General features: G+C 44.3%; 1 protein-coding gene across 1 annotated transcript; it reads right to left on the reverse strand.

Annotated features, from left to right (window-relative positions):
* Positions 1-39,222: 39,222 nt before the first annotated feature.
* TMEM100 (transmembrane protein 100) lies at positions 39,223-60,617 on the reverse strand. Its single transcript, XM_075014637.1, has 2 exons — positions 60,319-60,617; positions 39,223-50,185 (listed from the first exon to the last, which is right to left on the reverse strand). The coding sequence occupies exon 2, from the start codon at positions 50,117-50,119 to the stop codon at positions 49,715-49,717; it is 405 nt and encodes a 134-aa protein (XP_074870738.1). The 5' UTR covers positions 50,120-50,185; positions 60,319-60,617; the 3' UTR covers positions 39,223-49,714.
* Positions 60,618-60,948: the final 331 nt, after the last annotated feature.

Genomic DNA, 60,948 nt, shown 5'->3' on the forward strand with positions numbered 1-60,948 from the left:
TTGATTCATTTATTACGGCTACGGCTACACTAGCCCCTTACTTTTGGAACAGGCATAGTAATGAGCAAGTTGGGAAGATGCTAATGAGGCACTGCCATGAATATGCAGAACCTCATTAGCATAATGGCAGCTACATGAGATTTGAAAGCACAGCTCTCGTATTGCATGCCGCCTGTGTGGCTGAGGTCTTTTTGTAAGGACCCCCCCTGGATTTCGAAAGCGCCTTTTTCCTATTTGGTTTTAGGAACAATTAAACCCATCAGCATTTTGCCAGCTCATTCATTACCATGCCCCTTACAAAAGGAGAGGGCTAGTGTAGACACAGCCTATGACAGTGACGGTCTACTAGATCAATAATTTCATTATCTGCACAAATTGGCATCCCATCAGTTTCATATAAATCCTTCAAAGTATCTACTTTTGGCACTTCTAGTTTATATGAACTTGATGTACAAGGTACCCACAACAATTTATCAAAATGAAAATGTAGCTAGTTTCCTGAAAAAAGAAATCAACTTCCTGGAGTGAAGATAACGCTGAATCTTCATTTTGCCATTCACAGAATAAAGCACCCAGATTAAATATGGCAAAAAATGTGTGTGGCGGGGAAGGATGGGCAGACAAGGGACTCAGCTGAAGTTTGATGAAAAATTTCATCCAAAAAATGGGAAATTAAAACAGTTTCCATTTTGAAATCAGTTCTTGACAAGTGCTAAAGCTGCCCAGAACATTTTGGATTTTTCTTTAAATTATCAAAAATTTGGAAGAGAAAAATATTTTTTTAAAAAACATTTTGTAGGAACTGTACCTTGGCTTGTAATCTGAACAGACATTTAAGGGAGGGGTAAAAGGGCAGGAAGATATCAATTCCGACATAGCCAGGATACGTAGGCAGTATATATCCAGTCCAGATCTTTGTGGTTTGGTTCTAATAAAGAAGGGTTAGAATGATATTGATGTAGGCACATTCCTGCAATAGTCATTTCCTACAGTAGTAGGACTGTGTCATGTAAGGTTGGCTTGCCAGTGATTGTGTCTTTGAGTGACCTGTTAAATCAGAAGGGCAGAGGTGGAAACAGAACCCCAAAATTTACTTTAGTAAAAGTGCAGCTGCTGTCACTTCTGCGTACTTGAGTACAATCAAGATGTGACGTGAGGGTGCACCCATGCACGTACTTTTATGCAAGTAGCTTTCCAGACGTGACTTGTGCTTAAGTACATTCCCCTCAAAGCAGCTGTACTTTTACCCAACTAACATTCTGGGTACTTTTTCTACCTCTGCAGAAGGGTGCTCTGCCAAAATCCACTCTCATACATGCTCCTTTTGCAGGAAGTCTTCAGCCTTTCCTTCAAAGCAAACAAAACCTGAATGTACTCATTCACTAGTATTTGAGTTTATACGGGCTGGTTTTTACTGGGGAGGGGAGCGCAAGAATCTTGACTGAAATCTTTAAAAGCCATCTTGCCTGATGTCTTGCAATGCTGTGGGGTCCAAATGTCACAGACGTGTGTGTTTGAGATCTCTTTTGGCATATGCTTCCTTTTTATTATCCCCTGAATCACAGGGTCCCCTCACCAGACCCCAAAGTTTAAAGCCAACCCCTTAACAAAATCCAAACCCTCTCTGCATTCAAATGTACTCTCTTGAAAACCAGCCGCCTGCTGAAATAAGTATTTGGCATATTGGGCTTCATTAGTCGGAGCATGGCCAGCAGATCGAGGGAAGTGACTCTTTCCCTCTACTCAGCACCAGTAAGGCCACATCGGGAATATTGTGCTCATATTGCCCCTCCCCCACACTACAGAAAGGACGTGGACAATTTGGAGAGAGTCTATTCCGAGGGCAACAAAAATGATTGGGGCATGGGGCACATGACCTATGAGAAGATGCTGAGTCATTTTGGGCTTATTTAATCTTCAGACTAGAGAAGCAAGAGGGGGGATTTATATCAGCCTTCAACTACATGAAAGGGGGTTCCAAAAAGGATGGAACCAGGCTAATTCTCGGTGGTGGCAGCTGACAGAACAAGGAGCTATGGTCTCAGGTTGCAGTGGGGAAGATCTAGGTTGTTTATTAGGAAAAAATATTTCACTAGGGTGGTGAAGCAGTGGACTGTGTTGCATAGGGGGGTGTTGGAAGCTCCATCCTTAGAGATTTTTAAAGGCAGTCTTGAGAAAGCCCTGGCTGGGATGATTTAGATGGGCCTGGTCCTGCTTTTGAGCAGGGGGTTGGACTAGGTAACCTCCTGAGATCTCTTCCAACGCGATCTTCTATGATTCCGTGATTTTCATTTTCCAGTCTTTATAGTCTCCATGTCCCTGTTTGCTCGTTTATAATCGATTCCCTGCAATACCTCAGCACTAAGGACTAAGCAAAAGTCTCAAGTCTGCAATGTGATGAGGGCAAAGACTCACCAAAGTCACTGAGTCTCCTGAGCTCATGCACAGCCATGTGCATCACAAGGCAGCCACACGTGTTCCCCTAACACTGTGAGCTGCAGAGGCTACTCACTAGGTTTTGCATTTTTCTTGAGAAGAACATAATTACCATCACTGTCACTTAAACAACAGTGTCACTGATTTGCCCAACAATTTCTGAAATAGCGCTCGTAAAATTGCATTTCGTTTATGAAACTATCAATCAAGGTTTTAAGTATTTTTATTTCTCATGTGAATTCTATTGCATGGAAATGTAACACGGCTTTAACATGTATTACAGTAATAAGTTCTGGATCTGGGTAATGTTATTGCTATTAGCAATATGGAAAAATGTCTTTTTTTCATAAATTGGGATGGTCACTTGTATGCGCTTTCTGCACAGCGAAGACCAGGGTCCCAATTAAATGATGTGTCCCCTTGTGCTGAAAGGGGGCAATAGAAAGAAACCCTCCTGTAGCCTGTCGTCAGTGCTGAAGTGATGTGGAGCTGTTTTTTCGTCTTTGGGCTGGATTTTGCCAGGTGCTAAGCAGCTCCCAGGAAATCTGCCCACAGTCTAAAGTTATAACCCTACAATCTTTCTCTCCTTTCATAGTTGTCATTTAAGCCTGTATACAGTATGGAAACAAAGAAACAGCTGCATGTGTTTTGAGCTTGCAAGCAGCAGCCAAAATATTTTGTCAGGGTTTTGGCAAGAAAAGAAAAATCTAATTACTTCTTAGCTTTTAGTCTTTGGTACCTCCAAGCTTTTGGAACTTGAAGTATATACACTATGGGCCAGATCCTCAGCTGATCTAAATTGGTGTACTTTTGTTGTCTACATTGCAGATAGGCCAGTTTACACCAACTCAGGATTTGGCTCCAAGTTTTTTAGCATCAGAATAAACTTGGAATCTTCCTGCGTGAATGCTTTATGTCCTTATCTGGGCAGAGATGCATAATACTTTGAATGAAAGATGACTTCTAAAGTAGCATCTTTCTGTGGGATTTGGGCATCACAGGCTATTTAACTTTGTGCAGAAAGAGATTCATTTGCAATAGATTTTCAGCAAACCATCAAATAATCCTTTTTTTGCTTTCCCAGGTGCAGATAATTGTTGGTATAGGCACTGACTTCCTGAGTTCCCATAGGGTGACCCACCCCGCTCTGTCCCTCACCTGTCTCTTCCTGCCCTGCTTCTATCCCAAACGGTGTCTCCTGCACACCATTAAACAGCTGATCACAGCACGTGGAAGGCAATGAGGGGAGGGGAGAAGAGAAGGAGCAGGGCCACCAATGGGTACTGAGCACCTACTATTTTTTTCCATGCGTGTCCCAGCCCCAGATCACCTACCCGAGTTGGCATCTATAATTGAAGGTGAATTTTACAGACTGTAGATCAGGGTGGGCAATAAGCTGGATGTGGTTCACCAAGGTTAGACCCTGGCAGGCCACTGGCGCCTTATGTACCGGCATATCTGCTAGTATAGCTGCTTGCAGCTCCCATTGGCTCTGGATTGTGCTCCCAGCCAATGGGAGAAGCAGGAAACAATTTCCCAGTCTGCACCACTTCCCACAGCACCCATTAGCTGGGAACAATGATATGTGGCCAATGGGAGTGGTGACTGGCCATTTGTAGTAAACCACGTCTGGCCCGCAAGCTACTTATTGCCCACCCCATTCGAGATGTTTAACTTTGTGGCATGTAGGTGCATTCAGGGGGCAAGATATACATGCTGTGCGAGGAACTTGCCATTAATTATACCTCTGAGGCACTGGATGAGATGTCTACAGCTGAAGCTCAGAAGTGACATTGTCCCCTGTATTACCCACACAAAGCCACTAAGGCTATGTCTACACTAGACATAGATGTCAACCACAGATATGCAATTTAAGTCGACAGGAGCATTTCTCCCTTCAACTTTCCTTGTTCCTTGCCTCTTGCAAGGAGCACAGAGGTTGACTTTGACCCTGACAGTGTCATTTTGCACGTGTGCAAAATCAAACCCCAGAAGACCAACTCTAAGCAGGTTCATCTTCCATGGTAGTGTAGACGTAGCCTTTAAGAGAACACACTCCCATCAAAATTGTGTATTCTGCCAGAGAAGCTTTTTCAAAATAAGTCTTCTGACCTTGCCACAACCCTGGGAACAGGAGAGAAGATTTGTTGTGAGCTTTGACATTTTTCAACAAAAGACATTAGAAATGTGGAAGCATTAAGCCAGCAATGAAATGATTATGATTAAGCACCTGGAGGTTGTTAATGGCCACTATGTGAAAGTAGAAAGAATTTCCTTTTCTTGATAGCACGGATTAAAACCAAAGCCAGCCGTTCAGTCTAAAATTACTTTAGTTTAAATTGCTCTTCCCTGATAAGCCCTTTCATAATATATTTCCTGTGGAGATAACTGGGAGCCAACCCATGCTACTGAACACACAGTGTAATCTCTCAGCAGTGAATGTGTGCCCAGGTAGTTCAGAATCCACTTTTTTTTCTCCCTTGAATCATTACGATGTTTTTGTCTGACAAGGCAGAAAAGGGATTTTTCTGTTTAAATTAGGGAACAAAGCTCTGCTCATTAGAGCATAGTCATGGGCTGGACAATTATTTAACTTTCTGAAGAGGCATCAAGAGTAGGCCAAAGTGACAGAAGCCCATGGTGAAAAGCATATAGATCTGTAGTGTCACAGGCTCTACCCACTGTCCTGCTCTGGGTTAAATTTTAACCTAGGCCCTTCCACCCATTACTTCTATGGTTCTCTGGGTTTTCCAGCTGAAACTGCAATAAGCAGCCATCTACGGGTCTGGTCCAAAATCCATTGAGGTCAATGGGGAAAGGCCCAATGACTGAACGAGCTTTGAATCATGCTTTATGTAGGCTGTTCAGAAAGGGGGAAGAATATGAAACACATCAATCAAAAGTCCAAAGTAAGAAAATTTTGATCCAGATGAGCAGGGAAAATCTTTAGTAGTGAGGGTGCTAAAAGCTCCCTGGCTGCAATTCTCTCCCGACCCCACCCCCTGCTGACTCTGGGAGCCAGGTGTTGCCTTTGGGAGCGGGCACATGGATGGGGTAAGTGTGGGAAGCCACAGCTGGGCTTGAGTATTGGTCCAGGAGTGGAGCTTCAGGCAGGGGCCAGCTGCTAGGATCCCACTGGTAGGGCCAAGAGCAGAGCTCTATCTGTGGATCCAGGCATGGGACACCAGGAGTAGATCCCTGGTAGCATCAAGTCAGGCACAGGGCCTTGGCCATGGGGCCAGAAGTCAGGTAGTGGAGTGGGGTTCCAGAGGATAGTCCCACACCTAGGGCAGGAGTTTGGGAGGCCCTGAGAGCAGGAGGATGGGGCCAGGTGGAGGGCTCCAGGCCAGTGTCCGGGACGTTCGTCCCCATGAGGTGAGGATTTGGGGAGTGGCACGTGGGTGGAGAGTTAGAAGCAGGGTATAGGTGCAAAAAGTGTCCCCAGCTTTGATTCATGGAGCCAGCAGCTGGGGGGGCAAGGCATGGGGCCAGAGCAGGGACCTCCTCCTTCCTTGGCAAGGACTTCTTCCTTTCTTGGCCAGAATTTGGGCCAGCAGCCTTCCCCTTTTGCCAGAGGTTTGGGCTTGTGGTGGGTTTCTTGGGTAGGGAACTCAGCCACTCGGGGTGCTGGAACAATTTTTACAGACAAGATGCTGAAAGCTCTTGAGTCCATCTGGAAACTCCTTCAAGCCAGGAGGCTAGTAACAGCACCTCTTATCCATCTAGTTCCAGCACCTATGCAGCCTCAGATGTAATTTTTCTTTGCAATTGAATAAAATATCCTCTAAAACAGCCTTTCCGAAATGATGTTCTGTGGAACACTGCTGTTCCATGAACAACTTGCATGTGTGCCACAAGCGTTTGAAAAAATTGACTGATGGTGTATATTTCCAGGTATAATATTACTTCTTCATTGCTATGAGACCAGATTAAATCACTTCACTTTGTTTTTGTGGGATATGTTGCTGTTTGGGATTTGTTTTTGTTTGTTTGGTTTGGTTTTGTTTTGATCTGACAATTTTTTGAAGACAATTTTCATAGATCTTCTACATAAAAAATATTGTTTGGTGTTCTGTGGTCTCAAAGAGTTTAAGAAATACTGCTCTAAAATATGGGAAATTTTGAGAAGGTTTACCCAGTATTACTAAACACAAACATTGGCCTTTTTCCACTAGTTCGGTTGGTTTCCTTTAAGGATGCATGAAAATGAATTCACCTGCTAAAAGGCTGGTCCTAGCTTTGACTATGTCTCTACTATAGAGCAGGGAGAGGAGATTAATCGTTACACTATGGGAACTTTGGACATGACTCAGTTGTACAGTCCTTAAAGACCCCAATGAAAAGCATAGCTAAGTTTTCACCCAGACTTTGCTTTGCTATTTCCAAGTGGAGGAAGTTTTCCTATTCACCCTATGTGAAGCTGCATTTGGGGAAAGTTTGACTTATCAATAGTATATGTGCAGAGTGACTCTCAAGCCTTTTGCATTGCTAATAGCTCGAAATCAACTCTTTGGCAATTGGACTCATAAAGCATCAGTCAATGGTCAATTGCGAACGATTATATTCCCTTCTAGAACTGCATTCATCATGCTGATATTCACAGCTGGATCAGCACTTTAAACATGAAGGGCCAGACTTACTGTACTATACTCATGTAACTCTGTTGACCACAGTGGCATGAGCACAACATAATACTCATGCCGCGAAGCTGTTTTTCTGGGAGGCTTTGTTCATTTGTATAAAAGTTTTTGGACCCAAAGAAGTTGATGAGATTGGGGAAATGTCCATTGAGTCCCATGAAAATGGCTAAATTACCGACACTAAAGGAAACTCAGGACAGTTTTATTCATTCTTTGAGTTGTCACGTTCTCCCTCTCGATTGCACATTTTTGGTACAGCTGCTGTACTCCCGCCATGCCTGACGTCTGCTGACCTGACTGGCAAGACTGCCAAAGAGTTTTCCCACACATGCAGGCTAGCAGACTGAATGTGTTTGAATTCCTTGGGGGTTACAAACAGTACAGCAGACCTCACAGAGAGCTGCATGTGGTTCTGCCTTTCACCACAGTGGTGGTGGCTGATGTATTTTAACCCAAGAGTCTAAATAAAATCCTCCCATTCCTTCATTTAACACAGTAATGAAAATGGTCTCTTTAAAATGTTTGCTGCTCAAAAATACAAGACCAATAGGTGGACTAATCACAGTGGGATTCCACTCTGGATCTGATTTGAGACACTATCCAAACATTTATCACAGCTGCTAAGTTCCGGTGACTTTTGATACACTTTCATGCACTTTAAAGGCCAAGTCTTATAATCTAGTCTGACTCTCGCAGAGCAACAGTCATAAAATATTACCCAATAATTTCTGCATCAGGCCAATGACCATTTGGCTGAGCTACAGTCTCTCTCTTAAGGCAGCCTTTGTTTATCTGTCTTCAGGTGACAGTGAATAAACCAAACCCCATGCCTTTAAGGGCAAAACTGAGGTACTTCTGTGTGGGGCTTCTTTTAGCCCAGCTAAACTAAATTTGAAACTAAAAAATAGAATTTTTCGACCACCTCTAATTTTTCAATATCACAAGTAAAGCACTGTGCAAGCAAAAGAAATCCTACAAGTAAAAGGCAGAAAATGGTGGCCTTTAGAGTTCAATAGTTCTTTGTGATGTTATTACTATTACATAAGTAGTTAAATCATCACAAATGTGCCAAAGAGCTGTTATCACATACCTTAGATGCAGATCAGAGCTGATGGAGAACAGCTGTGTTTTCTGGAAATGACTTCATATTTCGGCATGTTGTCTACCACACTGAGTCTAACAGTTTCAACAGCAAATAAAGCTCTTCCTTTCTCTCTCTCTCTCTCTCTCTCTCTCTCTCTCTCTGTCTCACACACACACACACACATACTAATTCCATTTCCTCAGTGTAGTAAAGATGATTGATAATTTTAACTATGCAGTGAATTATTTTGGCTGCCTTTCACCAAAATGTCCTGCAAGAAAGTGATATTTTGCCCCCAGTCAGCATAGTGGCTATGCCCACTGGATCTGATCTGCGTCCCATTTACACCAGTTGTGTTTGGGTGCACACCCTCTTATTACAACAGCATTATTTCTGAGTTACATGGATGGAAGTAAAAGGGGTACCACCCCACTTTCCCCTTCTTGAGGCATGGCTTTATGAATAACTGAAGCAACAGACATGAACCACACATTTATGGTTTTTTCCAAAGCATGATTACCCTGTAGGCCCTCCTTTGTCCCAGAGCAAGACTCAGCCCCAATTGGTATGAGTTCAGGGCTAGCATGATCAGCCTGCCAGTTTGAGTCAGCAGTCATTACTCTGCAATTGTTCTGGTTTCTAGGACCTGAATTTAAAGCAGGGATGGGCAATAAGCAGCCTGCAGGCCAGACAGAGTTTGCCAGGGTTAACCCCAGGTAGGCAATCAGATATTTCATTCATCTACATGTCTGCAGGTATGGCTGCTCAAAGCTCCTGTTGGCTGTGGTTCACTGTTGTTGGCCAATGGGAGCTGCAAGAAGTGGTGGCCCGGCCCAGGGCATTTCCTGAAGCTCCTGTTGGCCAGGAACAGTGACCCATGGCCAATGGGTGCACAAACGGCTGTACTTGTAGAGACGCAGGTAAATAAAGTGTCTGGCGACCCACCGGGGCTAACCCAGGTGAATCATGTTTGGCCCACAGGCCCCTTATTGATTATTCCTGATTTAGAGTAACTCAGAAGAGGAGCTTTCCTTTCCCACCACTTCATTACAAGTCCTTTTCTTTTAGACCCTTTCACTTTGCAGCACACACAAAAATGTTAGCTCACGTCTTTCTTGTATCACAGCTGCACTGGCAAAATGTTTTGTAGGTGGAATTCCCTTCACTTCTGTCAGGCTGAAAGGACCACAGAAGTGTAGGCTAGTGCTATGATGGACACCTGCAGAAAGGACACCCCTGTGATCCTGTCAGTAAAGATCACTGTGCTTCACAGCTGTGCAAGCATGAGGATTCTACCCAGCTAGCAAATTCCGTCTGTGTAAGGAGTGGCTGTATAAACTGTTGAGCAGCTACTTAGCTAATGACAGAGGGAGGAGAGAGTAATACTAAAGCTGTAGCTCCCAAGCATGAAGTAAAAGTACAGGTGCTAATCCCATTGATTCCTTTAGAGTAAGGGGGAAAGACCAGGTATAATCAAAAGCAGCATTTGCTCTGGCTTTAGGGCTCCTCAGTTTGCCACGTTTTGGTGCAGTATATCAGGGGTGAGCAAACTTTTTAAATCAGGCCTCACCTTTTCTCCTGATAGTTATAGGGCTCCACCCCCAACCCATCTAATGTTATCCAAACAGATGGAAATTTAGGTTATGTTAATACAAAAAAAAGAACTTTTGGCATGTGTAGAAGGTAAAGAAATGTGACTACACAGACATAAAAACAGTAACGTACTTCAACATTTTTAATGAGCTGGATGAGCCTGAGACCCAGAAGCCCTCCCGTGAAATTCCCACCCCAGGGGGGCCTGCCCACACACACTTTGTGCACCCCTGCTGTATGTGAATCCAGACAGACGGCTGCTGGGTGTATTGTGTTAAACCTAGCAATTCATTCATTTCAATGTAACACTGATAGGCAACAGGAAAGGACTAACTTGAAAGCAGTTACTGTCTTATAGACATTCTCTCTGATGAACAGCACAGCTGTGCCCTATACCATCCTTGGCACAGATGTGCAACCTATTCTGCAATCAGGCCAGTGATGGTCAACTGTTTATAAAGGACCAAAGGCTCAGGTTTCGCCCTCCTACATTTTCTGCATCATTGCTCATGTCTAGCCCCCGGCATAAATTATAGTGATTATATCAACTGGAATAGTTCTCCAGGAGCCGTTTTTTTGGTCCAGGATATACGGAAATGGGTATATGCCCTGCATAGGAAGAGCCATTGAAGGTGTCAAATTAGCATTCCATCACGAATGGTAGAGGAAGAAGCGTATCTGAACAGTTGACCATTTAAATTTTAAAACCAAATTTATTTATTTGAAATTATCACTGTAACGATTACTCTCTCTTATCCATCAAGTCCTTCATTTCCATTTCAACTACTTGGCAAACAGCAGGCTGTAAAAAACTGCACACTCCAATTCCATGACCAAACAAAGACTTACAGAAGAAATCAGCAAAGTTGAGTCACCATATAATCTTGACAAGATAATTGGTGATGGCAACTGCCTCTTCAGGGCTACCAGCAAAGGGATTCCATTGTCTGAAGACAGCTACGCTGTAGTCAGGGCTGCTGTTGTGAATGTGATGAAATCTCCTGAATATCAAGGAGCTTTTGAAGACTTGGTCATTCTTCCTGTGAATAAGTACTTGCTCCAAAGCCAAATGAAACAAGCCAAAGTCTGGGGTACAGATGTCGAGCTCTTCACTCTTTCCACAATTCTTCAAAATCCCAGAGCTGTCTATTACCAGCCATCAGGAGCACTGAGGAAGAGCTGGTATTTTTACAGCCCAGCAAAGGAGAACATTGACAAATATGAGACAACTGTGCATTTATTTATCATAGAACCATACAACAATAGAACTGGAAGAGACCTAAAAAAGCCATCGAGTCCAGCCCCCTGCTCTAAGCAGGACCAAACCCATCAGATCAGCCCTGCCAGGGCTTTGCCGAGCTGAGACTTAAACACTGCCGGGGATGGAGATTCCACTACATCCCTTGGTAGACTATTCCAGTGCTTCACCATCCTCCTAGTGAAAAAGTTTTTCCTAATGTTCAACCTGGACCTTCCCAACCGCAACTTGAGACCATTGTTCCGTGTTCTGCCATTTGTGACCACTGTGAACAGCCTGTCTCCAGCCTCTTTGCAGCCTCCCTTTAATAAGTTGAAGACTGTTATCAAGTCCCCTCTCACTCTTCTCTTCTGCACAATAAACAGTCCCAATTCCCTCAACCTTTCTTCATAAAACATATGCTCCAGCCCCCTAATTATTTTGGTCACCCTCCGCTGGACCCTCTCCAGTGTATCCACATCCTTCCTATAATTGGGGGCCCAGAACTGGACACAGTACTCCAGATGTGTCCTCACCAAAGCCGAATAAAGAGGAATAATAACTTCTCTGGATCTGCTGGCAATGCTCCTCTTGATGCAACCTAATATGCCATGAGCTTTCTTGGCTACAACGGCACACTGTTGTCTCATGTCCATCTTCTTGTCCACTACAACTCCTGGGTCCTTTTCTGCAAAACTACTACTGAGCCAGTTGGACCCCAGCCTGTAACAGTGCTTGGGATTCTTCCAGCCCAAGTGCAGGACTCTGCACTTGTCCTTATTGAACCTCATCAGATTTCTTGCAGCCCAGTCTTCCAATTTGTCTAAGTCAGTCTGGACCCTTCCCTACCCTCCAACGTATCTACCTCTCCCCCTAGCGTAGTGTCATCCGCAAACTTGCTGAGGGTGCAATCCAACCCCTCACCCAGGTCATTGATAAATATGATGAACAGAACAGGACCCAGAATGGAACCTTGGGGCACTCCACTAGAAACTGACCGCCATCCTGACATCAAGACGTTGATCACTACCCTCTGGGCCCGACCTTCTAGCCAGCTTTCAATCCATCTTACCATCCATTTATCCAATCCACATTCCTTTAACTTGCTGACAAGGATATTGTGGGAGACCGCATCAAGAGCTTTGCTAAAGTCAAGATAAATCACATCCATTGATTTTCCCCAATCCACAGAGCCAGTTATCGCATCATAGAAACTAATCAGATTGGTCAGGCATGACTTGCCCTTCATGAATCCATGCCTACTCTTCCTGATCACTCTCCCCTCCTCCAAGTGCCTCAAAATGACTTCCTTGAGGAGCCTCTCCATGATTTTTCCAGGGACTGAGGTAAGACTGACTGGCCTATAGTTCCCTGGTTATAAAGTTCTCGGCCTATAGTTCCTTCTTCCCTTTTTTAAAGATGGGCACTACATTTGCCTTTTTCCAATCATCCGGGATCTCTCCCGATCTCCACGACTTTTCAAAGATAATGGCCAAGGTCTTGTCAACAACATACACCAACTCCCTCAGGATGAATTAGGTCCAGGCCCATCGATTTATGGACATTTAGTTTTTTAGATAGCTCCTAACCTGTTCTTTCCCCACCAAAGGCTGTCCACCTTCATCGCACAATGCATCACTTATCGCATTAGTCCAGGAGCTGTCTGTGTCCGTGAAGACAGAGGCAAAGAAAGCATTAAGTACTTCAGCTTTCCCGACATCATCTGTCACTGGGTTATCTCCCTCATCCAGCAGGGGCCCCGCATTCTCTCTGATCACCATCTTCTTGGTAACATGCCTGTAGAAACTTTTCTTGTTATCCTTCACATTCCTCACGAGTCGCAATTCCAGTTGCGCTTTTGCCTTCCTGAAGCGGACAGGGAGCTGCAGACAGGGGAGTTTAAGAGGGAGTTTGACAGAGGGAGTGTGACAGAGAGGACTATAATGGTTAGGAAGACCTGCAACACCTGTGCCAGCACTACTGTTGTCTCCTCCACTTGTGCCTGTAGCCAGACAGACTGCCTGACCATGGATGTTTCTACCCAGATCCTGGTGTGGTTCTGCAAGGACGGTGGCTTGCCGTTCCCACTTACTGATACCCAGGGTGAGGGGAATATTCAGTGTGAAAGGTGCCTGCTGGTGGAATCTCTCAGGTGGCAGGTGGGGGAGCTACAGGAGGAGGTGGCCAGGTTGAGGAGTATCCGAGTCCGTGAGCAGTTCCTGGATAGTATTCAGGTGGAGACTGCGGAGGTAACTGCCCAGTGCACAGGACAGCTGATAAACCACTGGAGGAGGTGGACTAGGGTGGATGCTGGCAGCTGGTTACTTCTCGCAACAGGCCCACCCCTGCTCAGAACCCTCCCACCGTGGTACCGGAAAACCGTTATGCTGTACCTGATACAGGAGACCAAGAATTACCCCATACAGAAGAGGAGAAGCCTCGTACCCCCAAGGCTGGGAAGTCTACTGCCACCCCTGCAAGAAGGAAACGTAGAGTAGTGGTGGTTGGATACTCTCTTCTGAGGGGTACGGAGGCGCCCATCTGTCGCCCTGACATTTCCTCTCAGGAGGTGTGCTGCCTGCCGGGGGCCTGTATCAGAGACGTTACGCAGGCATTGTCGAGGATTATCCAGCCCTCTGACTACTATCCCATGCTTCTCATCCATGTGGGCACTAATGATACTGCAAGTTGTGACGCTGAGCAGGTCAAGAGTGACTTCAGGGCTCTGGGGGCACGGGTCAGGGGGCTTGGGGCTCAGGTGGTATTCTCTTCAATCCTGCCTGTCAGAGGTAGGGGCCCAGGCAGAGACAGGTGTATCCTAGAGGTGAATGCTTGGTTGCGTAGATGGTGTTGCCAGGAAGGCTTTGGTTTCCTTGACCACGGGATCCTTTTCCGGGAAGGACTGCTAGGCAGAGATGGCGTTCACCTTTCGAGGAAGGGGAAGACCATATTCGGACACAGTCTGGCTAACCTAGTGAGGAGGGCTTTAAACTAGGTTCAACGGGGGCAGGGGAGCAAAGCCCGCAGGTAAGTGGACAGCATGAATACATGGGAGATGAATTTGAAATGGGAGGGAGTATGGGCTACACTGGGAGAGTAAAAAGAGGGCCAGGGCAAAACTGGGAGGCAAGACCAAATCAATGTCTGAGATGCCTATATACAAATGCAAGAAGTATGGGAAATAAACAAGAATTGGAAGTACTAATAAACGAATACACTATGATATTGTTGGCACCACAGAAACTTGGTGGGATAATACTCATGATTGGAATGTTGGTATTGAAGGGTACAGCCCGCTGAGGAAGGACAGACAGGGAAAGAAGGGAAGAGGTGTTGCCTTGTATATTAAAAATGTACACACTTGGACAGAGGTGGAGATGGACGGGTTGAAAGTCTCTGGGTTAGACTCAGAGGAGTAAAAAACAAGGATGAGGTCCTACTAGGAGTCTACTACAGGCCCCCGAGCCAGGTGGAAGAGGTGGATGAAGCTTTCTTTAAACAGCTAACAAAATCATCCAGGGCCCAGAATTTGGTGGTGATGGGGGACTTCAACTATCCAGGTATATGTTGGGAAACTAATACAGCAGGGGACAGACTGTCCAATAAATTCTTGGGTTGCATTGCAGACAACTTTTTATTCCAAAAGGTTGAAAAAGCTACCAGAGGGGAAGCTGTTCTAGATTTAATTTTAACAAATAGGGAGGAAATTATTGAGAATTTGAAAGTGGAAGGATGCTTGGGTGAAAGTGATCATGAAATCATAGAGTTCACAATTCTAAGGAAGGGTAGAAGGGAAAACAGTACAATAGAGATAATGGATTTCAGGAAGGCAGATTTTGGTAAACTCAGACAGCTGGTAGGTAAGGTCCCATGGGAAGCTAAACTGAGGGGAAAAACGGCTGAGGAGAGTTGGCAGTTTTTCAAAGGGACATTATTAAGGGCCCAAAAGCAAGCTATCCCACTGTGTAGGAAAGATAGAAAACATGGCAAAAGACTGCCTTGGCTTAACCAGGAGATCTTGCATGATCTCAAAATAAAAAAGGAATCGTATAAGAAATGGAAACTAGGACAAATTACAAAGGACAAATATAGGCAAACAACACGAGCATGCAGGAGCAAGATTAGAAAGGCTAAGGCACAAAATGAGCTCAAACTAGCTACAAGCATAAAGGGAAACAAGAAGGCTTTTTACAAATACATTGGTAACAAGAGGAAGACTAAGGAGAGGGTAGGGCCATTGGTCAGTGAGGAGGGAGGAACAGTAACAGGGAATTTGGAAATGGCAGAGATGTTTAATGATTTCTTTGTTTCGGTCTTCACTGAGAAATCTGAAGGAATGCCTGACATAGAGAATGCTAGTGAAAAAGGGGTAGGCTTAGAAGTTGAAATAGGAAAAGAACAAATTAAAATTTACTTAGAGAAATTAGATGTCTGCAAATCACCAGGGCCTGATGAAATGCATCCTAGAATCCTCAAGGAGCTGATAGTAGAGGTAGCTGAGCCTTTAGCAATCATTTTTGGTAAATCGTGGGAGACAGGAGAGATTCCAGAAGACTGGAAAAGGGCAAATATAGTACCCATTTATAAAAAGGGGAACAAGAATAACCCAGGAAACTACAGGCCAGTCAGCTTAACTTCTGTGCCAGGAAAGATAATGGAGCAGGTCATTAAAGAAATCATCTGCAAGCAATTGGAAGGTGGTAAGGTGATAAGGAACAGCCAGCATGGCTTTGTTAAAAACAGATCATGTCAAACCAATCTAATAGCTTTCTTTGATAGAATAACGAGTCTTGTGGATAAGGGAGAAGCAGTGGATGTGGTATACCTAGACTTCAGTAAAGCATTTGACACGGTCTCACATAATATACTTATCAATGAACTATGCAAATACAACCTAGATGGGGCTACTATAAGGTGGGTGAACAACTGGCTGGATAACCGTACCCAGAGAGTAGTTATTAATGGCTTTCAATCCTGCTGGAAAAGTATAACTAGTGGGGTTCCGCAGGGGTCTGTTTTAGGACCGGTTCTGTTCAATATCTTCATTAAGGATTTAGATATTGACATAGAAAGTACACTTATTAAGTTTGCAGGTGATACCAAGCTGGGAGGGGTTGCAACTTCTTTGGAGGATAGGGTCATAATTCAAAAGGATCTGGATAAACTGGAGAAATGGGCTGAGGTAAACAGGAAGAAGTTTAATAAGGACAAATGCAAAGTGCTCCACTTAGGAAGAAACAATCAGTGTCACACATACAGAATGGGAAAGGACTGCCTAGGAATGAGTACAGCAGAAAGGGATCTGGGGGTTATAGTGGACCACAAGCTAAATATGAGTCAAAAGTGTGATGCTGTTGCGAAAAAGGCAAACATGATTCTAGGATGCATTAACAGGTGTGTCGTGAACAAGACACAAGAAGTCATTCTCCCGCTCTACTCTATGCTGGTTAGGCCTCAGCTGGAGTATTGTGTCCAGTTCTGGGCACCGCAGTTCAGGAAGGATGTGGAGAAATTGGAGAGGGTCCAGAGGAGAGCAACGAGAATGATCAAAGGTCTAGAGAACATGACCTATGAAGACAGGCTGAAAGAATTGGGCTTGTTTAGTTTGGAAAAGAGAAGATTGAGGGGGGACATGATAGCAGTTTTCAGGTATCTAAAAGGGTGTCATAAGGCAGAGGGAGGGAACTTGTTCTTCCTTGCCTCTGAGGATAGAACTAGAGGCAATGGACTGAAATTGCAGCAGGGGAGGTTCAGGTTGGACATTAGGAAAAAGTTCCTAACTGTCAGCGTGATCAAACACTGGAATGAATTGCCAAGGGAGGTGGTAGAATCTCCATCACTGGAGATATTTAAGAAGAGGTTAGATAGATGGCTTTCAGGGATGGTCTAGAAAGTGCTTGGTCCTGCCATGAGGGCAGGGGGCTGGACTCGATGGCTTCTCGAGGTCCCTTCCAATCCTACTCTTCTATGATTCTATAACTGCCCTACTTTCTCGAGCTATACGTTTATACCCCTCCTTACACATCTGTCCCAGTTTCCACTTTTTATAAGCTCTCTTTTTGTGCTTAAGTTTTCCAAGGATTTCCCCATTAAGCCAGTCTGGTCTCCCACCATATTTACTTTTCTTGCTGCGCATTGGGACAGTTCTTTTCTGTGCCTTCCATAGGGCTTCCTTAAAATACTGCCAGTTTTCCTGGACTCCTTTTCCCTTCATGGTAGCATCCCAGGGGATTCTGCCCATCAGGTTCCTGAAGGAGTCAAAGTCTGCTTTTCTGAAGTCCAAGGTGTGTAATTTGCTGCTCTCTTTCCTTCCTTTGGTCAGGTCCTTCAGCACTTGTACCAAGAAGTGATCCCCAACATTCTCCAGAAATTTCCTGGACTGCTTGTGTACCGCAGTGTTGGTCTCCCAACAGATGTCAGGGTAACTGAAGTCCCCCACGATAACGAGAGCCCGCGATCCGGAAACTTCTCTCAGTTGTCCAAAAAAAGCCTCATCTACCTCATCATCCTGATTTGGCGGCCTGTAGCAGACACCAACCACCACATCTCCAGTGCTGCCTACACCACTAAGCTTGACCCATAGATTCTCAACAGGCTTTTCTTCCTCTATGTACTGGAGTTCCAAGCAATCATAGTGCTCTCTTACATACAGTGCAACCCCTCCTCCTTTTCTCCCTTGCCTGTTCTTCCTGAACCGTTTATACCCTTTCATGGCAGCGCTCCAGTCATGCGAGTCATCCCACCAAGTCTCTGTTATTCCAATCAAGTCATAGTTCTTGGACTGAGCCAGGGCTTCTATTCCTCCTGCTTGTTACCCAGGCTTCTGGCATTGGTGTACAAACACCTTAGATAACCAGTCGATCTCCCCGCCCTCACTACTTGAACTAAGGGTCCACTTTTGTTGTACATTCCTCTTTGCATTTCTTCCCGGCCTCCAAGTTCCTTTCTACCCACAGGTCACCTTCCCCCACCGAACCTAGTTTAAAGCTCTCCTCGCTAAGTTTGCAAGCCTACTTGCGAAAATGCTTCTTCCTCTCTTGGTTAGGTGGACCCCATCACTTCCCAATAATCCTTGTGCCCAGAACAGCGTCCCATGATCAAAGAATCGAAAGCCCTCTCTCCGACAGCACCTGCGTAACCATGCATTTACTTCCTCAATTCGACGGTCCCTACCTAGTCCTTTCCCTTTGACAGGAAGGATGGACGAGAACACGACTTGCGCTCCAAATTCTTTGACCCTTCTTCCCAGCACCACATAATCCACAGTAAGCTGCTCAAGGTCATTCTTGGCCGTATCATTAGTTCCCACGTGCAGAAGTAGGAAGGGGTAGTATTCCAAAGGCTTGAGCAGTTTTGTAAGGCTCTCAGTCACATCCTGAATTTGGGCTCCCGGTAAACAGCACACCTCATGAGATTGCAGGTCTGGTCGACAGATGGATGGTTCAGTCCCTCTTGGGGGGAATCCCCTACCACCACCACCTGTCTTTTTCTTCTGGGGGTGGTGGTAATTGAACCCCCACCCCTAGGACTACACATCCCCTGTCCTGCAGTAGAAGCAGTTCTCTTGCGATTTTCTTGCTGTGAGGCTCCTTCCAAAGCATTCACCACTGCAGAATCAGTGGACAGTGCCTGAAAGCGATTACTTGTCTCTATATCAATGGGGGGCTCGTGTGCCATCCTTCTTTTTCTTCTAGAAGTTACATGCTGCCAGTTCACTTCATCCCTTACCACCCTCCCTGGTTCTTCCTCCTGCCATGCTTGCAAGATTAAACGCTCCCTTCTGTCAAGGAAATTTTCATCCTCTCTGATTGAGCGCAGGGTCAACACTTGAGCCACCAGCCCTCTAATTGTTTCTTCTAAAATGGAGACCAGCTTGCACTTGGTGCAGACGAAATCCCCTCTTTCATCAGGGAGGAAGACAAACACGGCACATCCCAAGCAGGTAACAGCAGCAGACCTGTCACTATCCATGCCTGCCATCCTAGAACAGTGATTTAAAAGAAAGGTCCCTGGCCCCTTCCAAACTCCCTGTTTGCAGTCCCCTGTTCGCAAGCTCACCTGTTCACTTGGACACTGCTTTATAAAGCCCTGAACTGCCTCAAAGTCCCTTCCCTTACTGAGGCTCAGCCAATCAGCAGAGGCTTCTAGATAACAAGCTTATTTAGAAGCCAACAGATTCCAACTGCCAGTCCCAGTCCACCCTCCATGGGGGGGGTGGGGGCAGGGAAAAAAAAACAACAACCAACAACCACACACCACAGAGCAGAAAAACACCACAACCACAGCCAGAAAGCCCCAAACACAACACACACCCAAACAGCCTCTTACTTAAAAATCCTGTTTTTTGCTTCTCCTTTACCTGCCTGGAGAACTTCTTCCCTAACTCCCTGTTGTCCAGTTCTGGGGCTCATTTTGACCAGGTAGTGGGTGTTAACAGTATTTAATCTCCTCTCTTTTTTCTGCATTTTCCTTTGAAATAAATGAAAATAATAAAGTCATTGTGTTTTATATTTTTCTTCATGTTTTTTCTTTTGCTTATGTTTTATGGCTTTAGTCCCTGCTGTTTAACTTCAGTGATTCTCATTGAACAGGCATGATGAACTATATAGTGAAAGCTACTCAGGCACAGCTGGCTATATAGTGATTTGTGCCCAGGTAAGCTGCGCTATATAGTGCTAGATGCCTTCAGTCATGAGGCACTATATAGTGCAGCTTACCTGTAGTGCTCTGTAACTGCCACATCGTCACCCACAACTGCCACAGAGTCACACACAAGGCTCTGTGGTGCAGTGGGTTACAGACCTCCTTTTGAAATCCTCTTCTCCTCCTTCTGCTTGGCATCTGCTTTTCTGCCTGGGGCTCCTGCATTGTCAGTGTGCAGAAGGCCATATTTTTTCCTTTGTCATATGCATAAGTAGTATAAATTGAGCCTTCTAAATGCACGTCTGTGGGAGCCCAAGATTTCCAAGCCCATACTTGAACGTCCACACTGCAATGTAAATATGGGCTCACAAGTGCTGGACTGGGGTTTCCCACTGAGCCATTCTAATGCATCCTTACTGCACTGTGCAAACCTTCTGACACATGTCTGTGGCTTGAACTGTGTCCACGCTACAAAAGGACCTAGGCTTGGACCTGAGTCTCTGTTGGACTCTGGTTCTGATCCATCTCCTTATAGAATCCTAGGAAAAGGGCCACCAATGGTGGGGGACAAAGGAGGCAGTTACCTCAGGGATGAGATCTAAAAGGGCCCAGGGATCAGGGCCTTTCAAATCACCACCAGACAAGCCTGCTGATGGGGGGCAAGGGAGCAGTTGCCCCAGGCCCAGGACTTCCGGCTGCCACCACTGTTACTGTTTTTAAATTGCTACTGAAGTACCACATCACACTTCAGGTGGCTCTGAGGGCTGCCTGGGCAGGAGGGGTGGATTCAACCCAGCATGCTCCAGGCGGCGCTGAGGACTGTCTGTCCTCAACCCCGTTCCTTCAACCCTCAACTTCCACCTTGCCCAGAGGCTGGCAAGTCTGTCAGCCCCTCTGCCACTGCAGCCCCGTGCAGCATGGTCCATGAGGTACTGAGGGCTGGTTGTCCCTACCCTGATCTTCCCGCCCAGGCCCTGTTCTTCCAGGAGGACCAGAACCCAGGCTCTCTCCCCACCACATTGTCACAGGCCCAGTGAAGTCTGTTGCCAGCCCTGCCTACTACCTTGGTCCTGAGGGCTCAGTGGCCCTAGCCAGACTGATTCGTGTGTGATTTAAGGGGTCTTAGGCTCCTAACTTGAGTCAGTGCCTAGACTGAGCATGAAGTGATATTTCCATGGATGTTCATGTGAAGCATGTCCTGAAGTCAAAGGTGGAACTTAGCTTTAGTCTCCCTGCATCATTCTTAACTTGCCTTGCTAGAGGATTTGCTCCTTTTCAGGCTCCTAGTTCTGGAGGAAACTGTGCAAAACTAGTGGCAAATTGCAGCTCCAAATGACTTCTCTGTTCTTTCTGCTAGCTTCTGTGGGGGAAATGGATAAATGGATGTAAGGAATGTGCCCAGCAGGAGCTCAATACTGCTGAAGGATTTGGAGATTGTGTCTTCTGGAGATCATTGGCATGAAAATGCAAAGGTGTGCATATGTAATACTTTGTAAACAAAGCCTGATGGGAACAGGTGAAGCAATGAGGTTTTGTCTATTTTAAATAACATGTTGTTGTAAAGTCACAGTTTATGCTATCACCCAGTGCAAGAATTGTGGAGTCTCACCAATGCTTGAAGTTGTTGTTGGGGTACAGGGCAGTCATCACTGCTGTGTGAGATATGGATTGCACAGGGCTTCTTCCGGCTGAGAATTGTTAAGTGAAGGGGAGAGGGCGGATAGTGGTTGAACCAGCTGTCTGGAAGTCTTCTGGCTATACAGCTGTATGACTGGTTTGACTAGGTGTCCTGTCATCCCCTGCCAACTATTCAAAGGTAGGTCTAAAGATGGGTCTGTAGTTATTCTGTGAGAATTCACCTTGGTAGATGCTGGGGCTAGGCCCATAGCTGAATGCCACTATGAGCTGAAATCACTGAGACCTGAAGCCACAGAAAGCTGGAATCACAGGGTTTTGCCTATAGCAAATCTCACAAGCCAGCAGATGGGCAGACGGTAAGAGAAGCAGCAGGTGGACTGCAGGGCAGCTGGCAGGTGTGACTGGCTGGTGGGGTAGCTGGCAGGGGCAAGCGGAATGCTGGAGCAGCACAAAGGTGGCCTTGCCTCAGGTTCAGTGAGGGAATGCATCAGGGTGATGTGTCAGGGCCTGCATGGACTGGACAGAGTTGTAAGTGGGGCATTTGAAGTGGGGTACAGAGAAAGTTTGGCTGTGTGGATTGGATCTTTACAGTATTGGACTGGTGAGTCTGAGAGGCAAAGGACACTGCTCAATCCATTTGAGCTGGGACAATTACTTGAGGGTTGGTTATGAACCCTGGGTGTGGTATTTTCCCAAGCATATGCCATATGACTCTTTCATTCAAAGTTTTGCTACACTCACACTCTGTGCTTGTGAGTGGGGAAGCATTCCTGCTCCAAGGCACGCAGGGGTGTGTGAATTTCCCAGGCTGCTGGGTGGGGGCTTGAGCCAGTTCTATGTGAGATGGAAGAAAAGGAATCCCTAGACGTTGAACCTGGCCCTGGTTGCTGCCGACTCCTTCCGGCAGAAGGGTTACATGAATATGAATAAATGTTGCTTTACATGAGGCTATCTTCTGCTATCTCATACTTAGCATTCTGTCTCCTCAGCTGGCCATTAACTTAGAAGACAGCTGGATCCCTATGAAAGCCAAATGGTTTTGTGATGCACAGAGATTTAGAAGCGTTCAAGACATGTTGTATTGAGTGCACAATAGCCTATGTGCAGGATTAATCCTCGGCTGCTATTAATCATTTACACAAGGTGTTAAATCAATGAATTCTGTGATCTGTATTTATTCCAGTTTAATGCATACTGGTCTTGTTATTTTGTCCCCAACCTTTCTAAGGGGCCCAGTGACTTCCAAAGTTATAAGAAGGCTGGGAAACCACACATGAAATTTGACCTTTAAAACTCCAAAGCTACATCTACACTAGAGAGTTTTGTCAACAAAAACTCGTGGCGCAACCACACTGAAAATGCATTCTATCGATATACTGTTGACAGAACTTGGCACTTTTGTCTTTCTCAACAGAAATGGTCAACAAAAGAAGCCATGTGGAGGCTCTGGGGGTCCCTCTGTTGTCAGACAGGGCTTGTAGGTCACAGGTTGGCCATTCTGTTGAGAGCAGGTCTGGGCAATTGACAGAGCGGCTTGACAGAGTGATCCACTTTTGCAAATGGCTGCAATCTGTCAACAGACATTTTGTGGGAAGATATCTTCTGACAGTAACTTCTGTCGGCTGCTCACTGTAGTGTAGACACAGCTAGACTGAATGTTCCATCCCCACTCTATCAGAAAATCTTTTTGGATGACTCATTATAGCCCAGGAATTTCAAAACACATATGGACACTCTCTAAATGTTCTTTGAAGCACACAAGATTCGCTCGCATTCTCATTAGCATGGAAATAATATTCTAATCCTACGAAAATTCCTTCTGTAGCCTCTGGTGGGAAATAGCTTATGGTCACCCTTGAATTTGAAGGTTTAACTGAAAAAATTGCTGATATATAATTTAGTACATATCTGCAACGTATCACTAAAATTATTTTCTCTTGCATGCAGACAGGTTGTGGTATCCTATCACTACATGAGGAGGTATGAGCATAGGACAGGTTTTCTGGATGTAATATGCACTTGCTAAAAACTCCATCCAGCAAAATACAGGTTGAACTTTAACTACCTGAGGGTACTTAACAGCCATTATTTCAAAATAACTTACTAGCATCTACACAATGCAACCACTATTTCAGAATAAATTCAAAGTGGCAGTTGGCTTATTTCAAAATAGGTAAACCTCATTCCATGATGAATAGGAAGATTTTGAAATAGCTATTTTGAAATAGCGGCTTTGTAGACAGGGCCTGTGTCTACGCTTGCATTCCTCTTTCCAAAGAGGAAAGTAAATGAGGGAAATTGAAAATGCAAATGTGGCACTGATTTACATATCTCATGCTTCATGCATCTCTTTTCAGAAGAGGTGCTTTTGAAATTAAAAAAGCAGTGTAGATGGGGCTCTTCTGAAAATAAATGCCATCTTCAAAAGAACCCTTCTTCCTGAGACAGAGAGAGAGAGAGAGACTCCCATGCCCTGAAGAGCTTGTGGTCTAATGCACGAGACAGATAAAGAGAGGGCGAATTTTATTCTCATTTGCTTAAGGGTATCTGAGGCAGAAAGAGCCAGGAGTGGACATAAATATCCTTAGTTTCCCCTCAACTAGTGTCTTGAGCATAAAATCAAGCTTGTGTAACCCATGTTCCAGCTGGTGACCACAAGTGGCTGTGAAGACAGTAGCATGAAGAGTGTCTTGGCAGGCAGTATAACCCTTCCAATTGCTCAGATTGCCATTTCCTCAAAGTTATAATTGTGATTAAATTATGGCTGGAAAGACCAAATCAATTAAAACCACCGTGTGTGGTTGGGAGGGTGGGATGCTGGTTGGAGCCTCCAGCTACTGCCAAAATACTAATAAACAGGTCCAAAAATTGGTGTTTTTTATTCCTTTCTGAGTGGCAGATAAATACAAGAAAGTTCTGTCAATTTAATCACTGCTGGTTATGTTTGCAGAGTTCTAGTATTAAAGAAAGTTCATGAATCACACCTGGAGACAATCTCACTGAACAGCCAATCATCCAACACAGACTTATTTAGAAATCTATCTCCCAGGTGTCCATGTTGTTACTTGTACTGTTACTGGAGCTGTCTTGTACTCCATGCCTGACAACCTGTGATGTGCATTGCTCTGAAAGGCAGCCTGCAGAGGCTCTGCAAGTTTGTAACACAGGTGAAAGAAAACAGATCAAAAGACAAGATCTGCTTTTGCCACAGGAACTTGAAACTTCCAACAATCTACTTCAGTGAAAGGAGTGATATGGTCCAATGAGGAAAGGCTATAGGAAGTGTCAACAGGGTGTGATTAGATATTGATCAGTGTGTGATCATTTCGTGGTTCAGGTTATTTTCTTTTCCTCCAGGGCAAATTGCCTGGGTGAATGGAAGACAAGGAAGATGGAGGCAGGATAGCTCAGTGGTTTGAGCATTGGCCTGCTAAATCCCAGGTTGCGAGGTCAATCTTTGAGGTCATTTAGGGATTGGGGTAAACAGATGTCAGGGATGGTGCTTGGTGTGCCTAGAGAACTGGACTAGATGACCTCCCAAGGTCCCTTCCATTTCTAGGAGACATGTATCTCTATTTAAAAAAAAAAAAGTGGGCAAGAGTTGGTCAGAAAAGGGAATATCTGTGCCATGTGAAATCCTGAAATTTTAAAATGTTGCTTCAGATAAAAGACTAAAATTTAGATGTTTTGAAAACTAGATATATTCCTGATTTCAAGGGTTTGACAGAAACATGACATTATGTAAACCCCAGAACAATAAAATTGAAATGTTTCAGCCTTTGCTAAATTTCCCTTTTTTTTAAAACAAATTGATAGTTTCTGCAAAAGGTCCAGATTTTAGTCAAATCCCCATTTACCAACAGAACACTGGTTGGTCAGGAAAATGGCAACTACTTCTAGTAATTATCAGAGAGGTAGCCAAGTTAGTCTGTATCTTTGAGAACAACAAGAAGTCCTGTAGCATCTTATAGACTAACAGATATTTTGGAGCATAAGCTTTCATGGGTAAAGACCCGCTTTGTCAGATGCTTCTGGTGTATCTTATGCTCCAAAATATCTGTTAGTCTATAAGGTGCCACAAGACTTCTTGTGCTTCTAATAATGATACTCAGAAAGCACCTTTCCACTATGGATATCCAAGCACGTTAGAAGTGTTTAACGAATACCCTCAACAGTCAGATTCCCTTTAATTTTTTCCATCTATGTGCAGAATAATTTTTGTTTTGTGCACTGGGGCATGTACAGAGGTGCACGGCCAGTAGAAACACAAACTGCCAGCTGTGGGTGCTCTGGTTTCAGCTGGGGCGGCATTCAAATCTCTCCTGGGTGGCCACCCAAGTGCTCAGCTTACAGGGTACACTGCTCAGCATCCTCTCTGGGGGAGGCACATTGTATTCACTTTGTCTTACACTTGGGAAAAATTGAGTGTCAGTCTGTTCTCAGAAGCATTCCCTCATTTTGGTGCCCTCTACCTTCTGTACACACAAAGTATAAGATAAACTGACTTGGCAATGTTGCCCAGAAAATCAACACATGGGGGAGAGGGAACGGGGTCATGTGCCATTCAGACTCCCTGCTTTGGTTGTAATGACCATGTTCACACACACTGAGCATGCTCAATAGCACTACTGAAGCTTTTGCCCCATCCCAACCCTATGGATATATGTTTGTGGGTAAAGGAGAGTCAAAGAAGACTAACCGTATTAAAATTACTTCCCCTCGCTCCTCCTGCCCATTTCAACCCCCTGCCATTTGAAATCCTTTGTACCTGTTGCAGGTGTGCTCTACAAAACATGTGCATATCTAAATAGATGACGTGCCAATAGAGAGCACTCAAGACCATCCAGCATTGGTTTTGCTTCTTGTGTGCAGCTCTTTAAATCGAGTACTTAAAAATACCAACACCTTTGATGTACTCAATATGCTACTTATGCCCAGTAGAACCTAGCCCGACAAACTTTGTAATGAAAGTATCTCTAGTCTCAAAAGGAGCATGAAGCAGATATTGCTAGGACGGTCAGGCTATGTCTACACAACAGCATGATTTCTAAATAGGCTATTCTGGAAGAGATTTTCTGAAATAGCTTATTTCAAAATACGCTAAACCTGATTAGCTGACATCACTGGGACTGACCGATGGTCAGATAACACAAAATGTTGGCTAGTTGGGGGTTGGGTGGGGAGTTGCAAGGAGAATGATGAGGGTGGGTGGTAGGCTCCCTGGTGCAGGCTGTGGGCTGCCACCTGCCCAGGCCAGCTGCCTGCTCCCCAAGGTGGGCTGCTGGCTGCTGCAGAGCCAGCTCCCTGGGTGGCTTCTGGGCTGGCAGCCACTGGTGGCCCCTGGGTGCTGGGCCCCAGCTGGCCCTGGGGCTGGAGCCATGGCCAACCCCTGGGTGCAGAGCTCCAGCCAGTCTTGGGCTGGAGCTGCTGTTGGCCCCAGGGTGTGGCGCCCCTCCTGACCCTGGGCAGGCAGCCATTCCTGCTGCTGGTGCAGGGTGCAGAGCCCCAGTGCCCCAAGCAGGGAGACCCAGCAGCCGGCTGGGAGCCTCAGCTGGCCAAATGGGCAGACCCTGCTAGCGCTGGGCTGAGCTGCTGGTTGTGCAGGGCTGGGGAAGATTATCCAAACCCCCGTTATCTAACAGTCCATTTTACCCCACGCTACCAGAGGTGGCATCAGATAAAATGTGGGATAACTTGGGGTGGATAATCAGGGTTTACTCTAGTGCAGCTACACACAAAGGCTGTTTCTATACATGCCACTTTCTCTGAAAAATTTTCAGGAAGAAGGGGCCTCCAGAAGGAGGACTTCCTTCCAGAAGACCCCCCAGGTGGCCACACTTCTCCACGCCGTATTGGTGTCTGGAAGACTGTCTTCTGGACTCCAAACCACATGACCTTATGCTAATGAGGCATTGGGAATTTATATATATGCCTTATTAGCATATTTCCGGCTGTTCATTAGCATGCCACTTTCTCCAAAAGTGGCATGTGTAGAAACAACCAAAATGTGTATTGAAATAGTGCTCAGATATTTTGAAATAGAGCACGCAGACACAATAGAGACTATTTTGGATTAAAGCCCTGGAGTGCACTATGGCTTATTTCAAAATAGCCACTATTCCCTGTCTACACAGCCCCTATTCTGAAATATCTATTTCAGAATAGGTGCTTTTCCTCGTACAATGAGATTTACCAAATTAGCAATAAGCTGTTCACTATTTCAAAACAGCAGTAGCATTGTGTATACACTCGCAAAATTATTTCAGAATAGTGGCTGTTCTGAAATAACTTTGCTGTGTAGACACAACCTTAAAGTTTTGCAAACATGGGTGTATCTGTATGGTGTAATTGAATTGGTCTCAGAATTGAACCTGGGACCTCTGGAGGTTAGCACCTGAGCCTCTACCACATGAGCTAAAAACCAGCTCGCTAATTACTAAGTCTATAGAGCACCTGTTAGTCTCTCTGTCAGTGGTTTCTGTACCGCTAGATGGGACAAAACATTACACTCGGAAGGCATGTGGCTATTTAAGGCATTCTACTGAAACTGGTGGGCAGCCTAAAACTTCAGATCAGGTTTCTGGTTTGGGACCCAAAGATTAATAAATTCTGGTTCAGAGAGGTTCGGCGCAAAGCAATGCTGACTCAGCTGGGGTTTTTCCACTGAAAAGGAAACAGTTCATTGCTCCCAAGTGGATTTTATATTTTTATTTCTGCAAGTTAACTGTAAGACTAGATGGAAAACTGATACCCCTTTAAGTCACTGGTTAGGGACCAATGGGCCCAGTTCCTATTGAAGAACCTTCTGCAGCATAAAAACAACCACCCCAACTGGCACTAGCATATATGAATTGTCATTTAGCCAGGCCACACAAGAAGCCTAGCAAAGCTGTGCACAGAAACCAGATCTGACTCAGTCTTGTGCTTTATGTAAAAAAGTGAAACAAAACATTTCCTAAATCTGTGGATTAGGAATATCATTAGCAGCAGCAGATCAGGCCTCTCCAAGTTGTCGGCCAGTTTGCTTTGGTGTTTGTCTCTAGTAAGCTAAGCCATACTCCAGGACTTGTCATTCACACACCTGTTAGTTTTATTCATAAGTTAAGAAGATAGTTTCTGTGCCCATTTATTTTCTGTTGAGACAGAACTATAGTCTCATCCCATAGATGAAAATTTTAGGTCAGGACTGAGGCCTCTATCTACCCTTGATGAAGGTTGAAAAGAGGAAAGCTTCCACCAACCTGTTACTCCATAAGGCTTTAACATGGTAGGTTTTCCTCTGATTGGAATTTGTCTTCTGTTGCTTTCACCACTAGGCAACACCCTGTCCCAGTCAGTACATCTTTGTTGTCCATGTCCCAAAGATGTCTGAAAATAGAACTGCAAAAACTTCGCACAGGATAGAGTGGTGTATGTTTTTTGTAAACACCCCCAAATCATTTGCCAAATTTTAAAAACTGTACATTTAAAACAAGCAGATTTGCAGGGAAATTTCCTCTTTTTTCCTATTAAGTCCTTAGTTCAGGGCTCTGTGCTTCTCCTCAGAAATTCTTTACTTTACAATCACTTGACAATTTAAATCAATTTTTAAGGTTATGTCTACACAGCATCCTTATTTCAAAATAAGCTATTCTGGAATAGTTTACTTTGAAATAAGACTGCTACACACAAAGGCTGTGTCTACACATACCCCCTCCTTTCAGAGGGGGCATGTTAATGAGGCAGTTCGGAAGATGCTAATGAGGTGCTGACATAAATATGCAGCTACGCCCGATTTGAAAGTGTTGCTTTCAGAACACATGCCGCCTGTGTAGATGGGGGCCTTTCAAAAGGACCCCCTGACTTTTAAAGTCCCTTCTTCCTAAAAACAAATAGGAAGAAGGGTGTTCTGAAGTCGGGGAGGGGATCTTTTTGAAAGACCACCCCCCATCTACAGGTGCGGCATGTGTTTGGAAAGCAGCACTTTCAAAGCGCGCGTGGCTGCCTTTATGCTAATGAGGTGCTGAACATTCATGTTAATGCCTCTTTAGCATCTTCCAAACTGCCTCATTAACATGCTCCCTCCAAAAGGAGGGGGCATGTGTAAACACAGCCAAAGGCTGTGTCTACACTTGCATTCCTCTTTCAAAAGAGGAATATGAATGAGGGAAATTGAAAATGCAAATAAGGCACTGATTTACATATCTCATGCTTCATTTGCATAATTTCTTTTTGGAACAGATTCTTTTGAAAGAAAAAAAGCAGTGTAGGTGGGGCTTTTTCGAAAATAAACCCCATCTTTGAAAGAACCTTCTTTCTATTTCAATATAGATGGAAATAGGTGGTATTCCTCATGGGATGAGATTTATCTTATTTGAAATCAGCCAACCACTATTTCAAAATTATTTCAAAATAGTGGTTGAGTTGTGTAAACACTAGGAAAATTATTTTGAAACAAGCACTGTTATTTTTAAATAACTGTGCTGTGTAGACCTACCTTGAGCGTCCTGGGATATTACCCTCTATTCCTGTCCAGGATGTTAGAACAACCAAAAAGAGAAGGCTGACCATAGAGATCCTATCTGAGCCTTCACTCAACAGTGTACGTGATGCACCAGGACCTTAGGAGTTTAGTTAGTATTCAGTGAATACTGCTCGGCTACAGGTACACTACCGTGCTATATCAACAGAAGACACTGTCAGAAGAGATTTCCTGGCAGAACTTCTGTCAACAGAGTGCAGCAACACACAAAAGCTAATTGGAAAAGTGCTCTGCTCTGTCGACAGAGCGGCCAGACTGCCCAGACGCTCTCTCAACAAAGCAGGAACCCAAAAGTACAGCAGACAGGGCTGCCTCTTAACCGGGACACCCTGTCTGTAAAGATAAGGCCTCCCAGAGCTTCCACATAGTTTTTGTTGACAGAACCTGTTGATAAAAGGAACTCTGCCTCATTGGAGAGAGGCAGAAGGTTGCTGGCAGAAGTGCCAACCTTTGTTGACATATGGTTAACAAAACACATTTTGTGTGTGGACAGTTTTGTTGACAAAACTCGCTAGTGTAGCCATGGCCCTAGAGTGCTGTAAAGCTTTCAATAGATGTATCTCACCATCCCTAATCTAAGAAGGTCATGATAGCTATTCTAACATCAGCTTTTGCATTGCAAAGACTGCCCTGGACTCCAGTTCTGGCAAATAGAGAGTGGAGTTAATTTTATAGGATTTTATTTTGAAAGAAAAAAGGAGAGTTTCATCATCGAAAACTTTGCAGAAGATTTAACTAAGGACTTGGAGTATGACCAATGATAGGTCCAATCTTATAGTCATTGCACAGGAAAACCACTTTCTGCCTCAAACAGTTTGCCTGCAGGAGGTTGAAGGGCAAGGGGTAATTTGTCTATTTCTAGCACGGATTTTATTAACCCCTTTTCATGTGGCAATCTAGCCATATGAGTTTTGTTTCCGGATCAAGAAGCAATCGATCCAATTGTTCAGATTTCTTATGAAAACCATATATTTATAGTTAAGTGGCTAAGATAGCAGGATGTCTATTTACAAACCTACTTCAGTGAGTCAGAATGACAGCTCAAAGGTCTTTCTGCTTGCGTGATGGATAAAGATAACAGATATTGAACTTAGAACAACTACGTGTACATTTCTTTTTAAACGAACAGATTCTCATCTGATGTAAGTTGGCATAGTTCCAGCGATCCCAATGGAACAATATTGATTTACCAACCAGGGATTTGATCCCAAGTGTTATAAAACAATAGATTCTTCTCCTGTGCTAAGCAGAGAGGAATTATCAGAGATCTTTGCTTTGTCATTATATGGGCAACAGACCGCCCATAAGCCTAATGGCAGGATATATAGAGCAATGCAAACTTGTCAATTTCAGCTTGGATGAGTTTTTTGGTTAACTTTTTCTCAGTCCATTTTGCTTTGTTTCAGGTTCATTAAACCCAATCTGTTGGAACACAGAAGTTTGCTTAAGTGTCATGTGTTGTAGGCATGGATAAGCTAATTTCCTGCTTGGAGGCAACTCAGTTAATTGGAACACCAAGAAGTAACAGTAATGTAACTTGCTAAAATGGCCCAGATGCAGCAGCCAACAAAGGAATGGGCTGGAGGGGCATGGGAACTCAGTGAGGTGTTCAATTCTGGAGATCCCTGCACATTCCCTGCACAAGGAGATGGAATGGCGGAGTCACCTCTGATTCCCTCTCTACTCATTTTTCCAGGTCTGCATGGAGTTTTGCCTCTGCACTGCTGCAGTGGCACTTGAATACCTCTGAGGCCCCTTCTAGCTGTGTGTGGCCTGGATTCCCAGTGGGAGGTAAGCCCAAGGATTGCAAGAGATGGAGAATGACTGTGGAGGCCCTATGCTCCATTACGAGCTCAAAAGATTCATCATCATCATCATTATCATCATCAATTCCCTGCCAGAATGTTATGGCAAATCTAATGGGTTTGAGGGAGAAGGTGCTGAAGGGCAGTCCTTGTGCCTGATTGCCTCTTTCTACCATCATCTTTGGTGTCCAAAGGCCCTGAAGAAGACCCACACATAGCAGAGGGGAACCTCTTGGTTCCTATGTAGTGCTTCTCTGTGGGCATGGGGGAGAGTCCCAAGTGGAAGTCCCAAGTCCCTCTGTATCATAACTTCAAATATTCTGTAGTCTCCCTCTGGTCATATGGTCTTGACACACCTCAGACTTCAAAGCTATATTAATGGTGTTTTAACCTAGCAGACAGTTGCATTTTCCTCCTGTTGGGAGATTGCATTCTGCCAGTGTTCTTAGGAACCTCTTTTAAATGAGACATAAACTGAGTTTTTTTGCCTAAGAGTTGGGGCAGGCTAGCAAAGACTCACGCAGCCCTGAAGAGCTCCAGTGTGACTAGCGTCACACATTTTCTTACAAAACCAAGAAACCTAATCTCAGGAAGGTCATGGCTGTCGAGCTACAGAAAAGAGATTTGTTTGCTTTTCAAAGCATGCGGTGGGCCAGGGATGGTAAGGCTCCGTCAGATTTGAGCAGGAAATTTTCTTGGGTTAGTTCCCTGTGGTTTGGCAGCGTCGAGATGAAAGGCTGGCATGCATCTAGTTGCACAGGAAAAGCTATTGCCACTGGATTCCTTTGGGCAGAGAACTCATTGAAACTGAACAGGAATTCTGCCAGGGACTGTGGGATCAGCCAGACCAAATGGGGGAGGATGGTGGCTTGCTTACTAACAGTTTCCTTTCAGCTGCAATCCCAGCATGCCATTCCAGTGTGTCTTTTGGCTCCTGGCCACTGGCCCCGGAAACGAGGGTTCTTTTTTCTGTAGCACTCTTGTGCATTTCAACTATTGGAGTTACCCAGCTCAGCCACTTGCTCTGTTTAATCAGGGAAGTACATTGCTTTTATTCCACATTTGAGAGCTCAGAGTTTTCACCAGTGACTTCTGACTTCTGGATTCCTGACCGAGACAGCTTTGTAGTGTATGTCTACACAGCAAAGTTATTCCAGAATAGTTTATTCCACAGTTGTTATTCCAAAATAATATTCCAGAATAATGTGTCTACACTACAGAGAAGTCCTAGAGTAAGTAAAACTTACTCCAAAATAGTGTGTCTACACACATCAGAGCCTATTTTAGAGCACTGCAAGCTATTCCAGAATAGCTTATTTTGAAAAAGCCCCTATTCTGAAATACCTATTTTGGAATGGGCACTATTCCTTGTACAGTAAGGTTTAGCCAATTTCAAAATAAGCCATCCGCTATTTCAAGATTATTTCGAAATAGCAGTTGCCTTGTGTAGATGCTCGCAAAGTTACTGCAAAATAATGGCCGTTATTCTGAAATAACTTTGCTGTGTAGACCTACCCACGGAGGCCTGATCCGCAGAGGGCAGGTGGTCTGACTCTTCCGAAAAACCAGGATCCTCCAAGGTATCCAAAGTCAGGCACCTGCCCACTGTGCCACCTCAAATTGGAGGCCAGTTTGGACCATTCAGCTGTTTGCTCCAGCTTTATGGTCTTAAGGCTTGGGAATACCATGGTGGGGTGTTGTTACAGAAAAACCCAGCTCGTGCTCTGCTCTGCCTGATGAAAGAGGGTACAAGGAACATTCCTGGTGCCTGGTAGTAGGGCTCTGTCCAAACCCATTGGGAAAATCAGACATTGCTCCCTGTTAGCTCCTGATGGAGGGTAGCTTGCCAATGCTGTCCAAGCATGGAAGAATGCACACTGCAGGGCATACACTGAAAGGACAGGAGAGTTGCCACTGCCGCATGCTACCTCCACTAGTGATTCCTTCTTTGGCCTCTCCTGTAGTCTATGTTCCCTTTAATTTTTGTCACCCATGTGTGGGTAAATGCATTACGTGCACAGAGGCATGTGAAGATGTGCACCGCTAGTAGAAACACACACTGGCAGTCATGGGCTCTGGTAATCAGCTGGGTGGCATCTGAATCTCTCCTGGGTGGTCACGTAAGTGTACAGCTTACAGGGAATATTGCCACTAGCATTCCCCACAAGATACTACAGGCCGAACTTCTCTCAGACGGCACTCTTGGGACCTGATCAATGCCAGATGAGAGACTTTGCTGGATGAGGGTAGGTCAATATTTTGTAGCACATTACCAACACTTCCACTGCTTACTGGGCTCTTAGAAAACATTTAGGGGGTAAATTACAGCTAAAGAACAGCACAGAACACTGATGGCCAAGAATGGTGGCTCTGAACAAACTTTATGGGACTGCGGGAAACTTGGCCACACCCGTGTAAGTGGTCATTTGGCTAACTAAAATCATGTTGGATTACAGGGTTTGCCAGACGAGAGAGTTCCAGATTGGAGATGTTCAACCTGTATTAAAGCTAGCACTGACAACTGTTGCCCTGGTACAGTTTAAGTTATTAGCTTGACTCTCCTTCCTCTAACAGCTACAAAATAGAGACTGATGGGACTGAAACCAATCTCTGTCCATTGTTTTTTTTGTTTTGTTTTGCATCCCATTTCCTGCATTTCTTTGTCTGTAGGAAAACTGAATCATAGAATCATAGGGCTAGATGGGACCTCAGGAGGTCATCTAGTCCAGCCACCTGCTTCAAGCAGGCTCAACCCCAACTAAGTCATCTCAGCTAGGACCTCATCAAGCCAGGACTTAAAAACCTCTAGGGATGGAGAATCCATCACCCCTCTAGAAAAGGCATTCCAGAGCTTCACCCCCGTCCTGGTGAAGTAGTTTTTCCTAATATCCAACCTACTCCTCTCCTTCTGTAACTTCAGACCATTGTTCCGTCTGTCACCACTGAGAACAGTTTCTCACCATCCTCTTTAGAGCTCTCCTTGAAGAACTTGAAAGCTGCTATTAAATCACCCCTTAGTCTTCTCTTCTGCAAATTAAATAAGCCCAAATCCCTCAGCCTCTCCTCATAGGTCATGTGCTCCAGCCCCTTAATCATTTTTGTTGTCCTCCACTGAACCTGCTCCAGCACATCTACATCCTTTTTGTACCAGGGAGGCCCAAAACTGAACACAATATCCCAGATGTGGCCTCACCAGTACCAAGTAGAGGGGAACAACCACTTCTCTAGATCTGCTCACAATGCTCCCCCTAATGCACCCTAATGTGCCATTAGCCTTCTTGGCTACAAGGGCACCCTGTTTATTCATATTCAGCCTTTCATCCACCATAACCCCTACATCCCTTTCTACTGTACTGCTGCTTAGACAGTCAGTCCCTAGCCTATAACAATGCTTGGGATTCTTCCACCCCAAGTGCCGGACTCTCCACTTCTCCTTGTTGAACCGCATCAGATTTCTTTTGGTCCAATCCTCCAATTTATCCAGGTCACTCTGGATCCTCTACCCTCTAAGATATCTGCTTCTCCTCATAGCTTAGTGTTGTCTGCAAATGTCTGAGGGTGCAATCCAGTCCCTCATCCAGGTCATTAATAAACATGTTGAACAGCACCAGCCCCAGAATCAAGCCTTGGGCCACTCTGCTTGAAACCAACTGCTATCCAGATATTGAGCCATAGACCACTACTACTTGGGCCCCACTGGCAAGCCAGCTTTCTATCCATCTTATAGTCCAGGGATCTTAAGGTGGAAGTTGGTTGCTGCTGTTTTTAGGCATATTGTTGAGAATTTCGGGTAATTCATATGTGAATGGACCAGAAATTCATATTTTTGTTCTTGTTTTAACTAGCCAGTGTGTGACTCCCTGCCTGGGAGAGTGCCGGCAAAAGAACAAAGAACTGCATTGCAGTAACAGCCAGAGATAATGGGCCACTGTTTCTTCCCATAGAGTGAGGTTTCTGCAACCCAGCTGGCTTGATGTTATTTTAATTGCTGTGCATCCCACCCCTACATTTCTGTGGGCCCAGAAGCTGATCTGCTGTGACGCCTTGAAAGCTCAAAGCTTATTCATGTTCAGGAATGGGAGGGTCAGGGCCATTGACACACACCAGTATCCTGCTGCCTATTATTTCCTGCCTGTGCTGGCGCTGCACCAAGCATTAACATGACAGGTGGATGGAGTTCACAAGGAAATAATGTCATGAGCCAGTTTTCCAGGAAAGCTGTTAACTCGAGTCACAAACCTGGGACCTTAAACCAAAGGGGTAGCACGGCTGGGCTGAGCACTGGTGGCCTTTAAAAAAAGGCTGTTAGTTGTTTTAAAGTGGCTCTAACTCTTAGAGAGATTAAACTGCAATTTAACCATGGCCATGTGTCTCTTTCAGTAGAACAGGGGACAGTCATTGTGGGTGTGTCTACACGAGCCCCTTACTTTTGGAAGGGACATGTTAATGAGGGATCTCAGAAGATGCTAATGAGGAACCACTGTACTCGACACTATTGACCTCCCATGGTTTGGCAAATTCTCTCATCCAGAATTGGTCAGGTGCCCAGGGTACCAGATAAGAAAGATTCAAGCTGTAGAATTGTAATTTATCTCACATAAGAGATGTGATCAGTTGTCTGTTGTGTTAATAGTAACATATTATCCCACTAGGACTCAACATTCAAACTGATGATGCAGTTGGAGCAGCTTTTTCTGCATTACTATGCATTCTTGCCTATAACTTACAACTGGTTTCCTAGTGTATTTAGCCACATTCAGGGATGTAACTAATTAATTTTTGCCAACATCTGTAAAGCCCTAGTGTAGATTCTATTAGGTTAGAATAAAGCCAGCTTATACCTGTGTAGCTTATTTCAGCTCCCAAACTGGAACAAGCACATTTATACCAGTGTAACTGTATCCAAATGGGGGTTTGTTGCTTTAATTATGGTGTGTGTGTGGGGGGGGGGAAACTTTGAGATAATGAAATAACTCTCTTAGCATCTATCACCAGAAGACTCCAGAACTTCCTAGTGCAGAGCTTCTTGGGGTATGGAGAAATTATTTGCCAAAAAAAATCAGTATGCTCTATTCTTCCACGGAAACTGGCATCCAGTTTATTTCCACAAAGGCTTATGAAAAACTTCCATCTTGGGCAGCACTAGAAATTGACCCTGGCACATCACAAGCTCAGGTATGAGAGTGGGGTTTTCAAAAGTGTCCACTGCTGGGCACACTTCTGCTCCCACTGAAGTTCGTGGTAAAATATGGATTGACTTCTGTGGGACATTCTGAGCTTGTCTACACTCGTACTGCTACAGTCTCTCCAGCTTTCAGTGAAAGGGCAGAGACACCAGAGCATCAAAGCAATTTAGTAAGAGTTGTAGTAAGCCTCTTCTGCTCCTACACCTCGGTGCATAGGCCATTGATGACCATTCGCCAGCATCCCGCCTTGAGCAATTTTTTCAGCTGAGTCTACACTAGCCCCCTCCTTTCAGAAGGGGCATGTTAAGGAGGCAGTATGGAAGAGAATAATGAGGCATTGACATGAATATGCAGCACCTCATTAGCATAATGGCAGTCACGTGCAATACAAAAGTGCTGCTTTGGGAATACAAGCCACCTGTGTAGACAGGGGCCTTTCAGAAGGACCCCCTGGACTTCGAAAGCCCCTTCTACCTAAAACCAAATAGGAAGAAGGGACTTTTGAAGTCAGGGGGTCCTTTTGAAAGGCTCCCCATCAAAACCTGTGTAGCTGCCATTATGGTAATAAGGTACTGCATATTCACGTGAGTGCCTCATTATGCTCTTCCAAACTGCCTCATTAACATGCTCCCTCCAAAAGGAGGAGGAAGTGTAGACGTAATTTTCCAGTTCTGACCAGTTGTGTCCCATCTTTTTAGTGCCTTCTTTTCTTTTTTCCTTGTGGGTTCCAGCTTAAGGCTTGCCTTGTAATATTGGTGGTTGGTTTTTTAAAGGTATATACAATCCATCACCGTCATCTCTTCCTGATTCTTCTTTGGCACGAAGTTGGTGAGTCAGTTACCACAGATCTTGGTTGTTTATAGAGTACGGCCAGAGGAACCAGAGGATGTTATGGTGGCAGTTATTCATAAGCATCTGGATTTTTTTGTCAGTCACCTTTGTTGTTCTCCACATTTCTGCTCCGTACAGTAGGACTGATTTGACACTATAGTTGAATAATCTGATCTTAATCGTCTGAGTTCTGATCTGCTTAGAATTCCAGATTTTGTTTTTAAATGAGAAGAAAAGCTGTTCTTCTTTGCTTTCCCAGGTATCACCCCTCTTAATGATGATGCTTCCCAGGTATGCAAAGACCTCAACTTCTTCCAGAGCCCTGCTGCCAAGTATGACTGGCTCTGTGCTACCGATGTTGATTTTCAAGGGTTTTCACAGTGAAGAAGCAAAAGACAAAAGCAATTTAGCCTTTGCTTAAGTCCCATTGGCCCTTGGACTGAGGCCTTTTAAAACAGCCATTTGCGATATCAGTGTGGGCAAAAACTTGTTCATGTGACCAGGGCCAGACCAGGGCCACACAGGGGGCATGGGAATGGACAACCCCCTCCCCACCTGAGTGTCCCAGGGTTGAGGGCTGGGGCAACTCTCCTGCACCACAGGCCCTGCCCCTCTCCCACTTTGCCCCCATCCTGCTCCATTATGGCCTCCCCAACAAACTGCGCTAGGGAACGGATTACCTGGGGCATGGTAACAGCAGGGGATTGCCTGCCCTCAGCTCTTCCCCTGCCCTCGCACTTATCATACGGGCATCTGCGACCAGCAGCCTGCTCCACTTCGCTGCGCCCTGCCCTGCCCGGCCTGCTGAGCCCCGCTTCTCCACACAGCAGGAAGCAGCCTCCACACCCCATGGCCCATTGAGAAGCTGGACTCAGCGGATCTGGAGGGCACAGTGCAGCGGAGCCAGAGCAGAACAGGTTGCCACTGCTGCTGCCTGTGTGGTGAGTGTGGGAGGGAGGTCGAGAGGAGGCAACCCCCTGCTGCCACCCTGCCCCAGGTAATACTCCACCCTCCCATCCAATGGACAACTGGGGCAGATGCTGTGGGGTTCCCAAAAAGTGCAGGGCCTGGGGTGGCCACCCCAGTTCATCCTATGGATGGAATGGGCTCTGCCCAGGACTGTGTAAATAATAAGGGAGACAAACTTGCCTGGACTTGGAATCTGAATGATTATGAGCAGACTCTGGCTGTATACTTACCAGCTCTACTAACAGCAAGAAAAGGAATGGCAAAGACACCTATTCTGCTGTACCACAGAACTGTACATGCTGAGCAGATAGCATACAAGCAACAACACAGTCCTGAGGAAATTATTCCTGGCAGGGATTGTAAAGGAAGGGGAACAGTCCAGTGTCAGGATGTTAACCCTGGTCTTCCAAGAAGCAGGCTCAATTCCGTACTTTGCCACAGACTCCTGCTGTGACCTTAGGCATATCTTTAGTGTCTCAGTGCCTCTGGTTTCCACCTGTACAGATGAGGCTAATAGGACTACCTTACCTCACAAAGGTACATACATTAGGAATTGCTCAGATACTATGGTTGTGAGAACCATGCTGAGTAGCTGGAACGCATTAAACAAGCCCATGTTTCTTTTTCAATCACATTTTGATTTAGAACCACAGTCACATACAGGACATTTATAAATGTTAACAACTTGAGAATAATATATTGGTCATTTTGACTTGAACAAATTCAAAGCATTGTGGTACTAAACAGTTTATTATATTAAAAATATTGCATCACAGGCATTGTGTAGAATAGCAATACAGGGTGTTACAGATACAATTCCCTTAGTAGATAATTTTGTATCCATGTGAAGGTGATTTTTTTTTCCTTTTTCTTGTGTGATGCTGCCAGAACTTTCAGGAAGGGAGAGACAGGCAATTGTGACACTAAAATTTGCATCCACTCCCACCCAAGTATCATTTATTGCATTCAACGCCTTTTCAGACAAACAGGGAAGGCATTTGAACAGGACACTTATATTGATCGCTGTGGGGACTGTGCCATCTAAGTTGAATTGTGGGTTCTGGATTGCTCAGGAAAAGTGCCAAGTGGAATTGAATGGAAATTGCTGAGTTTCAAATGGTTCAGCACCAAAACTATGGTGACCGCATGACTATGACATGAGACTATACTTCCAATGCTGATTAGTTTAAAGGGCTCATGAACTTAGCAAAGTTTCTAACATAAGCTCAATAGTATCAGAGAGGAAGCTGTGCTAGTCTATATACTATCAAAACAAAAAAGCAGTCAAGTAGCACTTTAAAGACTAACAAAACAATTTGTTAGGTGATGAGCTTTTGTGGGACAGACCCACTTCTTCAGACCATAACCACACCAGAACAGACTCAATATTTAAGGCACAGAGAACCAAAAACAGTAATCAAGGTGGACAAATCAGAAAAAAAATGATCAAGGTGACCAAATCAGAGAGTAGGGGGTGGGGGGTGTCAAGAATTAAATTAAGCCAAGTATGCAAATGAGCCCCTATAGTCACTCAGAAAATTCCCATGGGTTAATGTGTCGAATTTGAATATAAAAGACAGTTGGGCAGTCTCTCTTTCAAGAGTGGTGTGAAAATTTTTCTTCAGTAACACACAGACTCTTAAGTCATTAACAGAATGGCCCACTCCATTAAAATGGTGGCTAACAGGTTTGTGGAGCTAGAGTGTTTTTATGTCTGTTTTGTGTCCATTAGCTCTTTGTCTAAGGGAGTTTGAAGTCTGTCCAATATACAAAGCATCTGGGCATTGTTGGCACATGATGGAATATATGATGTTAGCTGAGGAACATGAGAATGTGTCCGTGATTCTGTGAATAACCTGGTTAGGTCCAGTGATGGTATCTCCAGAATAGATTTGTGAACAAAGCTGGTAGTGGGTTTGTTGCAAGGAAAAGTTCCAGGATTGGTGTTCCTGCAGTATAGACTGTGGCTGTTGGTGAGAATCCTCATCAGGTTGGGAGGATGTCTGTAGGAAAGAACAGGCCTGTCACCTAGGGCCTTCTGGAGTGTGGCATCCTGATTAAGGACGAGTTGTAGGTCTTTAATAATTTGTTGCAGTGGTTTGAGTTGCGGGCTGTAGGTGATGACCAGTGGTGTTCTGTTCTTGGCTTTTTTGGGCTTATCTTGGAGTAGCTGGTCTCTGGGTATTCCACCAACTAATCCCTTTACAAACTCTGTCTCACTTCTAAATGAGACCAGAATAAAGAGCTTGTTTTCCCAGGGCATCATAACTTTGTTTATCTATGCTAAGGAGAAACAGAGAAGGAAACCTTAACAATACTACAGAGCTTTAGATACACTTTGACTCACCTGTGAATGGGAAGAGGTCTCATCTATGTACTGCAGAGCTGACCCAGCAGGGCCCGGCCAGGGGATGCTATAGTCAAATTGGGGCGCAGGGCCCTGAATGTGTGGGGCCTGAGGCAACTGCCTTGCCCTAGGGCCAGACCTGATGTATTGCCTCAGAGTGCCACCCTGCCTGTGTGCTTTTTGAGTTCTGCAGATAGAGCAGCAATACTTCCATGCTTTTATTCCTCCCGCTGCCTCTGGGTTTCATTTCTGGGACACTCTTTTGGGGCTGGTGCACAATTAGAAAGGTCAATCCTTGTATACTGAAGATTTGAAAGGCTGTCCACTCTTGTGTTCCAAAAGGCTCAGATCTAACTGGACCTTGGAATGGGACAAGCAGTTTGTTCACTCCATAAAGGTGCAGCTCTCTCATTGACAGCAACGGGAATTACACAGTAGAGAAAGACCATGCAGCAGAGGTTTGACAGGATAATAAAGGAAAACTCAGCCTTTCTATAAACTGATGTGGTCAATATGTGCCCTCTTGCTCACATACAGCCCCACTCATTTCAATACCACAGAATTTGGCCTTTTCCACCCTGCGTCTGAGCTGAATTTGCACTTCTAATTTGCTTTCATCCCATGTTACATGCAAGCTCCCTCCTTGGTACTTTAGTGCCTCCAAGGCTATGTCTAGATTATAGCGATTTGTTGACGGAAGTTTTTGTTGGAAGAGATCTTCTGAGAAAACTTCTAGCAACAGGTTGTGGCCAGACTGCCAAGCGGATCGCAAGAGCAACTGCTCCCTTGACAGAGAGAGGCCACACTGCCTGGCCATTCTATCGGCAAAACAGCCAACCAGAAGCACAGAAGACAGGGCTGCCCAGTGTTCCAGAAGCCCTTTCTCTTGACAGAAAGCCCCTTGAACATCCAGACCATTTTTTTGTCAACAGAGCCATTCTTCTTTGTGGCGAGTGGCGTAAAGCTGCTGTCAAAAATGCTGCGTTCTGTCCACTTACTGTTGGCAGAATGCCCTTGGGAATCCCAATGCTCCATGGGTGTTGTTGACAAAATGGCCATTTTGCTGACAAAACCCTCTAATCTGGATGTAGCTTAGAAGAAAAGCAATACCTTGAGAGAACTATGCTAACAAGAGGTCCAGGTTTTATCTCACATCAGGTATAATTGTGCTTTGCCACCGTGTTCAGGGCAGAAGTTGCTGAGTTACACTAACAACCCTGAAATCACTCTTGGGACTTCACAGACCCGCACTCCAGATAACACTATTTCCTTTCCTGCAATTCACCACTTTCCCCTTTCAAAAAAGGAGCAGAAGAATTATCTGGTTTCCCATGAAATCCAATCAGCAGGCCTATGAAAGCTGTGCCTGACCAGCCCACCCAGCTGTGCATATGTCAATCACTTTTCCTCATTTTTATCCAGGAAAGGCACTTCTTGAATGCACCTGTTCAGTTATTTAGCATGCTATGTGTTTCCTGTTAATTGTCACTCATGCAAAGGCTTTATGTTGTAAGGGGACACCCTAATTTTTTTAATGACCTTAAGCAAAGTGATTGACACTGGACACCAGCGTCAGATGTTCTGGTGACGCAACATGTTCTCCCAGTAGCAGGAGAGCTTCCTGCTGCGATTAAGTTGGTGCTATGAAAGGGCTAAAATGTGTTGTCAGCTTTCCTCTGATGCAAGCAATTTTCTTATCGTGTCAAGTAACCAGGGAGTGTAGCAACGCAAATACTGACTCCAAACATCTCCTGCCACACGTACAGACTGCTCTATTTAAAACGTAACGGCCGCTTTGCAAGTCTCCAGACAAGCTAGGCAGTCCGGAAGCCTAAGCCCTGCTGGGGAGGAGGGGAAGAGGCATTGAGCCACAGTGTCCAGCAGATATAAAGGCATGGTCTCTCTCAGCACCTGGGATTCCCTTGGCAACACCTGTTCAACAGGTTTAGTCCGTGCTCCCATCTATGAAGCTATCCTGGCAAGCTGGTAGTATATGTGGGGAAATGGGATAGCATCATGCTTCTCTGCAGATTAATTGGGGGTGGGGGAGAGCCTAGCTGCAAACTCCGCCCACCCCCTTAAGCATGTAGATCAAGATACTAGTCCAGGTACATCCCCATGACTGTAAAGGGATTTTAGCACGTTTAATATTTTGCTCAATCAAGGCCTCAAAGGGAAGCTAATTTTAGCCAGTTAGGTTGGTTACCAGGACCAGGTGCTGGGCAAGAAGGATAATCTCCCTGAGTACCAAATTCTGGGGGTGCCATACTACTTGGCTGCTGTGTAGCATGGGAGTCAGAACTCAAAGCATTTTCCACCCTTGCCTTCAAAACACCTAGGGCAGTGGTGGGCAACCTGCCATATGCAGCCCCTCTGGGTTCTGCACGTGGCCTACAAGACATTTTGTTTGCCATTGCCCACAGGCAGGATTGCCAGATTCCACTGGTTTCTATCCGTATAGTTTTCTTTCTTTAAAACTGATCTTACTGAACAATCTGGATGTAAAGCAGGGGCACGTGAAGTGACGTGCCTGCTGATCGCAGCGATATTGACAGTAAGAGCCGTGCGTCCCCTCTGCACCCAATCAAAGTGCTGCTATGGTTCAATAGGCACACACTGCAAATTCGAGGCATACCAGTACAGTTGGCACAACTGGGTGGATCAATGATTTTTTTTAAAAAGTTAACAATTGGATTTTTAAAGTCATCAGTAAAATACTAAATTTCTCATTTAAAATTAACAGTTACGATTACATCTCATCACGAACATGCTACATCAACACTAACAGTCTCATAAAAATTAATGGTCCTAGTCTGTCCAGCCTAACTACTAGTTCTTGCCTCTTGAAAGTTCTAGGATTTCAATTCCTTTTTCTTCATGAACTAAAAAGTAATGGGCATAGAAAGACACAAGCTGGATAGGAATATTTTTGCTCTGAGCCTATGTAGTGGTGAACTCCTCCGCCGTGCTTGGCTAAGACATTGTCTTAAGACAGAGAGATAACACATAGGAAAGAACGGAGGCAACATAGAAAGAAGTAGTGGAGTAGACTGGAAAGAAAAGCAAGACATTATTCACTACACATATAGCTTCCTCTATTCCTCCACACTTTTGGTACAGAAAAGCTGTCATGGCTTCTGGGCATAAGAGAGACTCTGTAGGGGAATATTTTGAAGAAATCTGTTCCCTGGATAAAAAAGGGAAAATGTGTCAAGTGTTAGCATTGCAAGAATATGATGCAGGGCCTAGCTGCCAGAATAAAACATCATAAGGAAACTGCTTATTTGGAGAAAATGATATGGATGAAGACGTGGATATGGCTGAGTGGATCAACTGGTTAGTATCTTAAATAATTCACTTTGCAAGGCACCGTTTTCCAAGACACTATGCCTTTTAGTAGAAATGTGATTTAACAAGTAAATTTCCATCCTTTTTGCTGTGTTGGATGTTGCTAAAAAAATAAGCTCTCTTTCATGCTATCACTTGAGAACGTTGTGTTTTGCTTCCCTCCTGGACCAACACACCCAATTAACCACGGAGCAAGACAGACTTAGGCTTAGTCTATACTAGGCAGATTAAAATTGCATATCTGCAATCGACTTGCTACAGCAATTGCACAGCTAGAATCAACTTATCTGCAATTGACTTACCTGGCTGTCAACATAGAGGGAGTTTCTCCTGTCGACCTCCCTTACTCCACACGATAGCCAAGAGTACGGCGGTTGACTGTCAACCCCAGAGAGAGACACATGAAATCAAACTCTGGAAGATCAAGTGATTAAGTTGCCAGTGCTTGTCTGCTGTGAATAATGACCAAAAGTTGCTTGCAAGGCTACATCCTATAAAAATATTCTATAAACTCAGAAGGGAACAGCATGCCAAATAAAAATTGACTGCAGAGTCATTACTTGTGGCTATAAAACAATATGGTCTTCAGTTACATTGCTGAATAGAAAAACCAGGGGCGTAAGTTTTTGTTGTTTTTTTTTTTTTAAGAGGTAGGTTGCATGTTCATTACATCCTTTCTTGTAAAGACCTCTTGGAAGAGTCCTGAAAATCCATCAATAGCCACGGATATCTGCTTCTGCAGATTTGGATGTGGGTATCCACTTTTGCAGATATGGATGCAGATACCAATTTTGTATCTGTGCAGGACTCTAGCTCATGGATCTCTCAATGAACATTTCAGATTAGAGGGCTGACCAAAGGAACTGTGTAAAAACAGCACCTTCTCAGTCCACAAAACTGCTCGTTGTGTGTTGTCAGTCAAAACCATTTCCCCTTTCCTGTTTGTTATGCTGAACCAGCCTAGTGAGGGGAGCACAAGTTGATTTCTCCTTGTGTACCATCCCCAGAGCTAACAAATAACAAGGTGTCCATCCCCAGAGCTGTTCGCAAAGTACCGTTTTACTGTGCAAAGCTGTTGGAAGTGCTGGTTGTGCACAGATGCACCAAAGGCTTCATTTAGCTTGCAGTATCTTTGTAACTGGGGACGATGCGTGACAAAGACTTGGCTTGATGGGAAGTTCCTGGGTGTGGTTAGGGAATGGGCAGGGGTCAGGACTCTTTAAAATTCCAAGCTGAGTATATTTGACATAGTCACTGTGAGAAAGTAAATGCAGAGAAGTCCTAGTCAGTCATGTTGCAGACCAGAAAACAGGTCAAATATAATGACTTTTCTTAAGGCCAGAACGCCCTCGGCATGCAGAGGCGATGCGTCCCGCTTTTATGCCACTGCATGCTTTTCCCTGGAGAAACACAGTTCCATTATGCCCTCAGTAAAAGGCTGTGCCTTCAAGGCACAATTCAGCCACTAATCTGAGGCGACAAAGGAATCCATGTTCCTTCCCATATTGTGGAAAGCTTGTGAGTCGATAGCTTATGTTGCTGTGGTCGTTGTGCTGACTCTGCATATTACAGAGTACCACAGGCAGGCATTCCATTGACCTAAAAACAAAACTCGTTGGACTCAGGGCCACATCTTATAAAGTACTACTGAGCACGCTCAGCTCTCTGGGCAATCAAATAAAGGATCCCTGTAGGAAACGCTTGCTTACGCCTCATTGACTTCAACGTGACTTGAGTACTTAATTTTAACATGCTTAAAACACAGATTCAGCAAAGCACTTACACACATGCTTTGGTAAATAAGAGCCAAAGTATTTTGCTGAAGCAGGGTATTAAAGTCTAAGGAAGATGAAAAAGCTTTCCAAACATAACAGTACAGCATGTAGATGCTAGGGACCATATTAGTAGATGGAATTGCAGTTACTGGGCCTTACGATATATTTGCTCTTTCAAATGTTTTAATAGCCAACACATTTTACACTGAAATCTAAGAAAAAAAATCTCAAAGGACTGGTTTTCTGTCCCATCTTTCCGGAAAGTGTTTCTTCAGAATGAAAAGGATTAAAAACTAATTAAATAAGATGACGCTATAGAGTTGGGCTGGAAGACTGTGATTTGCTGATGATTGTGAAAAAAAATTCAAAAAATTAATGTTTTTTTTCCAAAATGTCTGGCCACTCAAAAAAGTCAAAACTTTTCAGGTTAAACTCCAAAACTCCTAAAGCTTCAGTTCAGAGGTTTAAAGCTTCACTTTAATTTTTTTCTAAACAACATTTAAAGAAAATTTAGCAACAGTCATTTTGAACATAAGAAAAACAACCCCAAAACCTTTCACTTAAATGTTGAAACAAAATGTTTTGTGCCTTTGGATTTTGATTGTATTTTTTCCAATTAAAAACAGATGCGCAAAACTAACACAAGATCAGAAAGTCTTTTAACGACGTCACCAAATCTGCATTCTCTGTCCTTTCTCCCCCCACTAACTAGATTCAACCAGCTCTACTAACTTTAATAGGAAAGTATTAAGAAACAAAATCTGACCTTCTCTTCTGTGGAAGAATGGCATCTTTCTTCTCAATTACAGGTTGAACCTCTTTAGTATGGCAACACCCATGCTCCAGCATGATTTCAGTTAGTCAATGTCCACTTATCACTGGTGTGGCCAAATTTCCTGCAGTCCCATAAATTTTGTTTGCTGCCACCAGTCCTGGCTCTCAGTGTTTTGTGCTGCTATTTAGTTCAAATTTACCACCAAATATCTTCTAAGAGCCCAGTAAGAAGCGAAAGTATTGGTAATGCTGCTGGACCATACTGACTCCCACGGTTAGGGAAATTCTCTGGTTTGGCACTAGTCAAGTCTAGAGGATGTCAGACTAGAGAGGTTCAACCTGTAGTCTCATTGCTTTCGATAACATGGTTGGCTCAGTCAGGTGCTTCTGAGGTTGGCAGAATCTGGTTTTCAGGATAATTGAATTAGAATAAAGAACTTGGTACACAAAACATTTTAAACCAATTCATCAACAAAATTGTTCAATCGAGTTTAACTATCAGACAAGGCATTTAAACCCATTAACAATATGATCCTCTTTCATTCTGTTGGGAATCTTGGAAAAGTTTGGCTTGTTCCTACATTCCCTGCCCACCCCAAACAGCTATGCAATCAAATGCAGTCATTGGAAAAGAGTCCCATTGAGTTTAATGGTCTTTGGATCTGTCCCTAAGATCACAGAGGGATCAGGGATTTTAAAATAAACAAAACCAAAGTCTGTTCAGGCCCTCGTTCTCAAAAGCATTTACTTGTGTTTAAGTCTCCTTAGGAGAGTATTTAGAAGTGCACTTAAATGCAATACTGAATAGGGATGGTTAAATCTGGGCCCTGACTCTACTAGATGTTACATTTTGCCCATATAATAGTAAAATATAGAGACCTCTTTTCTCTCCTGTATCTTCCCCTGGCCACGCACATCAGGAGAAAATCAAGATAATGTCAAAAATTATTTTGTTTTAATTTTGATTCCCACTACACAGTATCTACACACAAAATGGCCGCATCTACACATGCAGCTTCTGTTGACAAAACTGTGCTTTTGTCGACAAAATGCGCCAAGCATCTAAACGGTTAAAGCGCTCCATTGAGAGTTTGTCGACAAAACTCAGCTATTCAGTCAGCAGTGTTATTCCTGGGTTTGATCAGGTATAATGCTTCTGTTGACAGTGTTTTGTCAGAGTGCCCATATAGACACTTCTGTCAACCGTGAGGACTTCTGGTTCCCTGGGCAGACCTGTTTGCAGAGTTCTGGTCAGCCATTCTATTGAGAGAGGGCAGGGCAGTCTGTCTGTTCTCTGCTGACCTTGCAGTTTTAATCTGTTTTTGCGAGTAGACGCAATCTGCTGGCAGAGGTACTACTGAGGTTTCTCTGTTGACAGTGACCTTAGTCAAGAGAAGCTGCCCGTGTAGCCATGGCCAATGGGTTCTGTCAACAGAAACTGTTGACAAAAAGCCACGTAGATGCTCTGGGGGGCCCTTTTGTCAACAGAGCGGATCAAAAGATCGATCTTTTATGCGTAGACATGATCTGTTGACTGAAGTTCTGTTGGAACATCTCTTTTGACAGTAACTTCTGTAGACATATGATTCTAGTGTAGACGTCGCCATCGAGTCTACACATGAAAGTGGATAAATCTTTTGACCCGCTTTGTCAACAAATGGGTTCCCCTGGAGCATCTACATGGCTCTTTGTCAACAGTTTGTTGACAAAACACATTTTTTTGTATAGATGCTCCACAAGTTTTGTTGACAAACTAGTGTAGATGTAGCCAGGGGTAATTACGAGGCTGATCCTGCATATATTTACACATGAGTAACTTGCTAGCAATACCATTGACTTCACAGGGAATACTGCTTACATGCAGAAGTATTTGTAGACCTGAGACTTATTACTCTGATGAATCTTCATCTTTACTGAAGACAAACAGGGAAAAACACCGTCAAATCAGAAAACAAACTTTGCAAGTATACATGAGACAGGCAAGTTTGCATTCAAAATTATCAGCATACAACTATTATTCGACATAGGAATGCCATGAAAAGAAGATTGCAAAGCATGGGAACTAAAGCTGAAACTGCAAGCTGTCCTGACAATGAAAAATGCCAGACTCTCTAAAGCTCTAGCAGCACAGAATGTTTATTATTTTAAATGAAATGTACATTTTTAAATCATTTTCATAATCAGTCATCAAAAGTGCTAAATCCGACCACTTTAATTTACAAAAAAAACCCTCTCACTTTTTAAGCTATACTCATACCTCATTATTTATATTGGACAAATAGAATTACAAGTAGCTACCTACCTCTATTACTTTTTTTTTTTTAAAGTACCACTGACAACTCACTGGAACAAACCAAAATGACCTGCCATCCACGAATCAGCTTATTGAGCCATCACAGTTGGGTATTTTTCCCCTGTTTGTTTTTCCACAGAACAATGTAAGTCAAAGGCAATGTCCCCCCCTCCCACCTTTTTTTTTCTGTCATCTGTTCAAATGCTACAACTCTTCCCTTGGTCAGGTTTCACAGCGTGTATTATTTTAAAGTAGGTTTCTGGCAATCTGGTCAGGTTGTTATTTTCTTGACTGTTCGCACAGCTCCCTTTCCAATACTATCCGAATGCTGATTAATTCTCTTGACTGCAGTTAAGATAAATTTGTTTTCTGTGAAGGAAAAAATATCCACCTTTTCCTCCCTCTGTCTGGGAAGAAATAACACTTTTTGTAGGTCTGTGATAAGACAGATACTAACAAATCCAAAGATGTTCTTAGAGTCTCTCCATCCAACCCATTTCAATTCCCCAAACTTCCTGCTTTCTGACTTATCAATGAATAGTCAAATTGACTTACAAGGGAACTCTCTTCTGGTCGAGGTTTTCCTAGTAGCCTTTAACCAAACAAGCTTCTCTGATTTGCCACAAGTGCTGTCTGGCTCTCCCGTCTTTTGGCTTTCTTGTGCCGTTGCCTGATTTTCCAGCACAAGGCACTAGAGGCCAACAAGAGGAGACCAGATGACAAGAGGACCAGTCCAAACACTGAGATGATTGAGCCGTGAGAGTTGAAGCTGTAAGCCACAGCGGTGACCACCACACCAGCTATGAGAATGACCACGCCAAAGGGGATAGTGCAACGGTAACAGGACAGCTCTGCTCCTCCAGTTGCTGCAGTCAGTTGGCACTCACTGACCAAAGGGACAGTGGTTACCACACAGTCATTGTTGTTGCTCTTCTCCATCATTACAGGTTCAGGATGCTTGGGAGTGCCTAGAATCTCTTTAATGGGCTCGTCTGTCATCTTGCACTTCTGGACTTTCTATGTAAATTCTTAGGCTAGACCACGTTCTGCTGAATCTGTCTTACACTGTGGAAAGAAGATGCAAGCATTCAACTGACAAGTCTTTAATGATTACAAACATTATGGTAACACAGAAAGGTTCCACTCCAGATCTGAGCCCCCACTATGCTAGAGGTTGCACAAACATAGCATCTTTGATCCTGCAAAGATATATGCACGGCCTTAACTTTCACCATGTGAGTATTCTTGTTCACTACAGTGGACAAGAGTTTATTTTAAATAAGGCTACTCCCTTGGCTGAAGGTAAGTACGGCTACGTCTACACGTGCCCCAAACTTTGAAATGGCCACACAAATGGCCATTTCGAAGTTTACTAATGAAGCGCTGAAATGCACATGGGACTTCGAAGTAGGCGGCGTCCTTTCGAAAAGGAGCCCCGTCTGGACGCGCCGCACAGCAGCAAGGAGCGTCAATTTCGAAGCGCCGCTGCTGCCCGCATGCTAATGAAGCGCTGAATGTGCATTTCATCACTTCATTAGTAAACTTCAAAATGGCCATTTGCGTGGCCATTTTGAAGTTTGGGGCACATGTAGACACGGCCCACATGTGTAAGTGTACATCTATACATACTGGGACACTGACTTGGTCAGGGTCAATCTTTCGGGGTTCAATTTAGTACATGTAGTAGGGACATACTAAATTGGACCATCAGGCCTCAACAGTCAACCCTGGTACTCCTCATTCTTGTGAGAAATAAGGGAGGTCGACAGGAGAGTTTCTCCCGTCAACCTCCCTTTGTGAGGATGGCCTGATAAGTCGATTTAGACACATTGATCCCACCTATGCAATTGTTGTGGCTGGAACTGCATATCTAGGATTGACTTTCAGGTCTAGTGTAGACCTGCTCAGAGTCTTTGAAGGAACTGAGCCATAGAACTAGACAAGAGTCTTGGGACAAATCTTACCTTCAGCTACAGCCGTACAACCTTGTCAACCTTCTGGAGAAGACTAGGTGTGACATCTTAGACTTCAGAGGAATTGCACCTACTTACATCAGAACAGAATTTGGCACACTGAGTTTGCTCTTATAAGACAGCAGAATTTGGCCCTCTGTCTTCTCATTTTTTTTATATATAGACATTACTCATTATCACAGCATCTTCATGTAGGCCCTGAACCTGCAAAGACCCAAGCGCCCATTTAACTCTAAGCTTCTGAGTAGTACCAGTGAATTCAATGAAGCTAGTCACCTAATTAAGTTAAGCATATTAGTAAGTCTTAAAGGTGTGGGGCTTTAAAAGAGGGAAAATCTGATGCAAAATGCAGGAAGCATCTAGAAATAAAAATATAAACTAGCAAACAGTAATACAACAGCTTGATCCTGGGAGACTGAGGTTTTTTATTTGTATAATAATCATCTGTTTTTCCTTTTACTATTTTATTTTAATGCATACAAATAAAACCAGGAAGCTTTTTACAGTATAAAGTATCTGATCTTTATTAATTGTTTAAGTTATTAGATTCCATTTCCTTTTTTGCCTTTCTTCCATATTTGCTCTTGGAACATAAATAGCACATCACTATGTAGATCAACAGATGTCACCCAGCAGTAGGGAAGATGTCAAATAAGCAATACCATGTATTTATTTGGTTTTATAACAGAGTGTTGCAACTTCCATGACTGCACTTAACTTGTATTCTTCCTGAGAGACTGTATGTTTACTTGCTCCGGGAGTCAATCATTTATTACAGCTTCTTTGAAAGCATATTATGAATGTACAAAAAGTACCAGATTCTGTTTCCTTTACTCAGAGTTACTCAGAGTAATAAGTGAGTAGCCCTATTGAGTTAAGTAAAGCTTTGCAGAATCGAGACCTGCATGCAGACAGGAAGTCAGGAAGCAGTGATACCATTTATCAATTTTAATGGGACTTGGACATCCAAATTTACAATGACACTGAAAAGCTAAACCTAAAACTCAAACCTGTTTCGACCGTTCTATTTCAATTTCCAGCCTTGTGTTGGAAGCTGAGTTTGAAACTTTCCATATAATGAAAGAATAATCCAGAGAATTAATTTCTCCTTCCACTGTTCATTAAAAAAAGTAAAATATTTGATCTAACTACTTCTCTCTTTCAAGCGCTGCCACTTCAGATAAGTGGAATTGCTCACGTGAGTAACAAGAAGTGCACGAGCCAACCGGTGCTACTCAGGGCCTTATAAAAATACATAAACATATCAGAGGTTTTCCAAAGAAAATAAGAAATGAGGTGCCCAAATCCCATTGACATTCAGACTCTTACAGACTGCTAAAAATCCCAGGTGGTGTGCTCTTTGGAGCTGGAACTGTGCTTGTTTTTCATCTGCCATAGACCCAGCAAAACTAGGCTCTCCTTTTGGATATGAGTTCCTGTACACTACAGCCATGCAGTAATGCACAAGGTGCTTAGCATGGCGTAAGTCACATGCTGGGAAATACCAACAGCTGCTTCATTTTAAGCTGTTCCAACTCTTCCCTTTCATCCACACTCCCTCAACACAAAACTAGGGGGAGAAGCAGATACATTGGAGAGTAGAGAGAGAATCCAGAGGGACCTGGATAAATTGGAGGACTAGGCCAAAAGAAATCTGATGCGGTTCAATAAGGAGAAGTGGAGAGTCCTGCACCTGGGACGGAAGAATCCCAAACATTGTTACAGGCTGGGGACCGACTGGCTCAGCAGCAGTACGATGGAAAGGGACCTAGGGGTTATGGTGGATGAAAGGCTGCATATGAGTAAACAGTGTGCCCTTGTAGCCAAGAAGGCTAACGGCATACCGGGGTGCATTAGGAGGAGCATTTCGAGCAGATCTAGAGAAGTACTTATTCCTCTTTATTCGGCACTGGTGAGGCCACATCTGGAATATTGTGTCCAGTTTTGGGCCCCCCAGTATAAAAATAATGTGGATTTGATGGAGCAGGTTCAGTGAAGGGCAACAAAATGATTAAGGGTCTGGAGCACAAGATCTATGAGGACAGGCTGAGGGATTTGGGCTTGTTTAGTTTACAGAAGAGAAGACTTTGAGGTGATTTAATAGCAGCCTTCAACTTCCTGAAGGGGAGCTCTAAAAAGGAGGGTGAGAAACTATTTTCAGTGGTGTCAGATGGCAGAACAAGGAGTAATGGTCTGAAGTTGAAGAGGGAGAGGTGTAGGTTAGATATTAGGAAAAACTACTTCACCAGGCGGGTGGTGAAGCACTGGAATGCGTTGCCTAGAGAGATGGTGGATTCTCCATCCCTTGAGGTTTTTAAGTCCCGGCTGGGATGACTTAGTGGGGGTTGATCCTGCTTGAAGCAGGGGGCTGGACTAGATGACCTCCTGAGGTCCCTTCTAGCCCTGTGATTCTGTGAACACCCCAACCCCCAAATCCCTACTCACGTCTATTTGACAGCTCACCTTTCCCTCCCACTGAGGCTGGGCCTGTATCCTGTCGGCACTGAACAACAAGCTAATTCTCAAGGTAAGAGTCATTTAGAGAAAGGGGTTTTGGTCAGGGCTCCCTCCAATTTTTTCCCCATTCCCTGGGCAGAACAAATTTTGTTACGTGCAAAGCATGTGTGGATGTGCACCACCAGTAGAAACATACTGCCAGTGTGGGCACTCTGCTAATCAGCTGGTAGGCACCTGAATCTCTCCTGAGCCACCATCCAAGTGCTCAGCTTACAGGGCACACTAGTTTTACCTGAACATTTCTAAAATTCAAATGCACTGTATATGGGAGGGCTTGTTCTACACCATAATCTCACTGTGTCAGTGCATCCAGGCTGGGCTCAAGGTGATTCAAGTCCCCATTTCCCACTGACTTTCAAACTCTCACATGCTTCTTCAAAAACTCCAGCCTAAAGGGGTTAAACTACACAGCTATCCACTATAGCCATCCTCAACGGGACATAACCGTCTTGCAAGCAATGGGGGAGGGACACGTGGGAGTGCACAAGGGGTCACCTGCACCTTCCCAGCGCCAGGCCTCCCCACCCCTCCACACTCATCCTCAGTGCCACATTGTTGTTCGTGAGCGCAGCCTTGTCCTGCTCCTCCCCCAGAGCTAGAGCAGCAGTCTTGGGCTGTGCCACTCTGGAGTGGGAAGGGACTGCCCCCACACTCACCAGAAGTGGTATGTTCTGGAGGAAGAGGCGAGGAGGGGGAGGAATAGGGGCAGGTTGTGGGAGTAGGAGAGGCGCACGGCCAGTGCCCTGCTGCAGTTCTCTCACCCGTAGCCACTACATGCAAGTGAGCACACTTTGGCTGCATCTGCACTGCAGCCGGGAGGGACTTCCCACTCACGTAGACATACTCACACTCGATCTCCTTGAGCTAATGCACTGGAGAATAATGTAGCCACAATAGTAGGGACAGAAGCGAACAATGACACAGACTTAACATCTTCCCAATCACAAACCTGCCTGGACACCATGGCTAGGTATGTCAGGCTGCTGCTTACCGTTACTTGTGCTACTGCAGCTCCACACTATTCATAGTGTATGAGCTCAATGCAAGTTAACACACACTTGTCTGTGTGAATTGAGAATCCCACCCCCAGGTTCAACCCCCGATGTAGCCTTGGAGGACTCGAGCTAACGTGCTCTCACTGCACCATAATTGCAATGCAAGAATTTTCAGACCGTAAATACCCCGTGTAGGCATATCCCTTATTTGTTTAACATACTTTACATATAGTTTCAGGGCACAAAGGGACAAGTATAAGATATATCAATTTTTGTGGCTTAACTAATAAATGTGATAAGTATCAGAGGGGTAGCTATGTCTGTATCCACACAAACAATGAGGCATCCTGTGGCACCCTAAAGACTAAGGCTATGTCTGCACTACACTGATCTGCCAACAAAAGTTACTGTCAGGAGATAGCTTCTGACACAACAAGGCCATACATGAAAGCGGATCGCTCTGTCAACATGCTCTCTTGACAGAGAGCAGCCAGACTGCCTGGCCACTCTCTTGCCAAAACGGCCAACTGGAAGCGCAGCAGACAGGGCTGCCTGGTGATCTGGAAGGCGTCCACATGGCTTTTTTGTCAACAGATTCTGTCAAGAAAGGTGGTCTGCCTCACACGGGAGAGGCAAGCTGTTGACAAAAGCGACGAATTCTGTCAACGGTGTGTCAACAGCTTGCATTTCTAGTGTGGACACTCCATAAGTCTGAAGACAAAACCTTCCAGTGTAGACATAACTTTTTAACAGATTTATTTGGGCATAAGCTTCTATGGACAAAAACCATGATACCAAAACACAAGTGTTCATTTTTCAAAACATTCATTGCACCTCTCTTAAATGTCTATTGCTGACTACCTAGAGTCCCTGTCCCTCTGCTTCCATCACAGTCTGGTACGTACTTTTCTAATCAGCATTTTATCACACTGACACCTAGTTTCAAACCTCAAAGTCAGGATAACGATATGAATATTAAAATATTATGGGGATAAGCCAACTTGACTGCCCAGTAAGCAAGTTGTGTCAAAGAATAAAAAATGAACAGTATGAAACACAAGAGTCCCTAAAAATTACAACCATAACCTAAATCTGACCCACTAACTGTTGGCAAAACTCCCATTGACTTCAAAGGGGCAGGATACCTCTCCACATTAGGGCTAAAGGGCATAAATATTCATTAACAAAAATATGCTAAGCCACTTTGAGTTACTAATAACTGAACGCATTCCAAGTGCATGACGTAAATGTACACACTCCTGGGAAACCAAGGGCCAGATCTTTAGCCAGTGTGAAGTGAAGACCAATTGAATTCAATCCTGATTGACATCACCTGGGGAACACAGCCAGGGTTATAAAGTAGGAACTTCTAGGAAGGGTACACCAATACCAACACAACTGTGCCATGAGTCTGCTTTTAGTGAATACAGACAAGTTTTTTTTTTTGTCAGTTCCCCCCCCCCCCCCCCCCAAAGCAACTATTTTTATTTGGGTAAAGAAGTCACAGCAAGTAAAGCTACAGAAGGGGTGAAGGAATGTTTTACTTAGGATCCACTAATGAATGTAAGATGAGATTTACTTAAAAGAACTGAAAACAAAATCCAGCTGTGTGTGCACCTACCACGTCTATCTGAAATCCATCACAACAAGTCACTTGGTAAGTGGCTGGGAAGGAGGGAATGGGACTCTGTTTTTAAAAGCCTCCTCTGTCAATCTGAGGCAAGTCAGGCAGCAGAAAAAGCAGCGCCAGGCTTTGAGGTGTCAGTGGTTGCTGGATCATGAATGGGACATGATGTGGCTTTAGCATGGAGGTTTCCTACGAGAAAAGAGTTTAGGCAGAAATCAGCTCTTCGGTCAGGCTCCTGCAAGGAAACAAGGATCTGCACTGTGCTGACTTCTGACTCAAGTAGCAGGATTGTCTACCTCGCTGGTGCTCCTCTTTAGTGCTTCGACCTGTGATGGCAGCAGCCACCTGCTTTTGGTCTGGTGTTTCTCCTCCAACAGCATGCCACCCTCATTGATGAGCATGGGAACCCAGGGCATCCTCATCCATTAATGCCTCCAGCAAAGGAGCTGGAAGGGACCTTATTTAGATGAATTTATGTTGCCCAATATAAACTTTAAAAACCTGATATCCACGATGAGGGGTTCTCTTTAAGCATGAATCACTTAAAGATATCTTAAAAGATAGGACTCAGCAGATGTGGGTTCTAGACTCTGCTTCTCTGCTGGATGACGTTGGGTATGTCATGTCACTGCTTGGTGCCTCAGTTTCCCTACATGGAAACTAGATAATGACATTGGCATCTCTTTGTAAAGCACCTTAAAAATCTACAGATAATGCCCTGGTCTTATATAGGACTATTACACTGAAAACTTCTCCTTTTATTCAAGCCAATGGAATCCCACGTCCCAGTCTGATAAACACCGTTCCATTATATTTAACGTCAGGCTGTCATTTTCTTTTTGAGTTCTTAAACAGATTTCTAAAGGCTCAGAACTGGAGCCAGGGCTAGGCAGAATATGGAGCAAATCAGTGAGATGATTTTGAGAGCGGAAGAGTGATGGAAATTATCAACAGCAGCAACAGCTGTGAGATCACCAACTTAACTTCATGAAACAGCAAAGATGTGTTACTAGACACATCCACTACTGATTTTCTGTGTACTATCAAAACAAAAAGCAGTCAAGTAGCACTTTAAAGACTAGCAAAATAGTTTATTAGGTGAGCTTTCGTGGGACAGACCCACTTCTTCAGACCATATCCAGACCAGAACAGACTCAATATTTAAGACACAGAGAACCAAAAACAGTAAGCGAGGACAAATCAGAAAGAGATAATCAAGGTGAGCAAATCAGAGAGTGGAGGGGTGGGGGGGAAGATCAAGAATTAGATTGAGTTAAGTATGCAGATGAGCGCCTATAGTGACTCAAAGTTCACATCCCGATTTAAACCATGTGTTAATGTTCCGAATTTGAATATAAATGTCAATTCGTCAGTTTCCCTTTCTACAAAGGAGCGATAATGTCTTTTCAGTAACACACATACCTTGAGGTCGTTGACAGAATGGCCCATTCCATTAAAATGTTGACTAACTGGTTTGTGGATCTGGAGTGTTTTAATGTCTGTTTTGTGCCCGTTGACCCTTTGTCTAAGGGAGTTAGAAGTCTGTCCAATATACAAAGCATCTGGGCATTGTTGGCACATGATGGCATATATGATGTTAGTAGAGGAGCATGAGAAAGTGGGCACTTATATACATGTGGGCACTTATATACAGAAAGTGGGCACTTTCTCATGCTCCTCTACCAACATCATATATGCCATCATGTGTCAACAATGCCCAGATGCTTTGTATATTGGACAGACTTCTAACTCCCTTAGACAAAGGGTCAACGGGCACAAAACAGACATTAAAACACTCCAGATCCACAAACCAGTTAGTCAACATTTTAATGGAATGGGCCATTCTGTCAACGACCTCAAGGTATGTGTGTTACTGAAAAGACATTATCGCTCCTTTGTAGAAAGGGAAACTGACGAATTGACATTTATATTCAAATTCGGAACATTAACACATGGTTTAAATCGGGATGTGAACTTTCTGAGTCACTATAGGCGCTCATCTGCATACTTAACTCAATCTAATTCTTGATCTTCCCCCCCACCCCTCCACTCTCTGATTTGCTCACCTTGATTATCTCTTTCTGATTTGTCCTCGCTTACTGTTTTTGGTTCTCTGTGTCTTAAATATTGAGTCTGTTCTGGTCTGGATATGGTCTGAAGAAGTGGGTCTGTCCCACGAAAGCTCACCTAATAAACTATTTTGCTAGTCTTTAAAGTGCTACTTGACTGCTTTTTGTTTTGATAGTGTATAGACTAGCACGGCTTACTCTCTGATTTTCTGTGCGTGTGACTGGGGTAGATTGTGAGGTTCATTTTAACTCTGCAATATGGTCTTATATTTGAAGACAATAAATACGTGGAACAAAACTGAAGTTATTTTTATATAAAGACAAGAAGAAGTTCTGTGGCACTTCATAAACTAACGTTTATTGGAGTATAAGAGTTCATGGGCAAAGACACGCTTCATCAGATGCATGAACAACTTCTCATTTTTGACAAAACAGACTACCACAGCCACGCCTCTGATACTTATTTTTATGTTTCCCAGTCTTCATAAACAACCCACAAATGAACATGTGCATTTGCACAGACACCTTGAGATCTGGAGAATAAAAAGAAGTTAACGTGCCCATGAATATCTAAAATCCACTGATATACACTAAGAAGATCTCCTTTCTCCTCTTGAACAAGGTGTGCCTGACACCTAACAAAATTACCAACTAAACTTTATCTGAAGTTGTCATGGGAGGGGGAGGAGTGGAAGTAACTAACTAAAGTATAGTTCTGCTTCAGGAAAAAAGGAATATCCTGAATACCTTCAAGTACCCACCAGGCAGTTGTTTAAAAACATATTTTTCCTTATAAAATGAACAGGATGGCAAAAATAGTCAAATCACTAACTAGGATATTTGTACTAAGCAAATCTTTGTGCTGTACCACACCTAGAAATAGATACTGTACACTGTTCCATGAATGATTTGTTTTTTCCCCTGAATACCTTTTAATGAAAGAGCAGTCCTTTAAAAAGATATTTCTTCCTCCCATCCAGCAACAAAACCCCCAGGTAAAGTTATTCCCCACACTCCATCCAAGTAAACAAGTGAAGTGGGGAATAAGTTCAAAAGTGAAATTTGTGGAGTCTACGAATTAAGTCTCATGTTCAAATTCAAAGGTTCCAGTGAGGTGATATGGTTGGAGGAGTGCAAATAGTTGGAATGTACGACGCTTTGTAGCTTTTTATGCAATAGCAATAAAAGCTGATTATGGTTTTTGCATAACCTGGGCCTGATTCCTTGTTGTCCCACCTCCTCTACAGTTCTTCGTAATCACTTTGCACTTACTCTTGGGAGTAATTCCGTGAGATCAGTTCCTGGGATAAAAGAGGTAGCAGAAATGCATGCAATATGCATGCAGGCCACACCAGAGCATGGATATGGGTGTTGATTGCTTCACTACATTCCTGCATGCAAGGATTATAAAGAGTTTATTGTGCTTTTTCATTTCGGGGGACAGTCTGCTGTATGCTATTTCCAGAAGAACAGAACTTTCCCAGAAGAACACTTCTTCAAATGTGTTTGTAATACATCATGCACCACAACTCCACTGGAAATTAATAAGTCATGTCTATAATCAAAAGTCAAATATAAAAGAAAGGGGCACAACCAAGCACAAAAAGGTTTACACTTACTTGCATACACTCCACTATTAGAGAAAAGAAGCAGTTCTGCCATGGGGCCTTGAATCAGAAATTCATACAACCCCTCTAAGTTAAGACTTACACTACGTATTGCATCTTTATGGGGAAAAGACCTACTGAATGTAAACCACAGACATTCAACAGGGTTCCTCAGACAACACTGAACAACTCGCGGGTTTTAGAAGACAAGGAAATATCTTCTGTAGTTCATCCTCTTCCCCGTTGTTTGCCCAACCTGACAAATGTTACACGCAGGTAAATTCAGCAGAAAGCCCCTCCCGAGGTTAGCTGCTACTTTCGGGCCGACTCTCCTTCCAGCTAGCTGAGTTGTGCCGCTCCCCTCCCAACAATGTTGCCCAAGGAAAGGGGATGGGGGTGGGGTCCTGTACCTGCCGGATGACAGACACCGCTAGCCCGTGACAGCACAGCAGGGAACTGCATTCCTGGGGCTGCTCTCTAGACAGCAGAACAAGCACATCTCCGGCTCCAGCAGCTGGAGCCAACGTTCGGAGTCCCATTCACAAAGCGCACATGGTTCTGCAGCCGCTCGCTCCTCCGCCCACCGGCCTGGCCAGCCCCTGCAGACTGAAACCGGCGGCTGCTGCTACAGCCCCAGCTCTGTGCAGGAACACGCCGCTGCTGGCTGTGGGAAAGCCCGGAGCGGGGCGCGCTGTTCACCTCCCGCAGCCGGAGTGGGACTGAACTAACCAGCCCCTTGCACGGCCGCCCACACCTCGGGGGGCGCAGAGCGAGCACTAGGGAGCGTGCACAAAGTGCCGAGCCAGGTTGGAAAGCAATTAAGGGGCCGGAGGAAATTCCTACTGGAGGGAGCTCGCTTGCCTGCGGGAGGGCTGAGCCGGCTGGGAGAGGGCGGGCGGGACTTTGGGGAAGCCACTTTCTTTGTTTTTCCTCTCTGGCAATCTGTCAGCTGTGCCTGGAGGGAATCCAGCCGTCCAGCCTCCAACCCACAGCCCGGGGCTGCCCAAGCCCCTTCTCAGATCCCAGAGGGACTTGGGGTC

The sequence above is a fragment of the Carettochelys insculpta genome, chromosome 20, assembly GCF_033958435.1.
Source record: "Carettochelys insculpta isolate YL-2023 chromosome 20, ASM3395843v1, whole genome shotgun sequence".
NCBI lineage: Eukaryota > Metazoa > Chordata > Testudines > Carettochelyidae > Carettochelys > Carettochelys insculpta.

Coding starts and splice junctions, on each gene's coding strand:
- TMEM100 (XM_075014637.1), bottom strand. CDS start 50,119: ATGACAGACGAGCCCATTAAAGAGATTCTAGGCACTCCCAAGCATCCT.